This window comes from Hydra viridissima, unplaced genomic scaffold (genome assembly GCF_058129835.1).
Source record: "Hydra viridissima isolate aposymbiotic clone 2 unplaced genomic scaffold, HvirCarnegie_v1 scaffold_7, whole genome shotgun sequence".
NCBI classification, from domain to species: domain Eukaryota; kingdom Metazoa; phylum Cnidaria; class Hydrozoa; order Anthoathecata; family Hydridae; genus Hydra; species Hydra viridissima.
In genome coordinates this window covers 12,555,669-12,627,757 of record NW_028324306.1, presented here as the reverse complement: position 1 = coordinate 12,627,757, position 72,089 = coordinate 12,555,669, and the positions used below count along the sequence as shown (strand labels likewise).

The 72,089-nt window shown below is 27.2% G+C and overlaps 4 protein-coding genes and 1 pseudogene across 7 annotated transcripts in view; 3 read left to right on the top strand and 2 right to left on the bottom strand.

Moving 5' to 3' along the window:
- Positions 1–1,694: 1,694 nt before the first annotated feature.
- LOC145184374 (cytosolic arginine sensor for mTORC1 subunit 2-like) lies at positions 1,695–9,468 on the bottom strand. Its single transcript, XM_090093829.1, has 10 exons — positions 9,077–9,468; positions 8,103–8,365; positions 7,731–7,801; positions 7,320–7,510; positions 4,086–4,212; positions 3,553–3,676; positions 3,353–3,445; positions 3,171–3,250; positions 2,882–2,976; positions 1,695–2,660 (listed from the first exon to the last, which is right to left on the bottom strand). The coding sequence occupies exons 2-10, from the start codon at positions 8,318–8,320 to the stop codon at positions 2,412–2,414; spliced, it is 1,248 nt and encodes a 415-aa protein (XP_089949955.1). The 5' UTR covers positions 8,321–8,365; positions 9,077–9,468; the 3' UTR covers positions 1,695–2,411.
- Positions 9,434–11,142, top strand: LOC145184702 (G patch domain-containing protein 4-like). The gene has a single exon (XM_080060447.2). The coding sequence runs from the start codon at positions 10,237–10,239 to the stop codon at positions 11,071–11,073; it is 837 nt and encodes a 278-aa protein (XP_079916573.2). The 5' UTR covers positions 9,434–10,236; the 3' UTR covers positions 11,074–11,142.
- A 5,244-nt stretch (positions 11,143–16,386) lies between these two features.
- On the top strand, positions 16,387–39,068 carry LOC145184031 (lissencephaly-1 homolog). The gene is made up of 15 exons (XM_090093830.1): positions 16,387–16,521; positions 21,390–21,468; positions 21,750–21,824; positions 22,068–22,119; positions 22,526–22,640; positions 29,650–29,686; positions 29,805–29,901; positions 32,013–32,084; positions 32,211–32,313; positions 32,414–32,478; positions 34,804–34,835; positions 36,806–36,937; positions 37,126–37,224; positions 37,360–37,516; positions 38,413–39,068. Exons 1-15 carry the CDS (start codon positions 16,490–16,492, stop codon positions 38,484–38,486), a joined length of 1,221 nt encoding a protein of 406 aa, XP_089949956.1. The 5' UTR covers positions 16,387–16,489; the 3' UTR covers positions 38,487–39,068.
- A 5,715-nt stretch (positions 39,069–44,783) lies between these two features.
- On the top strand, positions 44,784–67,301 carry LOC145184953 (citron Rho-interacting kinase-like). Of its 3 annotated transcripts, none has more exons than XM_090093805.1 (43): positions 44,784–44,804; positions 45,168–45,500; positions 47,630–47,721; positions 47,854–48,276; positions 48,541–48,747; positions 48,862–49,015; positions 49,287–49,476; positions 49,558–49,804; positions 50,546–50,673; positions 50,960–51,068; positions 51,150–51,203; positions 51,421–51,528; positions 51,656–51,736; positions 51,865–51,894; positions 52,017–52,109; positions 52,339–52,434; positions 52,801–52,917; positions 57,639–57,739; positions 57,827–57,980; positions 58,077–58,130; positions 58,601–58,681; positions 58,776–58,832; positions 59,058–59,120; positions 59,226–59,342; positions 59,571–59,680; positions 60,077–60,160; positions 60,338–60,470; positions 60,695–60,799; positions 60,947–61,198; positions 61,358–61,520; positions 62,116–62,332; positions 62,580–62,668; positions 62,814–63,006; positions 63,158–63,240; positions 64,134–64,399; positions 64,522–64,602; positions 65,015–65,305; positions 65,401–65,493; positions 65,724–65,832; positions 65,952–66,083; positions 66,236–66,316; positions 66,442–66,526; positions 66,679–67,301. In XM_090093805.1, exons 2-43 carry the CDS (start codon positions 45,314–45,316, stop codon positions 67,070–67,072), a joined length of 5,904 nt encoding a protein of 1,967 aa, XP_089949931.1. In that variant the 5' UTR covers positions 44,784–44,804; positions 45,168–45,313; the 3' UTR covers positions 67,073–67,301. The 3 variants fall into 3 exon arrangements, with proteins under 3 accessions (XP_089949931.1, XP_089949929.1, XP_089949930.1); XM_090093803.1 differs by lacking the exon at positions 44,784–44,804 and adding an exon at positions 44,820–45,020; XM_090093804.1 differs by lacking the exon at positions 44,784–44,804 and adding an exon at positions 44,829–44,907.
- A 3,703-nt stretch (positions 67,302–71,004) lies between these two features.
- The window catches only part of LOC149886167 (uncharacterized), a 3,660-nt pseudogene continuing 2,575 nt past the window's right edge, over positions 71,005–72,089 (bottom strand). Inside the window, exons 3-5 of the transcript XR_016453814.1 lie at positions 71,876–71,940; positions 71,554–71,669; positions 71,005–71,225 (exon numbers count right to left, since the gene is read on the bottom strand). The product of XR_016453814.1 is annotated as an uncharacterized LOC149886167 (transcript). The remainder of the gene's footprint in view (positions 71,226–71,553; positions 71,670–71,875; positions 71,941–72,089) is intronic.

Below are 72,089 nucleotides of genomic sequence, written 5' to 3'. Positions count from 1 at the left end.
GATTTGTTAATCCTTCATTGGACAAAGTAACAATCGCAACACATTCATCACGACTTAAATTTCGTCTAGAAAGCTGCATTGCGAACAGATGTGATGCTCAAATGACAGTGATCTTTTCCACTGTTAAAACAATTTAAAACCAATACATACTTTTGTTTTAGAAGTGAGGTTTAATTACAGCAAAACATGGTACTTATGAAAAGCTGTTATAATTTTGAAATTAAATAAGGGAAACGGAGTAAAACCTATAAAAGGCGTTACAATAAACATTATTATCATCTTTGTAATTGATAAATCCGGGAAATACATAATATTTTTTAAAATAAGTCAGAATTTATAAGTGGTGCGTTAATTTTGCGGTTAAGTGATATATATATATATATATATATATATATATATATATATATATATATATATATATATATATATATATATATATATATTCTAAAGTTTATATAACTTTATTTGATTGCTAGCTATCTTAAAAACGAAAATTGTAAAGAAATGCGTATAACAAAAAGAAAACTGCCATCATTAAATTTGTTATTTCAAATGGAAGTTGGTAGATAAACAAACTCATCCCTTCCAATTAACAAGTTTAACTTCCATCATGTTCTACAGTTATATATATATATATATATATATATATATATATATATATATATATATATATATATATATATATATATGTATTCCTTATAATACTCCATCTACCTGTTCAAGAGCATTAACTTATTTTATTAACCTTTCACAAATGAATTTCTTGAATTAAGGGTATCAAAAGCCTGATCTTATTTGTGTAAATTTTTCTGTAGCCTCACAACATTCAACATGTTCGCTACCGACTACGAGTACACTCGTGTTACGGATTGGCTTTGAGACTGCCGACGAGTATAGTTATATTAGTTATAATTATATATAGTTATAAGCAAAATATTTACCTGAATAATTTACCTAGGGTGCCAGGTAAATTTTAAATTTCCTAAATATTCAAACAAATTTTGCAGCTAAAATTTTTTGCAAAATAATTTTTTCATGTTTTCAAATGGGCAAATAGTTTAGATTCGTCTAGGCTGTATTGTAATATATCATAGTGTATCATAATATGTATTAAATATATGTTATGATTTATTACAATATTTTAATATATTCAATATTATAATATATTATTACACGTAACTATAAGATGTTATTACACGTAATCATGTGATAGGCCAAAATGTTTTAATCACACAAAAGTTTACCGGGTTTTATAAAAATTTGTTGGGCCCAAAACTAAAAATAAAAATCGTTAGATTCGTCTTTAGAGCAGACGAATCTATGGATTGAAGATATAAAAACAAATTGGATTTGAATGAAGTAGACGATGACCTCGATAGTTGTTCAGAGAAATCTTTACTTCTACACTGATATATATATATATATATATATATATATATATATATATATATATATATATATATATATATATATATATATATATATATATATATATCAGTGTGTGTTTATTTGTGTGAGTGAAAACATAAAAGATAACCATGCATGATAGACACTTTTTTTGCATGACAGGAAAAATATTTCTCTACAACTGTCACTAACAAGTTCATTACTCTATTAATTCAGTTTGATCAAGTGGATTTAAAAAAAGTGAGCTTGCGAAATAAACATGAGTTTAACATAAAAAACACATAAAGTATATACACACTAAGTTCGATATTGAGATAATAATATAAAAATACATAATAGTGGCTTAATTCCGCAATTTTTAAATATGACTTGTAATAATTTATGTTCAAAAAAAACATTTTTTTAAACCAAAGATAGCAAATTATTAACAAGGTGTTAAATCAAATCTCTCTCTATACACACACACACAAAAAAAAAAAAAACATCAAGTCGAGTGATCCTTAAACAATGTGTTTGCTTTATAAATAAATAAGCCTCTAATATATTCATTACAAGTAAAAGAATATAAGAAAAATATAAAAAACTGAACAATTTTTACAGAATCAAATCTTAAATAATGACGTGCTGTATGCTGACTTTTCAATAGCAAAAAAACAAAACAAAAAAAACACGGAAAAACAAAAGCGAAAACAAATTACACGAAAGAAACTTAATTTATGATCAAATAGATAGTTGTTACTCAATGATCGTTTTCAAACGGCTTAAGTATATTGTCCTGTTGACTTTTGCATTTGCGGAAGACTCAATCTTTAGAAGAGAAGTTCACTAAAAGATAGCTTAAGAACTGGAATTGTGAGATTAAATACTTAAAACTTCTTACCACGAACGAAATTAAACATTTCGAAGATCACGCTTTAGCAAATTTTGAAGACTCTGCACCGTTCTCATTGCAACTGTCTACGCATTTTAAGTATAACCGAGGCATTACCGGAAATACCAGTAGCCTACGGTGACGATGAGAATTGCAACTCAGGTAAAACATGACTTGTAGCTTGGGACAGCGAATGAATTTCACCTGGTCTAAACTCTGGTGATAAAAGTTCGTTTTGATTTGAGGGTTTTTCAACGATGGAAATCTCATTGTTAAGGTTATCTGAGGGCTTTTCAACGATGGAACTCTTCTCATTGCTGAGTTTCTCCACAGTTCTTTTGGCGAATAACTCTAATACTCTATCAATATCGCTTTCTAAAACCTGTCAAGTAACAATTTTATTGAAAGATGACGGTACAACTGCTACGGAGGAAAAAACCAATTTAAAAAAAAAGTTAATTCTTTTGTATCTTGAGTATGATGAGATTTTGGGCTGACATGACTATATTGGTTATATTGGTTCGCTAATTTTATTTCTCGGCAATGGTGCACATAAACAGACGATAAATGTGACTTAAAAACAACTTTAACTAAATTCCTTACCATGCAATACTCCATATTATATGTGCTAACATAGTATGTTGAAAGCAGGGCTGAAGCCAAAGGCTCAACAACTTGAGCAACAATCCCACATTCATCTGTAAATTAACAAAATGATAAAAACTTGAAGAAGAATAGTCTTTTGTTATTTTACCATCATATTTTACTTTAAAAATAAACACATTTTTGGATAAATATAGAATAAGTAAAATATGAAAACCATAATTCAATAGAGCAATTCATTTAATGATTGTGTAGATCTCAGAATGATAAAATAATCATCATTACATACCAAACCCCAAATCATCCCCAATAATAACCATTCTCCATGTCTCTTCATTTTTTCGAGTATATAGAACGTTATTAGGAAATCTGAGAAAAAAAAGAACTTGAGAAAAATGTTCAATAGATTAATAATAGCAAGATCATTAAATATTAAATATTATCATTTAAATTTTAAAACTCGCAACTTACTTGTCAAATGCATTCTTATTGAGAATGAGGGAAATATCTCCACAAACAACAGAAAAATGAAAAAATAAATCTTCAGTTTTGTCCTTTTGATTCCTATAGGAATTTTAAGAGAATTATTGTAGGTACAACAAGAAAAATAAATAACGTTTTTAGTAGATGCATGATAAAATATCATTATATAAGAAAACTAAAAAATATACCCTGAAAAAAATATCAATTCAAGCAATATCTGAATAACAGCAGACAGTTTTGATGCATCAAGACCAGTAACACAATACTGGGATTTTGGGCTGTAAAATGGATGACAAATTGGAAGAACTCCACCTTTTAAAATTTACAATAAAAATTTATTCCTTAATATAAATCTAGATAACTTGAGCACAACATAAAATTTTGCTGAAATAATAATTGAGTTACAACTTTCTTGGTGATGAAAAAAATGTAAGATCTTATTTCTCAAAAGTTCATAAGAATTCTTCAAAAGTGAAACATCTGACTTAAATACATAATTAAAATCCAGAAAAGATCTTCAAATTTTGAGTGTTTTCATGTAAAGTAGAAAGTATTTGCAATGAAGAATCTGAATAAAGACTCATAATATAAAATTTCTTTTATATAAATTGAATAAAAGAAAAGGTAAATTATACAATACAAATGATTCAAAAAAATCCAAATACACATACAGAAATATTTTTTCTAAAAAAAAAAATGAAAAAGGATTAAATAAGCTCACTTATATCAGGAGTTTTGGGCGATGAAGAGAAAGTTTGATTATCACTGACACGCTTATGATCTTCATTGAATATTTTAAAATAACATCCTAATACATGCAAAGCATCATTTAATTGGTTTTCTTGAACCTGAAAACAATTCCAGAGAAAATTAGTGACATCTTTTGCTCAAAGAAAAGTTTTTTTTTTGCTTATGAGTGTTTTTATATAAAAGCCATAAAAAAAAATTTGACAAATTAATTATCAAAAAACTCTGGCAGGATAATGTTGAATGCCTTGCAAATATTGTTAATGGCTGTTGCTTTGTAACTCTTTTTTAAAAAGTTTTTTAAGTGGAAATTTTTACATAGTTGATGTAACCTACAGGATGGCACAAAAAAAAAAAAAAGGAATTTGAGTGATGTATAATTTTTTAATTTAACTTAATTTTTTAATTCTTTGAGAACTGTCAAAAAACTTTAAAATGGAAAGTTACACAGCAGAATAACAAACAAAAATTATCGATCTTAGAAACTGTGATTGATCAAAATAATCTATCTTGAAAACTGTGATACATCAAAAAAATCAATCTATTTTGAAAACTGTGGATAAATTGTATTCACTTATTGTGTATATAGCAGAATTTAATATAAGCACTAAATCTTCAGAAGTTGAATTGATTAAGTATTTTCAACAAAAAGACGCTTTCTGTGACCTTTCTCAAGAAAAGACTTGAATACTGGAATTCAAGTAATAACTCCAGAAATCTTGCATAAAACCAAGGAGAATGTTTTCGAGAGAGCTTGACTCTGTGAAACTGCAAATGGACACCACTTACATGATGTTACTTATCATGTTTAAATCTTGACCTTTTTTTAATCATTCCTTAAATAAGAAATTATAGATTACTCAAATCTTTTCATTTCTTGTCACTTGATCTTCTCTTTATAAGGTTACAAGAGAGATCAGGGCTGGGTGATATTAAGGGCTTTTAAACTATCCTACTTTCTGAAAAATATTATACAAAATGAAAAAAGGTTCCTATGCATGCCTGACTTTGAAAATCATTTCCAATTATTTCTAAAACTACCACAATCAAACTGCATCAATTGTACAAACAATCAAACTGCATTTAAATTGTACAAACAAATTAGAAACAAGTGAAGTGCTTCACATATTATCATTTACCCAAAATATTTTTTAAAGCTTGTGGCTTTTACATAGGCCACTATTTACTAGTATGTAGTTTTCAACATACTTGTTTGTTAATTTAATACTACTGGCTATTTAATTTTACAATGATTATTATAGCTGTAGCTACTACTTGACCTGTAGTAGCCACAGAATGATTCTTTACCACTTTAGAAAGTGATATTCCTGATATTATGAATTTAATGTGTTTATTCAATAACATTTAACTAAGGATAGCAGATGTATTTGTGTAGAACATCTTCTAATTATCTTTATCATGAAATATCATTAAAACAAACATTGAGAATTTAGTTTTTGTCAGTCAAAATTGTGAAGAGTTGTAAAATTCTTTGTCTGTTTTATTTAAAAAAGCAAATTAAACTTAAAAGCTCCTTATTTTAATTTTCAAAACTTAATTTGTCTTTTATCAAGATAACTGATACACTTTTTCAAGACTTTTAGAAGTATTCTAAATTAAATTCATTTATAACAACATGACTCAACTTTATGTAATAAAAAGATGCAATAACACCTAAATGCAGAAATATCATTTTCTTAACAGCTCTATGTACTTTCTTCAAAATTTAAGGAAATGCAAATTTTTGTATCAACTACCCCCTGTCTTTCTTAAACAAGATTATTTGTATATGTGTTGTTTACTAAAATAGTGGTTTAACTCCATTTACACTACTTTTAAAACATTAAGGGATTTGTAAGATGGACAACAAAATACATACATACATACATACATACATACATACATACATACATACATACATACATACATACATACATACAAGCACTTTTAAAGTAGCTTTACACTTTGTTCAGTATTTTAAAATACAAATAAACTTTGTACTAAATATTATGTAAAAATATTTTAGTTTCTTTGATTTAGATAGATTAGTGACAACTTTTATTATGTAAGTCATACACTTTTTGTATTGTAAGGTTGCAGTTCGATTATTGTTAATTTGGATTACCAATTTGTGCATAATGCTTTTAATAAGCCTTATGCACAAATTGGTAATTATATTTACACTGTGAAATATTGTCTTTTGAGTGACTCACTATAGCCTTCTATTATTTATTTAAAATGTAGCAAGAAAATACCTTTTACACACAGCCTGACCTTTATCAACAGTTTTTAAGAATTATCTTCATCTTTTCTAATAGATCTATTTACTGGAGATTTCCTGCTCACCCTTTTATGTTGTATAAGTGCATACAAATAAAATTTTGCAAACTGAAAGTTTCTACTTTTCAAAATAGAAAAGTAAATGTCTCTTAAAAAAAAATTATACTTTTCAAAATTTGGAAATAGACCGTTATTATAGTAAACAACACTAATATATAAAAGCTAAAAAAGCTGTTAAATCTAAAAAAAATATTTATATTAACACTTTTATTCATAATACATGTTTTCTCGGCTTTATATCATAACACTTTCTGTTATGAGAAAATAACTCATATTTTAATGAAAATAAATTGAAGAAGTGTGAATTTAGTAGTCTTTTGCAATCATGATGTCACATGAATTTATTTCTTATTTAAACTAATTAATACACAATCCAATTAAAAAAACAAAAACTTTTCAACATTTTTATGTACTCATTACATTCTGAAGTTGTTATTTAATAAGATTTTTATTCAACTATACAGTCATACCAAAGTAATAAATAGTAAGTACTTTAACTGTTTTGAAGTTAATTTTAAATTTATTTATTGTGTTCATCACAAATCTATATTTATTATCTAAAGATAGCTTTACAATAAGTTTATACACACAAGTACACACACTAGATAGACAAACATGTTACAATTAGTGGCTAGATGTCACTATCTTAGTATACAAGTTAAGTTTTTATATTTCCAGCATAAAAGAAACAATTAGCAGATATGTGGAGGCCTATTAAAAACTTTTTATTACACTGGTGATATCTCCATTGTACAATATTATCTTATTGCACAATAGAGATATCACTAGTGCAATGAAAAGTTTTATTTGTTTTTAACAGATCTTTAATTTACATAAATTAGATTTAGTAAAAGCTATTCTGACTTACAAGAATGAAGTCTGATTGATATGTTGAAACGCAAAGAACAGAAATCTTATGATCTGCTAAAGGACCAATAACTGATTTAGAAATTTTTGATATACCAACTAACTCATTAGATACACCCATTGCTCCAACTGAAACAGTAAGAACACGCCATCTATGATTTGAATTTTTCAGTGAAGGGTGTGCAGGAAACTCTATAATAAACAATGTGTTAAATTTTAAATAAATATTTTTATTTTGTAAGTTTAAGAAAACAAGGTCTTACAAAATCAAAACATAAGAACTTCAAACATTTTTTGGCTTTCTGAAAAATAAAATATCTGTAACAAATTTTGGCTATAAGTCTTGCCAGACAACCTTTACATTTTAACATAACAGTAATTTACATTTGGTTGAAGAAAAAAAAAAAAACACCTTTATAATCTTCATCAGTAAGTATAACTGTGTAAAGACCATTACTCTCAGTAATACTGAAAAAATTTGGTCTAAAAGAAAAACAAAATTGCAGTCAGTTGTAGCAACAGAAATGTTTTTTAAAAAAGGTTTTCTTTACTAAACCACAACTAATCAATCAAATAACATTAGAAATAAAAAACTTGAAAAACTAATGAACTTATTTTACAACCATAATAACAATATGTCATCTTTAATAATTAACAACACTTAAATATTATGCTGAAATTTTTTAAAGCAAATGCTAGATAAAAATTTTAAGCAAATTTTATAGTACATTTTGACCTCTTTTCATCAATTATTTAAAACAGAGAAAGAACTAAAGCTACAGACCTTGCTTCAGGTAATAGAGCAATCTTTATAATTGCATGACAAAAATACTGAATGTCTGATTTTGCGATTGCACACACTTGTAGACGATGCTCTAAAAGATATAACTCCATGGTACTATCAGGTGGTGAAGTACTTAAGACATAAGGAGATGGTGATGAATCTCTACGATAAGATATTCCGCTGCTAATAAAATGGGACAAACTTTGAATAAATGCCATGATGTATGTATAGATCACATAATTTTGAATATTTGAGAGTGTTAACTGAAAGAAAAAATGTAAATGCTTCAATAAGAAAAGCTGTAAATTTTCTCGCTGATTCAAAATATTCATAACTATAAAATGTTATCTATAAACTTATAAACTACAATTTTCTTTAAAAAACTCACTATGACAGTACATTAAAAGTTAAGTTTAAAGTAATTCTAGCATTAAGCTACATTAAAATCTAGGTGCCTAATTGAAATAGCCTAATAAATATTTTTTTCTGAACTACACTCTACATTTTTTATTTAAAGCATTATCATTAACAATAAATCATTATTAATTACACAATACTATAAGTTGCTATTAAAGCACTTTTACCTGTAACTGATACTTATTCTGGTAGGAAAATATTTCTTCAACATTTGTAAAAAAAAAAAAAAATGTTTCAAAAAGCAAATAAACCAAGCTTATTTGATAAATATTTAAATACCTACTTATATTTCATCATAGTCTGATCAGAATGCTAGACACATTATAATAAATCAAATATTTTGATAAAAGAGTAAAAAATATATACTTGTAAATAAAAAATACGAGAACAGTATAATGACAAATAAACTGACTTTGCTGTTAAGCAATATATTTAAAAAATAGTAATTTCTATCATTTTGAACGTAATTACGAGAAAGCACTGTTTTTTTGTTGCTTTTTTTATTGTTGCAAGAGCAAATATGAGAAAAGCTCTAACACGGTTAATTAGCCATTTACCTTTTGTGTCTTTTAGATTTAGCTATGTTCAGTTTATTCCATTGGTAGCAACTCAATATCGACAGAAGGTACAAATCCACATATAGTACTGCAAGTATATGACAAGACAAAATAAATCTACCAGACAAATACGTAAATGCCAGTTGTACTATAATCTACCTTTAACAAAATTTTCAGTTAAAAGTGAAATTATTATAGTTTATTCGTATTATTGATTTATTTTAGAAATAATATAATAACTTAGGAAAATAGCTATGTTTTGTTAAAAGAATATCTAAACTCAACATCTGAAATAACATATTCTAGAAATCGTCGATCTTAGGATATGCTCGTAAAATATTTCAATCGATTAAATTTTTTGTGCGATTTACTCAGAGGAAATCCCAAAAACTAAACGGTATGGGGTGATCGTTGCAAAGTAGATCTTTTAAGCTTTTAACTGTTTTTGTAAATTAATAATTCAACCAATTTAATACTTTAAAAAAAAGAAGTTCTTATTTTTAAAGTTAAGAGTGCTAAAATTCTAAAAAAAAATTGTAAAAATGTTGATAAAGTATTTTTTTACTTCCACGGTTAGTTGTATCTATCTGCAAGCCTCTGAAATGACACACAAGGTTTTTCCAAGATAAGTTATTAAAGCAAGTGTTTAATGAAAATGATGTTGTGTCAAAACTTTCTAATACACCTTTTACGTTCTTTATACATTGTATACTTTGAGCCGAGCATTTTTTTTTCTTTCTTAGTTCGAGACTTTATGTATTGTTTTACTTGCATACTTTTTTTTGCGTTTATATTTGCCTAAAATGTTTATATTTACAGAAAATACTTTTTCATTTTTTATACTTTCAGTTAAATTATAATAAGAAATTACTATGAAAACAAACAGCTCTTTTGTTAAACTTTCGTTTTTGTATTTTGTCAAGTTATTTTTATTTTTGATCATGTGTGATTTTTTCAAGCATTTGTTTTTTTAACTTTACCCAGCCTTGGAATATGCTTTATTATGCCTAAATTTAAATGAAAATTAGCAAAAGCCTATAAATAAAGTTGAGTGTATTTGATAAAGTTGTATGTAAAGGTATATTTCAAGTAATTATTGCAACTTTTATAGAGTGATAATTTGAAGTATTCTAATAGGTTTTAGAAAACTAAAAAGTTAAATGCATAACTCAGAATTTGCTAGATCACAGCTTTACAAACATGGTTGGGAAAATGGAAAAGGTCTTGGTCGTTCTGAAAATGGTATAAAAAGTGCACTAAAAGTTAAGCTTAAAAATAATACTAATGGTCTAGGTCATAATCAAGGAGATGAGTTCACATTTCATTGGTGGGACCATATATTCAACAAAACAGCCAATTCTATTAAGGTTTCTTCAACAGAAGATGGGGATAAAATTGAGAAAGATTTAGATGCAAAAAAAGTTATGCCATCATTGGTCTCAAGCAAAAAACCTCTAAAAAGCTGTTATGCAGGAAAACCATTACTATATGGTTCGTTTTTAAAAGCTGGGACTTTAAAAGAAGAAGAAGAGTGTAACAAAGTCATGCTATCAGATGGCAATAGTGATAGTGATTTATCTGAATCAGAGAATATAACTGCAACAGACACACTTGAGAAGACATTTCAGTTGACTGGTCTAACTGGTCATAAAGCAGCAAGGCATGGTTTTAAGTTAAGCGGAAAATTGAAACGAATTCAAGAACAAGAGTTTTCACTAAAAGAATTCAGCAGTGTACCACATATGATAAAAGAATCTGTAGTAGATATAAAAGTAGACAACTCTTCTGTTAAAGAAGATAAAATTTGTTTGAAAAAAAGAAAGTTCAAAGATGAAAATATACTTGAGGAACAAAGATTAAAAGTTTCAAAGAAGAAAAAGATCAAAATAAAAGACTCAGAGTATAGTCATAAGAACTATACATTAATAGAGAATTTTTCTGAAAGTACAGAAAATATCTTATCTAGGAAGAATAAAACAAAAAAGAAAAAAATGTAACACATTCAATTTATATTAACTTAATTTAGTTAGAAATTATCAATAAAATAATATCAATTGAAAATTTGAGTAGAATTTTTTTTTTTCTATATTAATGTAGGTATGTTCCACATTTACAATTTTAAAAGCCTGTTCAAAAATCATATGAAAAGCAACTAATATTAATGGCAGTATTAGAAGTTTATTTTTATTGATTAAGGACAGTAGTTAGAGTAGGGGTTTTTGAAATATTACATTTCTAAGTTATGTTTATATTTTGGGAAAAAACCAAGATAAAAAAGTAATTTGGTTTCTTCTTAGTAATTTAGCTTCAAGGGTTTTAATTGAGTTTTAAGGTAAAAAACACCTCAGTTTTTTTTTCTAATATTTTTTAATATTTTAGCTTTTAAACAAAAAAAACTAACTATATCTGTCGAAAGTGTTAAGTTTTTTTTAAATACTAAATGGTTTTCCAAGTTGATTATCATTTAAAATGCCGACATCTAGAATTGTTTGTCACCCTGGTCGTACTATCTCAAAAATCCAATATATAAGATTTGAATATTTACCTCATGATTAACAACCATTAATCTTAAAATTGAACTAAGGATATTTTAACAAAAGCTAAGTATTTTATATAAACTGAAATTTTCATAATGGCGACAAAAAAATAATGCATTTCTTAAGAAGTTAAACTTTTCACAAATCAAAAAATCTTTAAATTCTTAAAAAAATTTTCTAACTGAAAGGCTACGTTCAATAAACGTTGATGACTAATGACTGAGAGTGGAAGGCCTGTACTTGTTTTGTAAATAGTTGTTGAACTAGGTTTGTCCTACTTATAGCGACACTAAATATTGGTATAATCAGAGCAATAATTCCAATTATTTCTAGATGATGATGCGACAAAAGTTTTGTAAGTTTTTCATGTTTAAAATCATTTATATTTCGCCTAACAGCAATCCCATAATCCCATAGGAATCCTATTGGGTGTTAATTGTAGGATTAGTCAACGTTTCTTTTCCTTTGAAGTGTAAAATTCAGTTTTTTCGTTACACTAAAAATATCTCAATATCTTAATCTTTTTTCTTAAAAAAACATTTTGAAGAAACTTAAACCAGAATGAAAGCATTTTTTTACAACTCTATTTATCACACTAGCCTACAGTTTTGTATGTATTTTGCTATGGTGTTACAATTTTCTGCATCTTTTTCGAGAATATAGAAAAGTTTAATGAAGTTTTAAAACAAACGCTGTTCTTTTCGACATTGATAGTAAGGAACTGCTCATGAACTGGAACCATTAAGCAGACTCCTTGTATACTTCCATTAAATCTTCAAAGTTTTATTAAGTTTAGTACTTTGCCTTACTCTGCATACTACAGGAATTTCTTCAAACGTTAGATTAGAAAAAGATAAATGACAGCTTGCAATTCTTAGTAAAAACCCGTTACTATGCGTGTTGCTAAGCATAAGAAAATTTGCTTAGTGAAAAGAAACGTCAGATATCTAAAGAATAGAATCTTATTTTTAAAAATGGTTTTCAATTTCGTGTTCTACGATAAATTTCGTGCAAGTATACACAAAATTCAATTTTTTATAGGTTATTTTACCTTTGTCTTACTATAGTAACCAATTAACATTTGAGAAAGATAAAAAAAACAGACCATCCTGAAGTAGTTTATAAAAAAAATCATTGTTAAAAATTTTTAAAATGTATCTATTAGATTAAGGTAAAATTAAGTGCGATAAAAAATCGTTTTTGTGTAAAATGATAAAAAATAAAAAAAGAACAGCAATCTTCTCAATAAACTTACCCATTTCACACAAAAAAAACCGACCGAGTCGATCGACATAATAAAAAAAAGACAACAACTAAAAACAAACGGCATAAACAATCTGAACGGGTTTTTCGGGTCTTAAAGTTTGTTTTTATTTAAAAATCACTTTTACACATAGTAAACCGGACTAAACTACTTGTAAAATGAGCGCGCATGCGTTCAAATTTGCGGTGCGGATTCTTAACGCACGCGAATACTTTTATTCAAAATATTGATTGCTTGACCTAAAATATGTAAATTTGATCACGGAGCCATTAATATATCATATTTTTCTAAATCAATATTAGTCAAAACCAAACTGTAAAGAAATCTTAATTAACTCGTTTTTACCAAGAAACAACTTTATTTACCCAAGATATTTTTGCGTTATCGCACTTCAAAATCTCTATTTGCTAAATTATATAGTATTCTGATGAGCCACTGTTCATAAAGGATTGCGGTAATTAGAAGAACCTAGAGATAGCTTAATTACCGTGACTTATTGAAAATAATTATTTTCTAGTTAATGTTTAAGATGTTCTACATCTTAAAGATTTAAGAGAGCTCTTTTTACATTTTAAAGGCTCACTAGAGATTATTGTTTAAGACAACTTGTACTTTATTTTCTACATTTGTTTTAACTTTTATATTTTAGTTAATCTTGTTACTTCATTTGGTTTATCTGGTTTATCTGGATTATAGGTCTTCTGCGGTAATTTTTATGCTTTCTAAAATATTTACATCTTTGGATCTAATTTGATGAAAAGAGTGGTCTCGTTTATTCACTTTTGCTTCATTGTTAAATCATTAATTTTTTTCCCCTATTAAATCTATAAATTGTTGTTCGTTTGCTTGGGTTTAGCTTTGCAAACAGATTACAGATTTGAGTGGATTATTTGTCTGTCAATACGTTTATTATTTTTTTGCCCAATATTGTCAGGCTAACTAAATACTGTCAGCCTAACTACATTACTAATTTTGAGATTTCTTTCTGCAATAATCAGAATTTGTCAAAACGCCTTCATCATAACGATTTTATTGTTTTTCTTCAACACGGAATATATTGTAAATGGAGAGGTCTACAAAAGTTACAACTCAAGGTTTTACATTCTTCAAAATTTTACTATTTTCCTTTTTAGCAATGAGGGCCTTTATACTTAGTTTTTGGGTTGAAGAAAAAAAAATTTTAAATCTTTAATTTAACAGAAAAGGTAAGTAGTTAATATTTACAATTATTATTGTAAAGTATAATACAAAATTAAAATTTGCAGGAAAATTTTAATTAATGAAGATAAGACTTACCGAACAAGAAATTTAAAATCTTTGTGAACCGCGACGTAAAGCTTCTTGCAACAGGTGAAGTGTTAACCAAAGTTTTTAAGTAAAAAATTTCCAAATGGCTTTACAAACATTTTTGTTGAAGCTTCATACTCTAAAAGTAGACATTTAAATGAACTGCTTATAACTCAAATCTACTTAAAACTCGATGGAATTTTTTGTAACTGATTTTTTTTTTTTTTAATGATCTACAGGATTTTCAATAAGCAGTGACGAAATTCTGTGAAAATATTTGAAATTGGTCTGAAAAAACGCTAAAATATGAAAATTGTTCAATTAAAGGAGGCAGCAATAACAAAAAAGTAAGAATATTTGTCAGGAATATCCTTTCATAGGAATCTTGCTTTTCTTGTTTAATACTTGAAGTTGCTTTCATCTCTAAAAATTACTCAATCGCATTTTTCAATGGATAAAGATTTTGGTTTTCTAACAACAGTACGTTAATGTGTGTGTGTGTGTGTGTGTATATATATATATATATATATATATATATATATATATATATATATATATATATATATATATATATATATATATATATATATATATATATATATATATATATTTAGTGATTTCTTTTTGTTATCTTTTTGTTTTCTCTCTGCCTTTAGATCGGATTTTTAAGTAATGTAAACCCGCTTAGGATAATATCATTTTAAATACTTTTTATTTAGCTATGCACAAATAGAGACTTAAACAATGCCTTGTTTTAAAAAAGTTATAATCCAAAAATCATCAAAAAATGATATAAAAAGATTATTTAAGTATAAATCAGATAAAAAGAACTTTGTTGCTTACAAAATAAAAACACGATTATAATCTATGCCACATACTTGAGACTAACTTAGAAATACGTTGATGTCAGAATAAATTTTTGCTGTGATTATTTCTTCAATTAAAGTTTCAACAATTATTTTTCCATCATTTTCAACTTTTAAAGGAAAAAAAAAAGAATCGTTTTTTCATTCAATAATTTTAGATATTCTCTTCAAACCAAACAGTTTTTATAATGGGCATCTTGGTGATAGTAATTTTTAAAATCTTGGCGGCGATTAGTTTTTTAGTGTAATCAACCCACTTGGAATGTTGCATAAATCAAGGCTTTTTAAGAGGCGCGCACCCCAGTCTAAGATGGAAAATGGCTTAATGCATAGAACGCTCGGGCAGTCTGGAGAGTATATAGTGTATATTATTACTTCCAAATTAGTGTTTTTTAATTGTCCTTTTTCTTTCTAAAATAATTTAAGAAGCCTATTTATAAATTGTTTGAGCGATAGTGATAATTCCAGTCTACTAAATGTCATCAGATGATCAGTATACATATTTAGCTATATTTACTGTAGCGAGCAATCTATGCGATCTATTTGTATCTATACTACTGATACTTATAATTCTTAGTGTACATAATTGCTTTACACAAGATTTAAGTCTGTTCTTTTTACTTTTAAAAAAGTTTATTTTTTCATTGCATTTAATGCAAAATTAGCAAGACTTTTTGTTAAAAATTTGTGTTAAAAATTGTAATCATGTACTTAATCATTAAACTGTAATCAACAACTAAAACCAAAATACTTAATGATGATACTCTTTATTCTCACTTTGGTTTTTTAATCTTTTGGTTCTTAAAGTTTTGTAAAGATCTTTTAGTTAATCAGTTTTTTAGTATACCAATGGCTAATATACATAATTTCATTTAAAAAATGGATACAAATTTATTACTGCTTTTGTTAAATATTACCAAATAATTTTTAAGTAATGGTTAATATTCTATGAGTAGTTTACTATCAGTTTACAGAAACCATGACAGTTTAAAAAATTAAAGTATTAATTTCTTTAAATTATATTTATATTATAAAATTTATATATCTCAATGTAAATCAATTTTCTAGTTTATCTAACAGTTAATGCTTTTGCCAAAATTTTGTGACACGAGCAATAATTTAAATCATAAGTCTAAAATGATTGACTTCTTCAATGATATAAACTTTGCTCTGAAACATTTAAGCATACTGTTGTATCTAATAAATAAACCACTAATATTTTATAATTATAATAATATATTGTTTTAGTTTAATATTTTATTTTTACATGGTAAATTTACCTCAGTTGTTAAGTATTATCAGCATTAGTTTATGTAATTCTAATTTTAAATAATTTATAATTGTTAAACTTTTTCTTAGGATTAAATGTGGCCTGTTGGGCCAGGCTGTTTAACACAAAATATATTAACATTACAAGATGCTATTATATTGTTTGGTAATTGAATATTAGTATTTAAAAATGGTGTTATCAGCAAAGCAAAAAGAAGAATTGTAAGTGTTTATATATTTTATTAGTATATTTTATAAAAATTTATATTTTTCAAAGCACAATTTTTTTAAATTAGAAAATTACCCTGAATAGTCTGTTTAATATACTTAACTTAATCTAACCCTTTAATTTAAATGAAAAAATATTTAAATTAAAGTTAAAAAGGTTTAAATAATCTAGAATTTAATATTGTTGCTTGTTTTGCACCAACAGATTTAAAAGTGATCAAGGTGTTTATGATTCTGCATTGTCATTTTCCAGAATTACTGTCAATTATAGGATTTTCCTTTGTCATGGTCTGTGCAAACTCAACAAAGTCCTTCCTTTTGCTTGACAGGACTAATATCTTTCTATAAATCTTTTTTGTTTTTTTATATGTTTACCTTTTTTTCGAGGTGGTTTCTTGCTGATAGTTCTTAGATGCTAAAAGATGCTCCAGAGCATTATTTATACTTTGCTTTGGAATTGTTGATGGGATTAAGAAGCTTTTTTATTTTGTGTTTTTAAAAATGTTAAAGATATTATTTTGATTTAAAAACAAAAACTATATAAAATTTTTCTCCACAATCTTTGTGTCTTTTATCATTTAAAATATGAATTATTTCTACAAATAGTTCGCAATATACAGCAAAAATAATAAGAGACAAAGAACTAAATGAAAGTGATGTTAAACCTCATTTACTAAAGGTGGAATGTGTTTAAATATATGGATAGGCTTTTGTAGATAATTTTATAGATATCTAAATTATTTGGTTACAAAGTAAATGAATCTTAGTCATTTCAAGAAAGTTTAAAGATGCATGTTTTATTTTTGAAAATGTTACTTCTAATCATAATAGGTTGATTTATATTTGTTCGTGGTCATGATTTGCCTTGTGGCTAAAAATTAAAAGATTTTTTTATTCCTATACTCCTGTTTAGGTTATTCAAAAAATGTTCAAGCTCATATGCTGTGGAAACCCAATTCATACAAACAAAATGCACTAATCTAACTGTTAAACATAAAATTGCTCAGGAGAACACTATTCAATTTAAATTTTTAATTCTAATATTCAGCTTTATATTTTAATGGCTCTAATACAATAATGCACTATCTTTTAGATATATCAGTTAAGTTTTTTCTGAAAGAATGTAGAATGTTGAAATTAAAAAAATTTTGGCCTTAAACCCTTTTTTATAAAAAATGTTAGTTAGGTTTGTCTACATTAAGGTAGTGAAATACTTTTTAAAATTAAACATGTCTCTAATAACTTAAGAATGACTTCTCAAATGGGTGCTATTGCTGAATTTTTAACAAGAAAAGACAATTAACCTTTGATAAGATACTTAAAGAATTTAGCTTAATGCAAAAAATTAAAGTATTTCATGATATTAGAAAATTTTAGAAAGTTTTTAGTTTAGATAGAAAAAAAAAAGAAGAGAAGAGTTTACTGAGCTTAGATATGTTTTTAGATATAAAATGATTTAAAATTCACATTTCTTTACAGGATTAAAGTCAAGGATCTCATGATTAAAACTAACCCACTGCACTGGGAGAGGGATTGACATCTCAAACATAAAGCACTTGTTAACAGTGTAATTGCTATGGCTATTATGTCTGAGAACTTTTCTGTTCCAATTCCACATCATATAGAGTAACTTAAAAAGTATTGCATTTGGGGACTGAAGTCAGGAATAAATATGAATTGCTAGTTATTCTGTCAGTTGATGTCTAGCATGGGAAATCAAAAGGAAGCTGTTAAAAAACTAATGGTAAGATTTTGGTTAAAGAACAAAGTTTATGCTCTCTGCTTTCACCTGCAAATACAGAAAATTAAAAGGTGCAGACACTGAAATAGTTAATCAACCAGAATGTTGATTGTTACTATAGCATAATGGCACCATTTACAGCAGCATGGTTGATATATCTGAATATGACACCCTGAAAGCAACACTCACATAATATTTAGAATTACTTAGATTAAAAGTTCCCTCTGGAAGTTGAGGATCAAGTGTTTGTATTGAGTTGGAAAGAAAGTGCTTGTGAACTTGCATCATTACAAATGGATCTTATTAGAGCATGGGAAGTTCTATGATATTCTAGAATGTTCTAGCATTTTATTTTATGCATCAACGTTAAATTACTTTCTAGAAAATTCTATGCAGCTATATAAGTGAGTACAAGTGATTCACTTGACATAAAGTGTCAGATCAGAAATCCCATACATGATACTACATCTTATATATGTACTAACTCAGCCATTAACCTGTTCTAATGAACATAACATATGCTGAGCCCTAGGCCAAGACATTATTTCCAAATATTCTTGTCGAATTTGGTTTCAAGGTTTTTATTCTATTGACTTCCAACTCAATGATTGTCCAAGGTCTGGTCATCCAACTGAAGTTGAGTCTTAAGCAGTGTACAAACTGTTGGAGGAAAATCCAAGACTCAACAGCTGCTGTATAGCCTCCACACACCAATATTCTCACACATCAGTGCTGTACTGTCTTCATTCATTGGGAAAGGTTCTAATGTTGGGGATTAAGTTTCCCCTCAGTCTTATATAACATTACAAGGACATGCACTTGGAGATCTGCACACTCTTGCTCTCCAAAAAGCAATACTTTGGTTAGATCACTTTGGTTAGATCACTTAATCACTGGTGATCAGAAGTGGGTACTTTATGTAAACCACATAAAAGCGTCAGTGGGTTGATGCTGAAGAGTGGGCAGTACCAGAGGCCAAAGCAGGTTCTTATCAAAAGAAGATCATGTTGTCAGTGTGGTGGGATGAACACGGCATTGTGCATTCTGAGCTTCTTCCTCCCAACACCACCATAACAGCTGACTATTATTGTCAACCATTGGAAAAACTCAGGTAGAAAGTTAGTTATATGCAGCCAGAGTACTAAAAGATTTATTTCTTGTACAACAATGTGCAGCTACACATAACAAAATTGACATGTCTTAAGCTTATAGAGAGTGGATGAGAGATCTTGCCCCAATCACCTTTTCTTTACCCTGCAATTTTAGATGTCAGAGAAGAGCTATGGTGTTTGCCAACTCAAAGTTGACATTTGACAATAATGGCATTTACATTGTAGATGGGTTATGGTTATATAGAGGATTGTAATAAAAAGTTATTTCATGAAAGTGCAAAAGAACTTTCTTACCAACCTACAAATATCTAGAGAAGTCTACAAATGTTATTCTCCTAAAAGTAAGTTGTGGCTTGTTCAACATAGCATATCAAAAGAAGTAAAGATAGTAAGTTTATGTATAAAAGTAACAGAGGGAAGGAAAAAATATGATGATCCCAAAGCTGCAACTTAAATAGTTTAAAAGTTTTTTAAAAAAAAACATTATTGTAATTTATTGTCAGAATTTCCTTCAAATAACATGATAAATTGTTAAATAAAAGAGATTTTTTTAAAGTGAATTTTTGATATTTTTTCATTTATTTGCATTGGAAAAATTTATGTACCAATAAAGTTAGCAATAAAACTCATTGGAAAAATCACTGACAAATTATTAGGAATATTCCATATTCTATATAGTTTTGGAGTTTCTACAAACACTTTGAGTTTATTAGGGAATTAGTTCTACATTATACTTATTGAGCTGTGGGGATTCTTAAGAAATTTATGAAGAAAGTCTTCAGATAAAATTTAGCTTCCCACAGCATATGAGCCAGGGTTTTTCTTTATTTTTCTGTTTCAGTATAGGAGTTAAGGTTTTTTGAATAGTCCTAACTCCTTTACTGACGTTCTTGTTACAAAGAATTTAAAAAAATTTATTGTAAATAATGCATTAGTTTTTCTATTATATATGTACAAAATCAGACTGATTTTGTACATATATAATAGAAAAACTAATGCATTATTTACAATATGGAAATGATGTGGAAACTAAATGCAGACTAGTAACATCACTAATTTTTCTACATAATTTAACTGTTATTGTTGGTTTTGGTTTAAGAATGTTTTTGTCACTTTGTTCTGGTGATAAATCTGTCTTAAATCCTTTCAAATAAGCGTGATCAGTTTTCTGAAAAACCTGTTTTCAATTTAAATGGTTAGAGAACTTGGAAATTAACTTACTCTTTGTTGTTAACAGTAAACAAATATTTAATCAGTGATTTCGGTATTTTTCAAGTAATTTATTACTAGAATTATTTGTTACCAGAAGTATATTTAACTAAAAATAAGTTGTGTTGAGGAGTTTGTGTAACAAACAATATCAGTTTGTTGTCAAATATTGTCAGTGGTGAATGGGATCAGTGACAGATTGTAACATCAAAACATACAGTAAATGGACTGATATTAGCTGATCATGCTCTTAAGTTAGTCAGCTAAAGCATGTAATAAACTAAAATATATATCATCTTTCTTCAGGTGTTGATTAAGTTAAAAAATTGTAAAATAACAATGGGATTTGTCAAATATTTCAAATGATTTTTTATACAAAAAGTTTATTAACTAGATTATTTTTGAAACAATTTCCGGTCTGCAATTATCACTGTTCAACAAAAGTTCTAGAATAAACCACTTTTACAATTTTTTTACAATAAACCATTTAGTAACTGGTTTATTGTAAAACCGATTATTTAGTAACTGGTTTATCGTACACATAATGGTATTTTCTTGAACCCAAGCATTTAGGTTGTTTTTTTTTTTGTGTGTGTGGATACTCCCAGAAACAAAATAAGCTACTATAGTTTTCTGTGAGGAAAAGTTGTTTTACTCTGATGAAATTAGGGCAGCCTCTATATGAGTTGAAATTAAATTCTAACCATTTAGAGATGTAAAAAAAAAAAAAAATAATTCAGTAATGCAAGTTTAACAAAGTTTATTATAGTTGTTTAATAGTATCATTTTTTTTCTACTAGAAATAATTCAGTTGCAGATTATCTACAGCAAGCTGGATACTTGCAAACACTTGACAGATTTAAAGAAGAAGCAAATATTGTGAATTTTTTTTTATCTTTTTTTAAATTTTTCTATAAATCTTATTGTACTATTTATACTTAGTTACAAATTCTTTTTAATTTCCTAAATTTTTAATTGTATGAATTTAATTCTAATGAAACTTTGAGTATGTCTCATTAATTTCCAGCTATTGATAAGCTTACATGAAAAATGGTTAGCTGAAGTAATGAAAGGTCAAAATCTTTCATAGCTTCAGCTAACCATTTTTCATACTTTGTTTATACTAATAATTGCTATAGGTAAACTAATGGTTTCTTTAGAATGATGAAATTGAAAAGAAATATGCAAATCTCCTAGAAAAAAAATGGACTTCGGTTGTTCGATTACAAAGAAAGGTGTTTATTTAGTAACTTTTTTTGTAATTATTATTATTATTATTATTTTTTAAGATTTGATTAGATAAAAATGAGATTATCTAAACTTTAAAAAGAATAGAAAAAAAAAAAATTCTGATTGAATGTTTTGTATGTCTAGTTGTAATAGTAAAGTTTAGAATATTTTTAATTATTAGTTTAGTTAATTATTTTATTTATTTTTAGTTACTTTATTTTTTTTAAAAAAAAGAAACACCTTTATAGGTTATGGAATTAGAAGCTAGACTCTCAGAAATGGAGAAAGAGGCTGAAATAGGTATGTATCTATCTATGTATCTATGTATATATCCTTTAGAATATAATCACTGGTAAAATATTGCTACCCTTTAAAGAGAGCTGCATTTCCATTTTAGCCAGAAAAATAGTTAGAGATCTAATTACTAGAAGAATTAACGTTTTAAATTTAATTGTGACTCTTTTTTGAAATATTCTTAGTTAAGAAAAGTAACATAAAAACTGATTATATGAGGCATCCATTATTAGAATGTCTTAAGTCCATTTTTTTTCAAGAATGAGCTAAAAGTGTATTCTACATACCAGATTGCATCAGTAAATTGTTTTAAGAAAACAATTTTAAAATATTTTTTATACATAAACTAATTGTAAAGTTGATTGCAAGATAAGATTATATTTCTAAATTTGATTTTTATTTAATCAATTAGGTCCATCAAAAAAAAATCGAAGTGTAGAGGATTGGATACCTCGTGCTCCACAAAAATACACATTAAGTGGTCATCGTAGTCCTATAACAAAAGTTTTGTTTCACCCTGTATATAGGTAAACAGTAGTTAGTTATTTTCAATTGTTAAATTTTTTTTTTTTTTATAAATCTTAGAGAATTATTTGGTACTTTAATTGAGTAATTAGTAATAATATAAGCAATTTTTTTAATTGAAATTATGAAATTGAATTTTAAAAAAATATATATTTTTATTTTACATTTTAATTATGAAGTTGAATTAAAAAAAATAAATAGATTTTGACTTTTACAAGTAAAAAATTATTTTGTAAGTCCTTATAAATTTGTTAAAGGAGAAACCTTTTTTGCTATCTGTTAAGTTATTTTTTAAGTTGTTTTTTTTTAATTCTTTAGCCAATTCTCAAAATTAGCATTTTATTATCCAAGTTTGAGAATTTTACTAATTAGAATATGCTTTAAGTAACTCATGTAAGCTACAACATTTATTAAGTGCTCATATCTTTAAATGTATAGTTAATTACATATATGCATTTTATGTGTTATTCAAAATACAAAAATTTGGTTTTGTATTGATTTAAAATAATTAGATGTCTATGTGGATCTGTAATTGACCAACTGATCCAGAAATCTTATAAAAACATTTCCGAAGTTTATGTGAAAGTATGTTTAAAAAAGCCACTTATGCCTGTGGTCCAAAAGCACGATGATCTGTCTGTCTTCTAGTCTGATCTTGGATCTTACTATTTTGTAAGAAGTGTAATGAAATGGTATCAGCAAAATGACATCAATTTTGTCCTTAATCTTTATGAAAAAATGCCATCCAAAAGCTCATGTGAGTTGTCTGCACTAAATTGAGAAATTATTGTGATTAGCTTGAAGAGGTTTTCTAAAAGCATTACTGTATTTGGTATTGAACTTGCTTTAAAACAATAAAAAAAAATAATCAAAATTAATTAGATAGTCCTCAAAGTATTTCAAAAATCTTATGGATCATTATCATTCCAGACAGTCTTTATATTGAAATGTCTATTCATCAACTAATCAAAAGATGTACTGCCATGCTTGCTTGTTATTTGCTGATTGTAAATCTAAAAATTATAACAATGAACTTATCATTCTTTATCAGATATACACCTTGTACAGAAAGTTTAAATGCACTTGTTTTTTTAATGTGAATAATTCTTTTAAGAAATAACCCAATAAATTAATGAGATGTAATCTGCATTTTTGTGTTTATGTTAAAGATTTAACATAACAATTTAGAGAAGAAAAAAAATTGCAAGGATATCATAAAGGAGGTAGAGGATGATGAGAAAATTAATGGAGTAATTAAATCTTTTCAATTTTTTGAAATGAAGTTTAGAAGCACTTTGATGAGAACACTCTTAACTCTTATTAATGATAGATTTTTCTTGCAGTCTTTAGCATTTTCATCAACAGTCTGCTAGCATTAGGATACTATATTTGTATCCTTATTCTTATTTCATTTTGCATAAAAATATTTGTAGACTATGTCTACAATTTGATTCAACCATCAGCAATTTTCAACTGATAAAACTTTGTCAAAAGAACATATTTTCATGAGTAAAAGAGCTGTCTCATCAAAAAAAAGAAGGGAAAATTATTGCCATGGATAAAAAGAAGATGAGCAATCTATAAATTGGAAGACACATTATTTATGAATTAAGCATTCATACAACAATAAAGAATTACTTATCAATTGGTATTGTCAATCATAAACCTCGTATTGGATGTCCAAAAACTGTCAGCACACAATGAAAACATACTTTGCACTCTAAGCAGACGCAATCCAAATGCAGGAGTATCAGCTTTGAGTGCAGAAATCAGTAGTTCACTTGTAGACAAAACAGTTAGATGTACGACAATAAGTTTTATTATGCAAGAAAGAATGAAATTTGTTTCACATTGAAAGAAATTCTTTGTTGATGTTAACCAATTTCCAAAAATGAAAAAATGTGGTGCACAATTTTTCAGTGGAACAATGGAAAACGATTATCTTTAGCGATGAGTTGAATTCTGAAGTTATTAACAAAAAAAACAAGAGATTTGTTCGTCGCAAAAATGCAGAAAGTTTTCTAAGGCAACACATACAAAGCTACATTCAAAAAGGTAACAGCTCTGTTGGCATATGGGAATGCATATTAGGCTCAGGTATTAGCTGTCATAAAATATGTGAAGGAAGGTTGTATCAGTATGGTTATTGTGACATTTTAGAAAATTTGCTTATCCCTAGTCACAATTTATTTCAGCTTGATCAAAGCTGGTTATTTTAATAAGACAATGCCTTATGTCATATGACCTATTATTTTGTTAAAGGTATTATTCGACTCATGCCTTGGCCAGCACAGTTACCTGACTTAAACCCAATTGAGAATTATGGAGCTGAGTAGATTATCAACAAACAAAAAAGCAAAAAATTAGTCATCAAATGCTCAAAAAAGAACTGACAAAATTGTAGCTTGAAATACCAATCAAGATGATTGAAAACTTTATTGAATAATTGCCAAGACAATTACAAACATGTATCAAAAACAATTGGGGTCATATCCCATATTAACATATTTCCATTTAAAAAAACTTAGTGAGTTTAAACGTTTTTACACTTTTTTTCTCATTAACTTCTTGATTGTTTGTATTTAATGTTTCATTTCAGAAAAGATTTTGTGTTTTTTTCTTAATTAATGATAGACTTAAAAGAAAAAAAGAAAAAAAAAAAAAGATGTGGACCCTGCATCAGATTTTCTCTTCGTTCCAATCTAGACTTACCATAACTTACAAAATAACAAGTGTGTTTAAACTTTCTGTATAAGGTGTAAATTTAATAACAGAGGTAGAGAAGAATTATTAAACTTGAAACTGCTAAACAAAATCAAAATGTAATCACTCAGTATTTGGTTGCTAAATATAGCATTTCAAAAAATAAAACTTTAATAACTGGATTTAATCAGCCAGGAATGATAGATGTGATTTTGTTCTTAGCTAAACAATGTTTACCGTAGGGAGCAATCCAGTTCTGGCAGTTGTTGTAGAATAAAATACTGGAAACTTCTGTGGCTTTATCTTTATCAGTCAAATACAATTTTACTAATGACAATCATCTTGAATCATTTTTTAAAAAGAAAAACAAACTTTCAGTCATGATTTTGTATTACTAATTGTCACCAATTATTTGTATCTGAATTATTGGTGACAATTGATAATAAAGTTGCACAATTCTTTTCTTTAGTTATTGATTCTACTAATGATATATATTCAAAATTGATATGATGTCAGTTTTCTTGAAATCAGAAACTGCAATATTTTCCTGTTATCAAATTATTTACAATAAAAATACGGTGATATTATATTTACAAAAGAACTGGTTGATGTGACAAGAAATAAGTTTGTTGAAGAGTTGAAGAAGCAATCTAAATGCAGCTGTTGAAACATTTATTTGCAAAAAATGTTCTGAACAAAGTGTAGTTATTTTAACAGAAGAGAATTGTAAAAAAGAAAATGTATACCAGGGAAATTTAGTTGGGATAAAAGAGTTGACAGCATCTGCACAAATTGAAAAAACTGAAGTGTATTTTGCTGTCTTAGATACACCTATTACACATTAAACCTTTTAATGACTTTTATAGCAGTTACTTATTTTTGTTGTCTTGATCCATCATAAATATCAGAGGAAAATAATGATTCTTTCAGAAGTTCATACAAAATTTAAAGAACCAATTATATAATACTTCAAAAGACATATCCATAGCTCTCTAAAAGTTTATAACTTAAAGAGGTGCCTTTCTTGATTGAAAAACATCAGGTCTAGCAAAATTAATCATTTCTGAGTAATATTTGTAAAAGTTAAAGAAATAAATGCTTTTCCTACCTTAACATTCAATTAGATCTCCGTTTTTTTTTGTAAAAGCCTCTAGGCGTTGTAAAGACCTGGCAAATACTGATGAGGTATTCCCTTGACAAAAAGTTTCAAACTTATAATAGGTTGCTTGACAGACTTGAGTGGTCCTAGAGTTGAGTGAGTCTTTTGCAAAATCAAGTAGATTCAAATCTGTGCTGGAGGAAGGCTAAAAGTCCAAAAATTGGCAATATTGTCTTTTAAAATCTAATGGGTATTTTTGGCCCCATTGCTTGGAACCCCATGTTGTTGGAACTCATGATTCAGCCTTTTAAAAAAGCATGTGGTACCATGGCTCAAGAAGACTCTTGAGCCACAGTACTACAATCTTTTTTGTGCCATGGTACAATATGCTTTTTTAAAAAGACTGATATAAATCCATTCACTGTTTATTTCTCTTTAACACAGATTGTTGGATATTTTTATATCATTTGAAGCAACAACACTTAGGATCTTTATTGACTAAGGATGCTTTGTATGGCACAAAAGTGGGACACTGTCACCTTTCTGAACAATAAATCAAATATTTCTTCTGTTGATATCACAGTCAATTGTAAATAGCTAATCACTTGAGAAAATTTTGACCAATAATGGGCTGTAGCTCTTTAAACTATTTAGAAGCTTTTTTGATCATATTAGGAATTTTTCTAATCTAAGAGCTTTAAACCTTCTCTTGAAAGTTGACTGTTAGGCCTGGCAATATTGATCTCCTTCTCGCAGTCTTTTCCTCAACTTCAAAAAAATTTGCCAGTCTTTTAAATGGTCATTATAGACTCTTCTCAACATGTTTCTTAAGTTGTTCTATAACTTCTTGTCAACTTTTTTGTTCACAGGAATTGGCATCTGAGTCCTTTCAGCACTCACTTTTTTTAATTTGCAAACTGTACTTTCAGACAGGTAATCTGATCACTTCTCTTGTAAGTAAACTTGTGCGGATCAAATTTAACACTTCTGTTCTTTTTGCTTCCATTTTTAAACTTTTTTAATCAAAACTATTTTTTAATTTTTTATCAAAATTACATAATTAGACAAAAAACAAAATCCAAAAAAAAAAAAAAAAAACAACTTAGATTATTTCAAGTTTCTAAAAATGAGCATGCAAATTGCAATCTGTATTTCAGTGGTTTAACCACACATTTGATCCCTCTCCCAAAAGTAATTATTTGCAATTTTAATTTTAACATATTAGTTCTAAGTTATAGATAATAGTAATATAGTAGATTATTGTTGATATAGATTTTTACATGTAATATAATATAGATAGTTGTATATAATATATATAGTTATATAACAATATGGGAATAATTTAACAACTAATAAAGATAGTTAACAGTAAGGGTTAAATTATTCATGATGTTACCAAAGGTCAGTTTCACTTTAACATTGTACCACTGGATTTACCATTACACAGTTTATCAATTGATACAAAGAATTAGTAGCATCATTAGTAGCAGATTAGTTTGCATCCAAGAAATCATGTTGAAGAATTAGAAATAAACCCTCACTCACATTTACCAGCTGGTTGCCCCAAAAATATTAATAAATGTGATAATAAAAATATTAATAAATTCACAAAAATTAATAAGTTCACAAAAATATTAATAAATGTGATAATAAAAATATTAATAAATTCACAAAAATTAATAAGTTCACAAAAATATTAATAAATGTGATAATAAAAATATTAATAAATTCACAAAAATTAATAAGTTCACAAAAATATTAATAAATGTGATAATAAAAATATTAATAAATTCACAAAAATTAATAAGTTCACAAAAATATTAATAAATGTGATAATAAAAATATTAATAAATTCACAAAAATTAATAAGTTCACAAAAATATTAATAAATGTGATAATAAAAATATTAATAAATTCACAAAAATTAATAAGTTCACAAAAATATTAATAAATGTGATAATAAAAATATTAATAAATTCACAAAAATTAATAAGTTCACAAAAATATTAATAAATGTGATAATAAAAATATTAATAAATTCACAAAAATTAATAAGTTCACAAAAATATTAATAAATGTGATAATAAAAATATTAATAAATTCACAAAAATTAATAAGTTCACAAAAATATTAATAAATGTGATAATAAAAATATTAATAAATTCACAAAAATTAATAAGTTCACAAAAATATTAATAAATGTGATAATAAAAATATTAATAAATTCACAAAAATTAATAAGTTCACAAAAATATTAATAAATGTGATAATAAAAATATTAATAAATTCACAAAAATTAATAAGTTCACAAAAATATTAATAAATGTGATAATAAAAATATTAATAAATTCACAAAAATTAATAAGTTCACAAAAATATTAATAAATGTGATAATAAAAATATTAATAAATTCACAAAAATTAATAAGTTCACAAAAATATTAATAAATGTGATAATAAAAATATTAATAAATTCACAAAAATTAATAAGTTCACAAAAATATTAATAAATGTGATAATAAAAATATTAATAAATTCACAAAAATTAATAAGTTCACAAAAATATTAATAAATGTGATAATAAAAATATTAATAAATTCACAAAAATTAATAAGTTCACAAAAATATTAATAAATGTGATAATAAAAATATTAATAAATTCACAAAAATTAATAAGTTCACAAAAATATTAATAAATGTGATAATAAAAATATTAATAAATTCACAAAAATTAATAAGTTCACAAAAATATTAATAAATGTGATAATAAAAATATTAATAAATTCACAAAAATTAATAAGTTCACAAAAATATTAATAAATGTGATAATAAAAATATTAATAAATTCACAAAAATTAATAAGTTCACAAAAATATTAATAAATGTGATAATAAAAACTTTTATTCACTCCCAAAACCTAGCCTCTCAAACTTTGCTAGTACCCTATAGAAATTATGTCATTCAACAGGTCTTTTTATTTGTAAGGTTATTAAAAATTAGAAGAAATTATAAAGTAAGGTTAAAAGTTAGTAAATAAACAAAGTAACAAGTTGTGGTTTTTTTTTTTTATCATTTACTACCATGCACAATCAAATAAGGAAAAAATTTATATTACAAACAGCAGAGTCAATATTTGACACTTGTTTATAAAATAGGAATTGATTATAAAAATCAAACATAAATTCTCCAAAAAATCTTTTTTTCTTTTAGTTTAATGTTGACTTCATCTGATGATGCCACTATAAAAGTAATTTTTTAGAAAATTTATTATTTTAAAAATAATAGTTTGTGAAAACAAAATTTGTTTGATTTAGCTATTTTTCATGTTCATAGATTTTACATATAGGTATATTTCATATTTGTAGGTCTGGGATTATGAAACTGGAGATTATGAAAGAACTTTAAAAGGACACACAGATGCAGTTCAGGATCTTTCATTTGACCATCCTGGAAAATACTTAGGTTTGTTAGATGACTAGCCTGCCATATGATAATCAAATCTTCTGTTCAATTTTATATATTTTACTTTTACTTATTGGTTGTATTTTTTAAGTTTTAGTTTTTTTAAATATTTTAAATTGTATATTGAAAATACAGTGAAGGATGACGACTTTGTTGGTGCTTAAAGTTTCATACTGGCGTACCAGCAATCATCAGCCAAAATATATAATTTGTATTTTTGCTGATGATTGCTTGTACCAACAAAGTTGTCATCCTTTGCTGTATTTTCAATGTAGTTGCTCTTGCCAGTAGGCTATTGAGTACTCTTGAGTGAAGAAGTCTTCAATCATACAGACACACAGATATACAGTACTGTGAATAAGTTTTAGCCCACCATAATTTTATAATTATGGTGGGCTAAAACTTATATTATATTTTTGATTTTATCGTAAAACTATGAAGGACTTATGAAGTAAAAAAAAAATCAGGTTTATAGACACATATATTACAAACAAAAATATTTATAAATAATTTAATAAAGTATGATACAACAAGAAAAAAACAATACTTTGTATGTCTGCCTTTTGCATTGATCACAGAAGCGAATCTCCTGGGAATTGATTTATATAAATTTGTTATGAAATTTTGTGGAATATTGGCCCACTCTCTTTTTAGCATTTGGAAACATTCTTCGACATTTTTGGGGTTATATTCAGTCTTTTTTTTATCCAAATAATCCCAAACATGTTCAATAATGCTCAAATCTGGACTTTGAGGAGGCCAGTTCATAACTTCGAAAACTCCCTCCTCATACATGTCCTGTAAATGTTTTTTTGCCTTTCGGGAACAATCTTTGGGATCATTGTCTTGCTGTAGAATGAACTTATTACCAATTAGTCTCATTCCAGATGGTATAGCATGAGGTCTTAAAATTTTTAAATATTGTTCTCCTGTCAGTTTGCCATCAATTCTGATTAAATTACCTACTGCAAATGATGAAATACAACCTCAAACTAAAACAGAACCTCCCCCATTCTTGATTGTTGGATGTAGACAATCAGGGCGATAAGCCTCTCCAACCCTTCTTCTTACATACTGTCGTCTTCTGCTACCAAACAATTCAAATTTTGATTCATCTGTGTATAGTACATGGTTTAACATTTCTTGCGTCCAATTATTATGCTGTTTTACATATTTAAGTCTTTTTTCTTCATTTCCATGATGTAATAAAGGCTTTCAAACTGCAACTCACCCTCTTAACCCAGCTTTTAGCAAATGTCGTTGAATGCAAGATGAGAAAACTTTGGTCCCAGTTGCAGCTTGAATGTCTTAAACCAGTTCACTGGAGATTTTTTTCCGATTTCGCAGAGACATTTTTTTTTACAATTTTTTTGTAATTTCTCTAATGGCTGTCCTTGAATATTTTGTTTTTTGGACAATTTGTCCTTGAGAATAACCTTCTTCATGAAGAATGATAATTTTTTTACGTTCCAGTAGTGGAATTTTACCCATTTTAGCACTTTAATAGCAACAAACAATAATATAAAAAAAAAGAACTTTAACTAGAATAGGTTTTGCTCTTAGAAAAACAAACAATGGTGTTAATCACACAATATCTATGAAATATCTTTGTAAACTATCATCTAATATGAAGCCTTCACAGCAATTAATAAACCAAAATGCAAGAGCAAACTAAAAACAAACGAGCTGATACGAATTGGATTCAGATCAGCATATAATAAAAGTAAACACGTTAGATATCTAAATACAACAAACTATTTAAAAATTTGATAAATATTACTTTTGTTTGTTAAAATAGTTTTTAGTATTGTTTGAAATAAGACATTGGTTTGTATAAAAAATATTTAGAAGCTATTATTCAAAATATGTTAAAAAAACATAAGTTTTAATAGGTGGGGTAAAAGTTATTTACATTACTGTGTGTGTGTGTGTGTGTGTGTGTGTGTGTGTGTGTGTGCGTGTGTGTGTGTGTGTGTGTGTGTGTGTGTGTGTGTGTGTGTGTGTGTGTGTGTGTGTGTGTGTACATATTGATAAATTTGTGTGTGTGTACATATTGATAAATTTGGTAATGGTCCTAAAAATTGTTTGAATGTTAATTGTTTTCTTTTCAGCATCATGTTCTGCTGACATGAGTATCAAAATCTGGGATTTCCAAATGTATGAATGTATAAAAACACTGCATGGTATAGCTTTTATTTCTCTATAACTTGCAAATGTCCCTCAGATTTTTCTTTCTCTTTAATGGTGAAATTTACTTATAAATTATTTATGCATTTATAAGTATATTTAATCTTAGATCTTATTTATAGGACATGATCATAATATTTCATCAGTGTCATTTATGTCATCAGGCGATTACATAGTGTCTGGGTCTCGTGATAAAACAATCAAAATGTGGGAGGTGGCGACAGGGTTTGTTTCATAATTTATGTTTAACTTATGCTGGCTAGTGTTCAAAAAAAGAGCTTCGTTAAAAAAATCTTTGATCGATGAAAAAATCTAATCTTTTTAGTTATTGTGTGAAAACATTTTCTGGTCATCGTGAATGGGTACGTTGTGTAAAAGTTAGTCAGGATGGTAGGTTTTTTGTATATTTCAACTACAACAGTAGCCATAGTCAACCATAGCCTACTTTATACATGGCCGGATATGTTGCATAAATAGGTCAAAAATTAGAAGGCCAGTTTTTTTATTATTTTAAGTTTGTGTGTTTTAAAACTTAAAAAAGTTTTGATAGTAAAACTTAACTTTTCCTAAGTTTTTTTCCTAAGTTTCCTAAGTTTAAAGTTTATTATGTTTTTCTTATTTAAAACATTTTAGGTTAATTCATCTGTGTTTTGAAATTTTGGCAAAAAGTTGTTGCTTACCATCCCTTATAACAGCTACATTTTATTTTTGAATTGAATACTACCCACCATAATTTAGTTTTTAAAAATTTTGATGCTGAGTATTCATTAGGAAATTAATTTTGAATTTCAGCTGAAGTTGTTTCATGGTATATGTTAAATTCCAAGTTGACATCTTGTTTATTGTTACCTGGATTTAGAGTCTTTTCCCCTAATTTATATGCCTTTCTTAAGTTTGCTGAAAGAGTTTTGTTTTTTCATGTACTCTAAAACAAACCCCAAGAGATATCCCCTGCAGACCCTTTCAAATTAAAACCATAATAAGTGAGCTGAAATAGTGCTAAGCAAATTTATTCTATTCTTTAGTGCTAAGCAAATTTATTCTTAAGTTTTTAAGCTAATGTATACTATTATACATCAGATAAATTTTTTGAGATGAAACAAAAATGGATGGGAATGTATTTGCAGCAAAGATTGCTGCAAATACATTTCATCAAAAAGAATAACACAATGATTGCTTATTTTGTCCTCATTTAACAATAACTTTAACGATTTTATTAAATCAATTCCACCTGATATTAATAGTGGCATGAAATATCTAGTTTAGATGAAAAAAACCAATTTCACTTAAGAGGAAGCAGCGCAGCATATTGTCGAAAAACAGCATCACAATCCAAGACTAATCTAAAAGAAATGTTAATCTAAGAAAAAATAGCTTCTTTAATAGTGGAACAATTTCCTTTTGGAACAATTTCCTTTGATGCCAAAGGAAATTGTTCCAAAAGATGCGAATAAGACTGAGATGATGAATACATTGGCATTAGTGCAAAATGTAACACTTTTGAAAAATATGGAGGATGACCTTTAGATTTGAAAAAGATTAGTTTTGAAAGTTCATTGATAAATAATAGGAATCCCCTTAAACAAGGTTTGCATATAAGACACTAAATTTATTAAAAATAGATAAATTTGTGAGCTTAAAATTGTTGATAATTCTAAACCAATGTGGAAGTGAAAAGTGGACAACTTTTGTAATGTAGTTTTACATGCAAACTGTTATAAACACTTATTGTTTCAATAAAAGGAGTGGAGTCTACAGAATACAAACAATAACATAAAACAAAGCTTTTATATCTTTGAAAACTTAATTCATTTGCAGAGTTAGATTCATGAAGCATATCAATGTTTTTTAATTTATCCATATCTTGAAATGAATTAATCTCATCTGGGGTGGTAAAATTTCCCTTAGTTGGTGTTTTACAAAAATTAGAAACTTTAGGCATTATAGAAAATGGAATGCAAACTTCTTTAGAATAAATGGATGGAACAGGTTTTAGCATGAGTTAAAACCTGTTCCATCCATTTTTATTTAACTCATTAACACAAATTAAACTTCTTTAGAATAAATGGATGGAACAGATTTTAACATGAGTTAAAACCTGTTCCATCCATTTATTTAACTCATTAACACAAATTAAACTTCTTTAGAATAAATTGATGGAACAGGTTTTAACATGAGTTAAAACCTGTTCCATCCATTTTTATTTAACTTTATTTAACACAAATTAAACTTTACAAATTTAATCCAAGTTCAACGGCGTTTAATCCCTAACAAAGAATTAAAACACTGAAAATTACCCTTTTACTTTTTGGCCTATTTATTTAACATATCTGGCTGTGTATAAAGAAGGCAATGGTCTTTACTTCAACAATTTACTATAATTAAACCTAGTTTTAAAAGTTTTAGATTTGATTAATTATTCAATTTAGTTTTAATTTTTTTTTATGTTAAAATGCTTGATTTAAGCTATAGGTGTGTTTCAGTTATAAAATTTCTATGTTTGTGTATATATATATATGTGATTTCAGTTGTAATATTTATATGCTGCAGCTAACATAAAAAAGGAAATTTTTTATATATTAATTTCTTTGATAAAACATAATTTCTGAACATTTAATGCATCAAAACCTAATTTGAGCACTTTTTTTAATGTGGCATTAAAATTGAATTTTTTTTTTCTTTAAAATATATCTTTTTTTTATTTTTTTTATTTAGGATTACTTATAGCTAGTTGCTCTAATGACCAGGTAATTAAATTTTGCTTTGAAAAACATAAGTTTTAAAATGAGATTTTTGTTTTGTAATATTAAATTTTATTTTAAACTAACCATCAATTGAAAGTATAAATTTTTAATGCTTAAGTTTACATAGTCTTATTGGCTATTGCATTCTATGCTGAAAATACATTGTTATCCTTTTGTGTAGTTATTGTGCATATGCAAAATAAAAACTACCAATAAAGATTTATCTGTTGCAAATGATGGTATTTTTATCATTAAGTGATAATACAAGTAAATTAATTAGCAGTTAATTGAAAGTATAAGTTTTGTGTTTCTTTAAATAATCATGCTGTTTTCTATCGAAAACCTAAATTAAAAATTAGCTATAAGGGCAGTATTTTTGAAATTTTTGTATATTTTTCAAACCAAGTTTAATCCTTTAAGCCAAAATATTAGCCACTATCAGCGTTAACTAGTTAAAGTACAAAAATTGACTGTTACATGTAGAGAAAATTGACTTACAAAGAGATCAAGAAAAAACATTCTAGCAATGTGAATTTTGATAATCTGATTAGCAATCTAAATTGTAAAAACAATTTGGTTTTGCTAAATTGCTTTTTAAGAAATCAGATTCATTTGGGACACTATTGTATGTTATGATTGAGCCAAGTTTAAACTCAAGAGTTCTAAAAAATGTAAAAGATTATGGTGCAGACTTTCAGACCGATTATAACAATAAGCATAAATGATTAGCATACAAAATGCTGTAAAGCACAGTGGGCTTTTGCCTATGGAATGGAGTTGTTTCTCATCTTAGGAAAGGGAAATTAGTCGATAGATTCTAAAATGACTGGTATTAATTATATCAATATTTCTGATGAAAATCTATTATAGTATTGCTAAAGTCAGTTTGGGATAATACATCTTTTAACAAAATAGCAACCCCAAGCATAATTAAATTTAGAAGTTTGCTTGGCCTCAACAATCACCAAGTTTAAGCCCCATCAAGCACCTGAGGTCTGGATACTGAATAGCAAAATACCAAAAACAGCAAAAATTTGAATACTTTCTGGAATGAATTGCAGCACTCATAGGATCTGATTCCTACTGAAAATGCTAAAATATATTTGTGAAGTAATTCAAAATAAAGAAAGAACTACAAATTATTATCTGCTTTATGTAATACCTTTCAATTGACTGCTAGTGTATATAATAATATTTGATAAAGTATTTTCTTTTTTCTTTTTTTCTTTTTTTCTTTTTTACCTGCTTCCTAATATTATACCTACTTTAAATTAATCTAAATATACTGCTGAAAATGTAACATGTGGTAGATTTTAGTTGCTTTTTCTTATCTCTAAATCTCTAATCTTCTTATAACTAAATTGTCAAGCTAGTTTAAAGAAGAAAAAAAGTTTAAATTTTTTCTCTTTTTATTAGTTAGTTTAAGCAGAATATAGTAATTTTTTTTGTTTATGTAAATACATATAATAATTTTTAAAGTCAACCAAGAACCACTATAGATAGTTTTAATGGTATTTTCTTTAATTTAAAATGAAAAAAACTACTAATAAGCTACTGGTAATGTTGCAGACAAAAAATTATTTTGAATAAATTAGTTATTGTAAAAAAAAAAAAAAAAAAAAAAAAAAAAAATGATTCTTTCAGAAAAAAGATGTTAACTATTTATAAAGAACAAGGGCCATAATCCTTGTTCTTTATAAATAGTTAAAATCATAAGAATTCATTTTTTATTTTAACTTTATTTTTTATTTGATTTTAAAGAGTGTTTTTTTGTTGTTGTTTTTTTCAATTTAGTTATTATTTGAATTTAAAATGGAAAAAAAATTATTTAAAAGAAACACCAAAAGTTCTTTTTGTTTCGATACTTTAAATTACTTTTTACAAAAGAAAGCAATTTCTTGTTCGTGCTTTTAAATAGCATTTTGATAGAAGTTACAAATTTTAAAGTGATAGTTTTGGTTCTTTTATTCTAGACTGTACGTGTTTGGGTGGTAGCAACTGGTGAGTGCAAGCTTGAATTAGCAGACCATGATCATGTAGTAGAAACAGTTGCTTGGGCACCACAAAAAAGTGCTCAAAGTATTAATGAAGCAACAGGAAATGATGTATGTCTTTTTTGTGTGTGACTTTTATAGCAAATAAATTTATAAAAAAAAAAAAAGAAAATTAAATGAAAACAATGCTTATTTACTGCTGAATAATATCTCTATAATCCTAAAACTATACTTTAAGGGTAATACTTTAAGATGTATGTACTAATTTTTGCATGGATTATTTGACATTTTTTGTTTAGAAAAATAACTTTCTTTCTGGCCCATTTTTGGCCTCAGGTTCACGTGATAAAAAGTTAAAAGTCTGGGATGCAAATTCTGGTGTATGTCTCTTTACTCTGGTGAGATAAATGAATTGTTTAAATTTTATGATGCCTTTGATATTGCATTATACCTGTTATAATATGTATGCCTTGTTTATGAAAGTCTTTTGTTTTGAAGTACAAACTGTTTTTATATTAAGGATTTTATTTCAGGAAGGTCATGATAACTGGATACGTGAAGTAATGTTTCATCCCGGTGGAAAATTTTTACTCAGTTGCTCAGATGACAAAACTCTTCGAACTTGGGATATCAAGAATCAACGTTGCATTAAAACATTAGTAGCTCACGATCATTTCTGTACAACTTTCGGTAAAAGCCTTATCAATATATTTTTAAGTATATTTTTTTACACTCACAGCTGTAGGTTATTTTTTTAACACAAACCATCAAGTAGGTGTGACCAACTTTTTTTAACCACTTTTTGCTCTTTAAAGTCGCAACATGATTGGCTTGTATTACCGCATTGACGGTATCCTTAATCAGACTCTGTAGAAGGAGGCTGTTGATTAGGTCCTTTAACTTATCTACTGCCCAAAAAAAAAAAACAAATACAAATCGAATGTATCTACCATCAAGTTAATGATCCGAAAAAGTGAAAATTCCAAAATTATTTTTAGTTTTAAAAAAAAAAGGTTTTGGTGTAACCATTTTAACCCGGTCAAATTACGTTTAGGGGCATTTAAATTGGCAACTTAAGGGAACAAAAACTAAAGTTAAGAAAACGTAGAACGAGATTTTAAATTTTAAATTTAGAACCTTTGTTAAGGATGTTGGTTCCAAATCGTGACGTTATCAGGTTGTTTTTGATGCAAAAAGCTACCCATCGAAAAAGTATAGGAATTCAAATGATTTTACGATTATATAATGGCGCCCAATCATCTTTTGTCATTTTAATGATCAATGCTGATTCCGTTAAATGTTTGATGAATTTGTAAAATATGCAATATATTTAAAAAATTAACAGTTTTACAAATAACTGCTTGTCATACAATTATTCTTTTTTTTTTTTTTTTTTTTTTTTTTTTTTTAATAATGATTCTATATATATATATTTTTTCTTCTATTTTATATAAGTATTATAATTATTTCTTTAAAATTTCGAAGCAAAAAGTGATTTAAAAAAGTTCACATTTTTTTGACATCTTATATTTAGATGTTTTCGCGTTAATATAAAAGTAGCTTTAAAACTTTTTTTTTTTCTTCAGATTTCCACAACTCAGCACCAATTGCTGTTACGGGAAGTGTCGATTTAACAGCAAAAGTATGGGATTGCCGGTGACATACAGATATAGACTTAATTAGTGGTAATCTGCTAACAATAACATTGTAGATTTTCCTACATTTATGCACACGAAACGATATGCGATATTTGCTTATTTAATCAATTATTTTCAAATTCCTGGCATTCCTTTCAATTTTTTAACAAGTAATGTTTTAAATTTCGCATTCCTTTTATCTTTCAAAAAAAAAAAAAAAAATTCTGAGTTTTTTTTTTTTCTTTTCTTCTTCAAATGAAAATGGTGAACTCAAGCAAGTTTAAGTCTTTGAAATAATGCAAATTAGTTGTAAAAGTTCTTGAAGATGTTCTTCTATCTTTGAAAGTGTTAGTAAGTTTGTTCCATTATGAAACCTTGCAACCTTTAATATATACTCATTAAATTCTTGAAGTTTTTCTTCTCAACGACTTCGGTTATTTATTAATATTGATCTTCAAGGATTGTTAAAATAAGAGCCTTCAATCGGATTTTTATTTCGTGTTGCTTATATTGCATGAAATTTAATGTGCTTCTTTGTTAAATATGTCTACGAGGTAAAAATTATTTTTTATATAGTTCGAAATACAACGTATTGGCCCTGGTGATTTCTTTTATTTTTGCATCTTTTATCTTAAATTATCTTAAATGTGTTATGTTCTTAACATATCGAAGACTAAGTTGACACCTCGTAAGTTACAAAAATTTATTTTTTAAAGAATAAAAAATCAGGTTTTAGTTATTCTTTAGTTAAAATGCCGCTTACAAGTAAAAATATCAAAGCTTACAAGTTTAAATATCAAACCATTGATATTTAAATTCTTTAGAAAAAATTCACTTAAATCTATCTTCACTTGTAAATCAAATTGTTAAGACAAGATGAGAATCTTCATTTTAACGATTAAACGATAAACTACGCCATATCATATGGGAAAATGGGAGAAAAATGTCGAAAACTATTTACTGCAATGGCGCAAGTTTATCTGTTTAATGTTCATAAAAAATTTTTATTTAATATTCTAGTTAATGGTAGTGAACGGGAACTTTCGGCTTCGGTTAAAATTTTTTTTAACATACCTAGTTAATGGTAGTGAACGGGAACTTTCGGCTTCGGTTAAAATTTTTTTTAACATACCTAGTTAATGGTAGTGAACGGGAACTTTCGGCTTCGGTTAAAATTTTGATTTCGGTCGATCGCTTTGGTTGTACTAAATAAATATTTGATTTTTAATGCGCTTCTGCTCATGAAGTTATTCCAGGAAATATTCTGTTTACAATCAGTAAAAAAGTATCTTTGCATGCGAATGCGGGATTCACTTAAAAATATCTGTTTAAAGGACAAACTGCTCGTTAAATTATAGTTAAGTTTCACCGTTCAACTTCTCGGGAAAATAGTTATTAGAATCTCGTTACATTTTAACATTTAATTTTGTTATTTAGATGTTAAAAAAGTTCTAACAGATTTTCCAAGGAAAAGGAAACAAGAACTAGTTGAACAGGGAAAATTATGTTAAGATGTTCATAGTTAAAATACATAGTTAAAATACTACATGATGATAATAACTAAAAAACAAACAATTTATATGAAGGATGAATTTTAGTTATGCGCTTATTTGTAATTAATAATATCTAAAGAAGACGTAGTTAATAGTGCAACAAAGTATTTTAGTTATGCGATTATATGCAATCAATAATATCTAAAGAAGACGTAGTTGATTGTTTAACAAAGTATCAAGGCCGATAATCAAATAAACAAACGTATTATTACACATAATAAATTTAAAATCCATAATACTCAAAATAAACAGAAAAAGTTCTAAAAATATTTCCGAAAGGTTACACGACCGAAGAAATATCTAGTTGATGAAAAACTACCATATTTCATATCGTTATAATCTTTAAGTATCAGATGCGCCTCGTTCGTAGAACACCATAACATACCTGTCTTTGTGCGTGCGTGCGTGTGTGTGTGTGTGTATGTGTGTGTATGTGTGTGTGTGTGTGTGTGTGTGTGTGTGTGTGTGTGTGTGTGTGTGTGTGTTATATAATGGTGTAATACAGACAGAAAGTTAACACTTCTTAAATGTAAATTCTATACTGTGAATTAATGCAGAGTTCTAAAGGTAAATTTGAAATTGCCATTACATTAAATAAAAATTTGTGTGATTTTGTTCTTAAATATTGTGCTGAAGGTATATGTTACTTTTTCAATAATTTACTTACAATTTGATTTAAAGTCTTTAAAACTTCAATTTTTCATCCTGTTTCTCAAAATGAAGGGCACGTTTTTCTATTTGATAAAATAACTATAAAAGTTGTCACCGTTGTAGCAAATGCAATAGTTCACCTAAAAAATATGTTTTTATATACAGCCAACGCCAAAAAAAACCGACCAATTTTTTTCTCTTCGCAAAAAAAGCTGACTTTTTAAGCGTTTTCGAAGCATTTCACCGAAGTTTAAATCCTTATCTTCGATTTTTGAATATTTTTATTGTTTATTTTAGTTTCATTTATTCTATTTATATATTAAACATAAATTTTATAGAGATATCGAATGTAAAATTGGATATGAGAAAAGTACTAGTACTGATTTTCTAAAGAAGTATATGCGACAACCCGGAGCGACAACCCGGAGCGACAACCCGGAGCGACAACCCGGAGCGACAACCCGGAGCAACAACCCATCGATCTAGATTTAGAAAGATTAACTATTTATTCAACATGAAATTTCAAATACATTTTGTTTATTAGATAATATTTAATGAATAAGTATGTCAGGACCGCATTTTGAAGTTTTACGAACGTTAATAAGAGCCCGACTCATTTGACCTGTAAAAATTTAAAAATGTATTCTATTCAGTACACTTTTTATTCAGGTAATAAAATGTGTGACGTTTTTTCGCCTGAATAAAATTGTTTACATAAACTTTTCTTTTTATATTTGCCCATAAAAACCTTCAATGGGCTGCATCTGCGGAACATTTGGTGGATTTTAATGTTTGGGAACAAATGGTATTTCTAATTTTCTCAATTTTTTCAAACAAACAGCCAAATAATATGCCGAGGCTAAAATCAAAAATAAAAAATCAGACCGGAACAGAACTTTGTCTCCCGAGTGATATTTTTAATATATTTTTTAACATAAGGAATATATTGCGTTCAATAAGTGTCATTCGTAATACCTAAACCCGACTTAAAAATTTTGGTTTAGACATCCATTTTCACTGATACAGAGCCACATTAGAACTTTTTCTGGGAATTTTTATTGGGCAATATACCGCGTTTCAATTGTTGTTGATGATGATTAACAATAATATTTATCTTGAATTTGTCATTTGTTGACTTTGTCCAAAGTAAAACTCATCGTCGATGCTTATTTTAAAGTTCTCCTTTGCTTTCAAATTATTAACAACTAATTTTCGATATCTAATATGTTGGGTTTTGGACATTTTTTACGAGAAAACAACAGTTTATTTTTTTTATAATAATATACTTCAACATTTGCACCACTGTTTTTATTTGATATTCATTTTTAATACTTAATAGAACACAATTATCTCATCCCTGAAATTCGCTTCCAAATTACAATGATAGTGTCAGATGAGAAAATCTGCCTTTTGCTACTGACTTCTGTGAAGCAACTGAATCTACATGAAAATATCTGATAAGCTTTTTTTCTTCTCTTCATCTCCTGTAAAAGACTATCAACAATAAAAAAAAAAAAAAAAAGGTTTGTGTTTTATTGTTCTCTGGTTGACAAAACTGCATCTGTTCCACTGACTTTACCTTCATCAAAAAACCATGAACTTTTTTTATCGCTCTAGTTTTTCTATAAAATCACAAGTTTTTTTCCCCTGTTTTTCAAAAGAAACTTTAAGATTTTAAACATTTTAAAGCTTATATGCTTCATTACAAGGTTTTTGGAGTGCCTTGCTCCAAGAACCTGATAACGAAATGTAAATGGCTTTAAAACATTTAACAGCATTCCGTAATTTACATAGTGGCGCTGTCTCCATTCGATTGAGTGACCGAATAAATGAAAATACCTGGCATACTAATTTTGTTTTTTTGAAGGGTACTCTCCAATTGTTGATAAAATTACCGCATAAGATTAATTAGATTGAAAAACCTTTTTATAAAGGAAGTTGTTAAACCAAACGATGCTTTCAAATTCAATTTAAAAGCCGCGCGCTTTGTTTGGTCCAACAACTTTATTCGTATCGTGTAATTAAAATTGCCGTATATTATTAGTTATATAAAAAAACCTTTTAAAGAAAATCATGGTTATCCAAAATTCATTTCGTTGACATACATAGTCACATGATTTTTTAAAACATTTTCTGTTAAAAATTTTAAATAAATGATGATTGATGAAAAATGATGTGAAATGGGCTTTAAAAAATCTTTTTTTTTGTTTTGTTATTTCATAAATTATAGGTAAATTATTTCTTTTCGTAATGCCAAATTCTGAGATACGCAAATAAATTTAGTCTTTTTCTGTTTGACTTAAATAATAATGGATTTTTAAAAAGTTTTTCGTCTTTCTCACCAGGTTCACTATCATTACCTGAATAATAGGACAGTGTTACAACTTCTGTAGCATCACATATTTTCCTTTTTTTTTTTTTTTTTTTTTTAATTATTCTAGCTGGATCGTATGAAAAAGATGCAGCTAGAGTAGATATTTACAAAGAAATCACAGCTGAATATATTTAACCATGTTTTAGCTTGTGCCAGTCTGTTATAGCACATGGCATCAAATATGTCTGAATTTGTCTCTATTTAGAGGTTATATACCAGTAGTTATGAAATTATTTTTGATTGGATAGCTAATTTAATAGTAAGCCCCTCCCTCCGCCTTCAAGCTCAGCAATTTAATAAATAGTAATCTGTGCCAAGATTTTAAATCAACCATAAAACCTTTTAACGTCCGAAACTGATCTGTCAAGTAACTGTGTTTTGTTTAAGGTGAGTAACTAGTACGTAACTTTACAATATGGATAAAATTTTCTATTCCAAGCTTTTCATTTAGGTTGTTGGATTAAATGGTGTGGCCAGCGATATTGCTTCAGAGATAATTTTTTGTTTCGTTGTCGAAAGCCGAAAAGGCATCAATGCCAACAACCTTTTTTTCATGCTGTGATTCTGAAAACTTTAAATTTTATTTATTATGGCCATCCTGGGCCAATGGCATTTTTTCGAGGTTCGCAAACAAGGTTATTTGCTCAACATTAAATTTTTATAAATGGGCTGTAAGTGGTGTGCATATACCAATTTTTTCAAATTCAATGTCTTGAGTGAAATTTTACATTTTGTAGCTTATGCGCATATTGACACGATTTTATATGATTTATACATTTATGATATTGTAATAATGTAACATTAAAAGTATGATTTTTAAGTTGCATTTAAAAAGTAAAATCTTGCTAATTTTCATTTATATCAAGTTATTGTCTGAGCATAAAATTGATAAAGTAAACAAATTAGAATATAATATTATATTATAAACTTTTTTTCCTATGCGTTAATTAAAATTTCTTTTTTTTTTGACACAAGTTGTTATTATTGACAGTACCAACGTCATATGAAGTGTTAATGGTTTAATCAGACAATCAAATTTTTAAAAATTAGAGAGAAAAACGAAACAGGGGGTTGAGAGAGTGTGGAAAAAGAACGCAATAATATTCGTCGGCAAAATGTGAAAACGCCATGACAACAATGAAACACAGCGAAATTACAATAACGTAAACCCCGAGAAACTCAGCTCTTTGTAATCTGGGGTTTCCTTGTTTTCCTTACGAATGCTTTAATTGAATAACAAAAGCAAAAATATTTCGCTGATATCCTAACGCCAAACTTTTATAAAATAAAATAAAAGGGTTACCATATCAGCAAACATCGCAAAATTGTAAAATGCTGAAGGATGCGTCTGCACGTTTTGCTTGTTAGTTGCTCAATTCCAGAACTTTTAAAACACAGTGAGTTAAATTTGGAGAAAATGAATGAATAATTAATTTTTTAAAACCATATTTAGCCATAAACAAAATGATCATATTTGCTGCAAATCACAGCAGCAACTCAAAGGGAATGCACAAACTAAAGAGTTCAATTTTTTTCAAATACAAAACTGATCCATGCAGTTCTCAATAATCCCTACATTATATCATTTGCTTCGAGTTCTATATTGTTAAGAAAACATCAAGCTTCTATTTTTAAGTTATTGGATAAAACTCATTTCATTTTGTGAATAATCAAATAACGTTGCTCTTGTTGACTTAAATTTACGGAAATCAAGTTGTTTTTGAGAAAAAAAGCTTTTGTAAAAACCCGGATATGTTGGCGAAGTAAGTAAACGACTTATTCATGGATCTTTTTCTGCACAAAAGAGAGACAAGAATTTTTAAATCTCTTCAGAATAAATTTCTTTTTTAGGTGCTTTTCTTGGCTGTGAGTTTTTTTTTTTTTTTTGATTAAATAATTTTAAGGTACCCCTTAGTCAGAAAACGCCTAACATTTTACAGACCAACATAAAATGAGGCTTACCATATGAAGTTATTAAGGTTTGTAATAACATCTGCTGATTCTGTAAATTACATATTTCGACTTAGCCCAAACGCCGAAGATCACTGTATATTTCATTAACTAGCTTTCGAAGGCGCTTGGCTGTATTGTCTTTTCCGTTAAGGGGGGTGTTTTTTTTTATTTAGAATGATTGATAATTTAGTCTTCAGCATCCATGAAGTAACTCAAGAAGAGATTCCTTGATGGTTTTTATAAAAACTATTTCCTCAATCTAATTTTCATCAGAAAGTTGTAATCATAATTCGTAAATACCGAGCAAATTAGAGGAAAAATGTCTAATGTGACTATTTCGAGTCGTATCACACGTTTAAACCAACTCCTTAGCGGAAAGACCTCAGGTAAAAAAGTTCCACTGATCGACAAAGAAACATTGCTTGATGCCTTCTTGTCACTTTACTATGAGTGCAATACAGAATACATGACTAAAGATAAAAACATAGCAACTTATGTTCAAAAATGTAAGTACAAAGACATCCTTAGTGTTATTTATTAATTTATTGATGTACTTATGCTGTGTAACTTTGTGAGCTGTTACAGCTTAATGCATTAATATAGGTCCATAGAGTTATAAATTGTAAAAGAATAATATAGTGTGACAGATTTTATTAAGTTTTAAACTAAGTTTGCTGATGTTCTGATTTCAAATTTATCTAGTTTCAGTTTTTAAAGCAGTTTAAGTAGAATGTTTGAATTATACCACTACAAGAAAAAAATACTAAATTAATAACAGTGTTTCAGACAAAAGTTTCGATTCTAAACATATGCTTGAGTATATTGTGTATAATTATTGATTGTGCTGTTAAATTAAGTTTTTTTTGTCACATGCAATACAAAGTAAATGGGAAAAGCATTTTTTTTAAATTAGCTTGTCTTTATATATTTGTAAAAAAAAAAAAAAAGGATTACTTCCTACTGTTGTCTTATTTTAAAGTATCTATGCTTTTGCAAATGTAGACAAAATTTGTAAAATTTTTACTATCATAATGTTACTTTCTTCACTAATGGCATCATATTAATTGTGCTTAATGCCACCAAGTTTTTTAGTTTTACTCTAAAAGGTATTAGCTCTAAGAAATACTGAATTAGCGCTATACATTTTTACCCGTGGTTTTATTTTGTTTGGTTGATAACAACAAGTGAATGAATTTTCAATCATTTGTTCTGTTACTGAGCCATATGTACTAATAAACAATATTACACAAAAAAATTACACATTGAATGAAAGGATTTTCTAGAAAGTATATGAAATAAAAGAAGTTTTGAATATAATTTTTATGGGAACTTAATGCAGTCTCTGTAACTTAACTTTAATAGAATTTAAATTCTTAAAATCTTAATTTTGTGTCTTAATTTTGCGCTGTTTCTCTGTTGTGCTTAAATGTTGAAGAACATTAATTTACTCAAAATTTCATTTCATTTTTAAAACTTATTACTATATAAATATCTGTTTCTGTTGTTTTTATTTGATATCTGTTATAATGTATACTGTTTAAACATAGCTGAAAATCTTTAAATTTTGTTTTTGTTTTTTTCAGTGGAATAATTCCTTTTTTGTCAGCAGGAGATTTTAATATTTGTCTACGTGATTAAAGGCATTATTGGAATAATTGTTCCATGTTTTTCTTTAGTAAATGTTAAAAATAGTTAGCAAAATTTAAAAATTTTTAATTCAACATATATTTTTAACTTTAAATATATATATATATATATATATATATATATATATATATATATATATATATATATATATATATATATATATATATATATATATATATTCATTTTGTGTAGTGATAGTAGCCCTATTATTACCTACAATTTAAACTTTAAAAAAAAAAAAAAAAAAATTTTAGTTGCAGTTTTGTTGCAATATGATAAATTTAGTTGCGTAAAAGTGTTTCTACTTTTAAACTTTTGCTCTTAACAATATGAGACTTTAGAAGTGGCTGTTATGATTAAGGATTATGGCATAATTTAGTAAACATATGAGTGATATATTTTATTATGTAAATATATGCAAACTTAGGGCTTTTGAAACTAATATTTGCTAAATAAGTCCAACCTATTCTTTAAACATGAATATCAAAATCTAATATTTTTCTTTTGTTTAATTTTTTTAAATTAATTATTTCTAATCAATTTAATTTTATCAAACAATACACTGAATTTTAATTTTTTCCTTTACAAAATTCTTTTTAAAATTTTGTTTTTACTTTTCAAGCTAATTTTTAACGGTATAAATTATAACAGATTTAACAGACAGAGTTTATCATTCTGTCTATAAAACAATATCTTATTCTCACTTTGTGTTTTTTTGCATTTCTGCATTTTTTTTTTTTTTTAATTTCTTAAGTTTTATGATGTATATTATTCATATGTTTACTTATTAAAATATAAAATGTATTATAATTATACTGGCTATATTATTGTTTGCACTGTCCTAACAAGCCACATGTAAAATATGAGCATAATATAAATTTTTTTTAAAATTCAAACAAAAAAAAACAACAAAAAATTAGATATTTTTTGAACAGTCCTGGAGTGTTTAGAAAGTATTCAAAAAAAAAAATTTTTTTCTTTTTCTTAGTTAAACCTCTAGTAAGTGAGATTGAAAATCTGCGTCTTAAGAAATCTGACTTTGAAATCAGGAAAACAATTGGAAGGGGTCATTTTGGAGAGGTATTAAATATTTTCTCTTCTGTTATTTAGCATATCTCTTAATAATAGTTATTGCAATTCTGCTACTATGGATTTTATGATTAATTTTTGTTGTTAAGCACTTTATATGGTAATTTATTTTGTTTTGTTTAGGTTCATGTGGTTAGAGAAAAAGTAACTAGTAATGTTTATGCTATGAAAGTTCTGAAGAAGTCTGAAACCCTATCTCAGGACAATGTTGCATTTTTTGAGGAGGAACGTGATATTATGGCGTTTGCAAATAATCCTTGGATTACATCTCTTCAATATGCTTTCCAAGATTTTGAGAATTTATTTTTAGTAATGGACTTTCATCCAGGAGGGGATCTGTTATCTCTTCTTGCAAAATATGATGATATATTTGAGGAGGACATTGCCAGGTTTTATCTTGGTGAGATGATTATGGCCATACATGCTGTCCACGTTTTAGGTTATGTTCACAGAGATATTAAGCCTGAAAATGTTCTTATTGATAGACTGGGTCATATTAAGTTAGCGGATTTTGGTAGCTCAGCAAAGTTATCATCTGCAAAAATGGTGATTTTTTTTTTTTAATTGTTACTTTAAATGTTGCATGATAAAGAAATTTTAGTCATAGTAATTTGTACCTAGGGATTTATGTGGTTGTTTTAAAAGTTTTGGTATAAGTTCCTTAGATTATTATTTAGTATTTAATAGTTTATTTAGGATATTTATTTTGTTTTATATATTTTAGATTTTTATGCACTAGCATTTTGTTTAAATGCTCTAACAATATAAGATATATTCTTCTTGTGGTCTCTGATTTTCAAGAATGTTTAGGTTGTAAGTAAAATGCCGGTAGGCACCCCTGAATATATTGCACCAGAAGTATTAATGAGTATGGATGGATCAGGTGGTGGTGGAAAGTACGGCATAGAGTGTGATTGGTGGTCACTTGGTGTTGTTGCTTATGAAATGATGATTGGAAATACCCCTTTTAATGCAGACTCTGTTGTTGTTGTTTATAGCCAGATCATGAACTTCAAGGTTTAATAACCAATATTTTAATCTTGGTTATTTTTTAAACTTTTTGAATTTTTTCTGTTTTCTACTAAGCACTTCTTAAAATATAAAGATTGTCTCTTGTTTAATATTGTTCAGAAATCTTTGGAATTTCCTGATGATCAGCCACTTACTGATAATGCTAAACACTTAATACGCTCCTTGCTCACAGATCAAAAAAATCGCATAGGTTACACAGATCTAGCAATGCATCCATTTTTTCAAGGTCTGGACTGGACAACATTACAAGATGGTAATTTTTTTTTACAATATTTAGTAAAATATTTGATAACCTATTTTGTGTATTTTTAAGATTTAAAACTTCACTCAAGCATGTTCTTTTAGGTTAATATAAGAAAAGTTATATACTTTTATTTGAATTAGAGTAATAGTATTTTAACTATAACAATTATTCTCTGTATTAACATTTGTTATTGTATTTTTATTTTTGACTAAGTTTTTCCAATAATACATTATATTTACTATAAATCTATTTGTTTATTGTTTCTAATCATTTTTCATAGCTGTTCCTCCCTATGTCCCAAATATTAACAGAGAAGATGATACTTCTAACTTTGATGATTTTGAAACAGAGAATAGTGGTCCTAGGATAGGTGATTTTATGGAAAAAAAGCCTGGTTTTCAAGGAAAAAACCTTCCATTTATTGGATTTACATTCACAAAAGAACTTACTCTTGCTTCTCAGAATGAAAAGTAGGCAAATAAATTTATAATAAAAGTTTAAAATCAATTCTTATATCAATTTTTAATCGACATTTATAATCTTTCATTAAGTCATGATTTGCCAAAAGATACACCATCACGTGAAATTTTGAAAAGAATGTCATCAAAAAGAGAATCTGTTAAAGATACTTCATCCAGTACACAACTGATTGCTATAAAGGTTGATCTAGAGAAAGAACAAAAAAGAAATAAAGAATTAAAGCAGCTTCTCGAAGACAAAGTAAAATTAGCTGCAAAACTTGAAAATGAGCGAGATATGTTAGAGAATGAAAAAGCATTGTTTGATACTGAAAGAAAGGTAAAAAAATATTTCTTTAATATGATTTATCTTATTACAATTACAATTTTATCAAACTTATTTCAAAAAATATGAAGCACAAAAAAAGAATCTTTAATAACTTTATCTATGCAAAGAAAGTGTTTTAATGCATGTGAAATTGAGTTTAATTGTGGTCTTACTTAAGGTAACATCACAATCAAGCTCAATTTCACATGCATTAAAACTCTGCAGTGTTAATTTTTTTTTAATTAAAGAAAAAATTTTTTTTGAATTACTAAGAATGTCAATCTTGTCGACTGTGTTCTGTACTCATTGTTGATCTAATGTACACTAGTGTGCAAAAGTTTCTTGTCAATTTGATACTATTGATTTTATTCCAGAGTATATCCAAACATACATTTTAATTATATTTAAAAAATAGTTTTGTATGTCTAAACAAGTATTTATTAGTTTCAAGTATTTATTATTTTCAAACAAGTATTTATTATTCTCATATATTTTATTGGATAAAAAAAAAATAGTGTTGTATTAACTGCAAATTAAAATCTTAGCAATATTTAGTAAATAGTTCAAACTTCATCTATTGTTTATTTATGTAGCAAAGGTGTTATACTAAAAAAAATTATTTCTAATTGCATAGAATCTATTTTTGATATAAGTAGTAAAAAACTTTCAAAGAGTATAGAAAATTTAAACTTCAGCTAAAAAATAAATGAATTTATTTTATGTTTTCAGTTCTAATATTGTTACTTTAACTAGGACTTACAACGAAGATTGGACAATGAAAGAGCTAACAGAGCAAAAGCTGAAAATGAGGCACTTGTATTACTTCAAGAAATAAAAGATGGCAGTAAAAAAGCAGAAGAATTAAGAGATGAGCAATTAAAGTAATTGAACTTTTATAGCATTTTTATAATAAAGTATTTTATAAGTATATATGTAAATAAAGTATATAAGTATATATATAAAGTATTTTAATAGCATTTTTTAAATCTAAACTTTATTTAAAAATAAAGTTAAGTCTAAAAAGCTAAAAGGTCATGGTTCAAGACCTTTTAGCTTTTTAGACTTAACTTTATTTACTCATGTGTCTAGTAGTTTAACACAAAATTTAAATAGTATCTTTTTTGGGTGGTTGAGTAAAGCTTTATGTTCTTTTTTACTTTTTTTCAGAATCTCAAATGAGCAACAACAACAAAAAATTGCGCAACTTGAAAATGAACGTTCTGCAATGGGCAACAAGATAATCCACTTAGAAAATGAGCTAACTGACCATAGAAAGGTTTTTTTTTGTTATGGTATTTGAATGCTAGTGAAAACTAGCCTTTATAAGTCTATTATTTTTTTTTACTTTGTTGTTTAGCTTTTAGAAGATTCTAAACTGCGTGTTACTGATTTACAACATAAGCTAACCAAGGTACTTTTTTTTTTTTTTTTAATTATTTTATGCAAAAGATTGTACATAAACAGAAAGATGATAAGTATACACCATAAAAAATCATTTTGTTATTTTCCTGTTAACCATTTCTTTACTACATTCAGTTTGCTTAAGCTGAATTGAAAGTGGAACAAAAAATAGTTTCCCCTTTTATTCTTTTGCATTGAGATAAAATCAGTCTGTTTAAATTCCTTAGGTAAATGAGGATACAAAAACCAATGTATCAGAGCTGCAAGATAAATTAAATAAAGTGACTTGTGACAGTGAAGAGCGAATAAAACTATTTCAAGAAAAACTTGCTAAGGTATTTCTAGTTTTATGACAGTTGGTTATCTTGAAATGGCTTTTTAATGTTGATGTTTGTTTGAAATTTTATTTTTACTTTTCTTTATAAAGGGTAAACATTATAATGATTTTTTTTTTTTTACCAGGTTACACAGGATGCTGTTGAACAATTAAGTAAATTGGAAAAAGAAAAGGATGGTTTAAAGAAAGAACTCATTGAACTAAAGGTAGGGAAATGTTTTTTCTACAAACCTGAATTTGAATTTGATATGTTCAGTTTGTAGTTCATATCAACAGCAGTAATAATTATTGCAAGATCATTTGGGTTAATAATGTTTGGTTGGTTTTTATTTAGAATTTTAAGGAAGACCATCAAGCTAAAGAGGTTGAGGTTTTAGTTATTAATCAACTGTCTAATTGCTTTGTTAAATAAAGTTCTTTTTCAGATGTATATAAGTAGACAGAATAGAAAAAACGATCAAAAAACAACCTTTTTTAATTTTCCAGATTGAAAACAAATCAACTGAAGAAGTTCAAGCACTTGAAAATAAATTAAGTCATATAGAAGAACAGAATTTTTCTTATAAACAAGAAAATAAGGTAATTCATTTTAGATACCACTGCTGCCAGCAAAAGCATCATCATTCTTGTAATATATACATATTGCTTTTTACTATTTAATACTATTTTCTATACATCCTTTTTCAAAGATTTTATTAATTAAAGTTTAAGTAATTTTCTTTCTTTTAAGTTCAAATTTTTTCTTTAGACATCAAGATTGATTTATTGACTAATGAAGATTGTGATTCATTATTGCTTTTTGTTTCAGAGACTACAAAGTGAGCTTGATGATTCTAGAAGAAGATATGATAATTTGGTTGAGTTTGGAGAGAATCTTAAAGTCCAAGTAGAAAGAAAGATTGAGGTTGGTTTATAATGTAATGGAGAAATTAAATTTATTGTATTATATCAAGATGTTTATTATAATATGAGTTCTTTATATTGAGATTCTACTGTATAGTCGAAACCTTACTTCTCTTTGAAAATGTTTATGAAGATCTAAGGTTTTCAGTTTTTTCAGTTTTGTAAGTGCAAAATCTAATAAGCTCTTTAATTTAAAAGACTCTTTTTGAGTTTAGACTGCATAGAGTTTTAGATGATTTTAAGTGTGTATGCTAACCCCCTACTGATAATCCTAAATTAATTAAAATTGTCAGTTTCAAATGTTATAAATTTGTTTTAAAAAAATATAGCTATAAGTTTGTTAATTTTATTGTTAATTGGGTTTTAGAAACTACAAAGAGAACTCACTAACTCACAGAGTGAGTATAAGAAGCTTGAAACAGACTTTCTTAAAGCAAAAGACCTCCAAGAAGATAACAATAACAATCTTAGCTTTAAAGATTCGGTATTTTATCGATATTATTTTAAATATTGATTTCTCAGTTTAAAGATAATTAATTATAATTAGTTTATTAGGTGTTACATATATATATATATATATATATATATATATATATATATATATATATATATATATATATATATATATATATATATATATATATATATATATATATATATATATACAAGCAACCAACTTTCGTATTGCTTTTGTCATTTTTATCACCATTTGGTAATAAAACATCTCTGACATTCATTTTTAAGCATCTAAATCATTTTTTAATTGCTACTTTTTAATTGCATCTAAAACATTTTCATAATGATAACTCTAGGTTAATGATAGTTGTTATTTAAAAGCAGTAGTCGTTTGCTAACCCTTGGACTATTAGAAACCAAGGTTATTTTAAATCACAGAAGTTTCAATCTCTTCGACAAACAAAAGCCAACCTTTTGCCAATTGAAAAGGAATTTGGTTATTTCATCCAACTTCTGACACCAGAAAGATGTAAACATCCTTAAATGATGGTAGTCTAATAGCCTGGAAATGCCCAATGTTTCCAGAGAAGCAAGAAAAGTTTTGTGCATTCCGGCCCATGTGAAAGACTTTTCAGTTCTAGAGGAAATCTTGTTTCCTACAAAGGAACCAAGCTTCAATCTGAAAAAGTTGATAAGCTTCTTTTCATTCAATAGAACTACAACAAAGTTAAAATCGAAAATTGGATTTTGATAAATGACACAAAAAAATCTGAGGAAGAAAACTGAGACTTTAAGTTTGACTTTTTGAGTTTTTCACACAAAACCTAAAAAGAAATATATCAGTTTGTTGCCTAACATGCCATCACTGCATAAGTTCATGCTAGTGGCTAGATATCTATCTCTGTTATGACAGGAAGGGGAAATACTAATAGTAGTTTCATTTTTGTTATAGCTCATTAGCACTTTCTTTCAAAGACTAAAGATTTCTCGGTCATTGAAATATGCTAAAACAAAATGTATAATTTTTCATTACTCTTCTATACTTCATTGTGGTTTTTGCATTTGATTGATATTTGAAACAAAGACATTTCCTAAAGTGTGTGTGGAAAAAATTAAATGTTACTAAATTCTCTACTTTGGAAATCATTTTTAGTAAGCTTTTTGTTTTTCAAAATTCATATAATATTTTTTGAACAATTAAAATTTGAAAGTAAAAATTCCATGTTTTATTAATGGGCGATGACAAAAAAAATGAGACTGCGTTTAAAAGGGCATAACTCCTTTATTTTTAAAGTTAAAATGTATTAAGTAGAGAATTTTTTGAGCTTTCAAAACATATATTCAATTATCTTCTATTACTCCATTTCTACAAATATCATTGATTCGACCTTTTACCGATCCCATAAGACGTTGTATGGCAATAAAGTTGATCTTATTCAAACAATACTTTATTCTGTTGCAAAGTTGATCAATAGTTTCTGCTTGCCACTTGTTCTTGTATACTTCTCCTTTCAATTGAAACCAAAAATCCTCCATAGGCCTGCATTCAGGTACGTTGGGAGGGTTGTCTTCCTTTTCAATAAAATTGATGTTATTTTGTCTGAAATACTCCACTACAGTTTTTGCGTAATGTGATGTTGCTAGGTCAGGCCAGAATATTTAATTGTTGTCTAGATGATTTGCTTTGATGAAAGGAACAAGTCTTTTTTTGATGCACTGGGTCAGGTATAATTCTTGATTGATTGATTGCTTAGAAGGTACAAAAAAAGTGTGTTTATTCAATTTTTTGCATTTAAAGTACTGATCGCACACAAATTTTCTTGCTGCTTGTCTTTGTGAGATGCCATCTTTGTGGTCAAACATGGTCTTCAGCTTGGTAATGTTCTTTTTCGTCATTTTTTTTGCAACTTGTTCACTTCCTTTAACTCTATGAGTTCCGATACCATATTCTGCGTGTTCAATTATACCGTATATGAAATTTAAATTGAACACAGTCTCATTTTTTTGTCATCACCTGTTAAAAATTGTTTATAACAGTATCTATCTATAAAGTTCAAATGTTTTATTTAATTAAAAAAAAAAATGTTTTATTTTATCATAAAAAATTCTTTATTTCACCTGAATGTCTTCAATAATAAATTTTGAAAGAATTTGTTAAACATGTTTGCTTTTTAAATAACTAAAGCTGAATCATTTAAAAATATGGTTAAAAATGGTACTTATATTTAAACTTTGAAAATTGTGTTATTTCAAACTGCTAATCACAGTGAGCCATAAGGACTGTCAGGTTCAACTTTTCCCAACTAATTTTTTTCATATTAAGATAAATCCTGGTTAGATATGTTATTTTTTTGAATTGGGCAAATCTAAAGTTGATCAAAAGTAACATAAAAACATATTTTATACACTTTTTATGATGATATTTTCTCCTTTATGATAATATTTTCTCTTTTATGATGATATTTTCTCCTTTCAAAAAAAAAAAAAAAAACTTTTTAAGTTAATATCTTTCATTATCCTCCTTAAAAAATTAGTTACACTTTTACACTTTTTACAAATCTTAACTTGAAGTGACTTGAACTCCTTTTATAGCATACCCCCTTATAACAATAATTAAAAGAAAAAAATACAATAAACGCAACAAAAATGACACAACTACTTTTACACATCTTATCTAAGCAAAAAATGACAGTAGCGGGTTTCAATCGTTTAGCATAATCTTTATGTCCAATCCTTTGCTTATATTGAGACCAATTTGGTTTAAAGGCACTGTGAACAGTTTCTCCAGTCTGTTCAGCATATGACCCCAGAGAACAACAATTTAATTTCACAAATGGGAGAATATGGTAGACAACTATGTACTCTTTTCAGGTAACCTTCAGCTCTACATTTAAATGTTTTTTTTAATACTGCTGTAAGACAGAAAATGATATTTTGAACTCTTTAATAACTGAAGAAATATTGCTGCCTAATTCTTATTCAAAGGTGGACTTTTGAAATTTTCTGAGGCAATGAACTATAAGTATTAAATTAGTTTCAGATAGTAACACATCTCTCTCTCTAAAATATCTACTTTTTCCAGAAGTTTAGTGCCTTTGTTCCTATAAAAGCCTATCCGATGAAAACCTTAAAGTAAGATATAATGTTCTTTGAAGTAATAATTTTAATACCCTTTGAAGTAAGATATATTCTTAGAGCCAATTTGTAAAAATATGCCAATGATCTAAAAGTTATCTACCAAGTAGTGTCACAATCCCCATAAGAAGATGCAATTCTGGCAGTGGAACTAAGTGATTATTTTCATCTTCAACCATCCGTGTTTGAAATGATATTTGATTAAAAACTTTCCTATAAGATTATTATTGTCTTTTAGTTCCAACAGTTATAGTTAAAGGATTTAGATTATATTTATTTTTATTAAATTTACAATTCAAATACTTTGAAAAAGTTGTTAGCAACCAAAACAACTGCTTAACTAAAAGCATTTTATATATTGAATGTTTTATATATGCACTTAAGTTTTATATAAACATACAAACATTTTGTTAGTTATTTAATGATGAAAATAGAAGCTTACACTCCTGTAGAACTGGCCTCTCTTAATGCCTTCTCATTTCATCTTTAATACCTTCTCATTATGCCTGAAGCAACGTGCTCAGATGATATTGGATCAAGGGTTTCTGACAAATAATTTAAATTCAAAACAGCAAAATTAGAACAACAGTTGATATGACATCCTGAAGAATAAAATTCATTCTTAAATTAACATACACTTAAATAAATATACTCTTAAATTTTATACACTTAGTAAACTCAATACACTTTATACACTTACTACACTTAAATTAATATACAAAGTTTTAAATTGAAGTTTATAAATAAATATTTGACACCTTTTAATTTACTTATCAAGTGACTTTGTTTATTCTTTAACTTCTTTCAGTACTACATCTGATTCTTGGTATGTCAACTTAATTCAAAAATAGTAATTTATAAAAGATTTATATTTTTATATGTATTAGTTATTTAACTTAAGTAAATTTTAGGTTATATGCTTGAGAAAGTTTACTCATCCAATTTGAAAGTGTTTGATCCGTTCTCCAGTAAAATTTAAATTACATCCAGAACAGACATTAAACTCTAAATTGTACTCAGGCCAAATATACTCCTTGATTTTATTTGCTATGGAAGGTTGTACTTTTACTAAAGATTTTGAATATTTACATTTTTTTTTTCCAAACAAGCTGCTCAAACAGGCTGTTTTTAATCAGCCAATTTTAACGTTTAATATTTTTTCTTTCATCGTCTCAAAACTATTTTAAAGAAAAAGAAACCTAATATGTTGTTTCCCTTTTTTTTTTTGAGGCTAATCTTTTAGGTTTTTTTTACTTTTTTAAAACTTAAAATACTAACTCCATTTGTGATCCATTTATCAAGTGGAAATAAAAAATTATTGCTTTTTGACAAAACCGCATTAAATAGAAAGAATATTGGTTGTTATCGTTTGAAACAACATAAGGTTTTTCTAAAAAGTTTGTTATTGGTCATATCATTCCAATAATGAAAAATAAGTACAATATTTAAAATGGACTATGATAATATAATATAAAGTACCATAAAAGACATTTCTTTAAAAATTATGACAGTAATGATGAAAGTAATGGTGAAATGAATTAAGCTTTGTAAATTCATGTAAAATATTTCTAATAACAAAGTATATGAATGATAAAACTTAGTTATATACTTTAGACTATTGCGTCTTTACAAGCAACCTGTTTGAGTCTTGAGAATCAGATTTCAAACCTAGTGAATCATTCTGATACCTTATCTTCTAAAGAAATAGAACAAAGGTAAACAAATATATTCAAATGTTTGATTTTTTAAATGATGTCCAACATGCGTCATATTTTTTTTTTTTTTTTTTTTTGTGTGGATAGAAATGAAATGACAAAACGAATGAGTCAACTTTCAGCTGAGAAGCTATTCACTGAAAATGAGTTGAACACATTAAGAAATGAATATAAAGTTGTCCAAGAAGAGCTTCGTAAAACTAAAGATCAGCTAGAAGAGTCTAATAAAAACTTAGCACATGTAAATATTATTTGTCTTTAAATAAGAGGAGTTAATAAGAGATAAGATAACATTAAAATTTTTAAATTCAAGTGCTTTTTTACTGTTTTTTTTTAGAATGCAGAGAGCTTTGAAACAACTTTTATGAAGTTGAACCAGGATTTAACAAAGGTATTTAGAAAAAAAGGTTGATAAAAAAAAAATCATTTTACTTCATAAAGCTTGTGTGATAATTCTGTAAATAAAATCATTAGGTAGCTTTGCGCTATAAATATTTGAAAAAGCAACTTTGAAATGTAAAGTTCTTCATAACTTATACAACAGTAGTAATTTTTTCATAACGCCTTTACAAAGAAATAAATCCAAACCTAAAATACAATTGTAATTATGATATAAGATATAGATAAATGTAATGCAAACACAAGCCAAGATGTTTACTATTACATAATGCTAACACTAATATATGTACAATAAATGTACAATATATAAATAACACAACATTTGTTAGGTAAAGATACAAATAGTAAGACAAATGTAATGTTAAATTGAGATGAGATGGTGTGAGTGTTAGCATGTAATGTTAAGAGAAAAAGTTGAACACTTAATAAAGTAGAAATAGACAAGAAATTTTTTTTCTTCAGGCTATTGATGAAGGTAAAAATTTCCAGAAAGAATTGGTTTCATCTAAAAAAACATCTGAATCATTGGTAGCTAAACTTCAGGTAAAGATATCAGTTTCTTGGTGCTTGTTTTTTAAAACTCATCTGATGCAAACTATTACTAGTAATTATCTCTTTTTATTTTTCTTTCTTTTAGCGTGAGATAGAAGATCTTAAAAAAAAAGCTGAAAAGCAAAGTGCTGCATTGTCTCAGGTACACAAACGTTTTTCACTTTTTTCAGAATTTTTTGTTTACTTTTCAAAGAATAACACTGAGTTTTTATTGTGTTGAAGTATGTTAAAAGAAAATCCTGCTATATAGTTAATAAGTATTAAAATTAATTCATTAACATATTCATAAAATTAAAGAAGTATAAATATAGCATCTAATTTTTCTATTTGTTCTATACAATTTATCTCATTTTCTTCTATCTTCAAGGATGCTGAACTCAGAATGAAAAGGATGGTTGTCTCTGTTGAAAATTTAAAGGCTGACAAAGAGGTTAACTTTTTTAGCTTAATTTTTTGATGATTTTGTAAAATATATTTAACTTTAAAACATATATTTTGAAAATAATTTTTTTTAAAGAAAATGAACTTTATTTAGTCACTGGAGATTCAACTAAACAAATGTGTAGAAGATGCTGCTAGGTATTTGAAAGAGAAAGAACATCTTCAAGAAGAATTAAGCGAAAAAGAAAGACAATTAAATAGTCGTGACCTAGTAAGTACATGATTGAAATATATCAATACATTTTTGTAGAATTTTTTGCAATATGGCAAAAGTAATAAAATCTAAGCATATGACCTTATTTCATATGCTTTGTAACTGTTTTTATAGATTATTTTAATGACTTTTTTGTCATTGGTATTTTTGAATGCAACAGCTCTCATTTTTTATTTAATAACAATTTTAAGTAATATTTTTAAATTTAATAACCCTTTTTTTCAGACTATTCAAATGCTAAAGCAAACCTGTACAATGTTAGAAGGGCAAATTGAAGAGTTAGAAGTTTCAAATGATGAGTTTCAAGATCGAGAAAGTAACTGGAATACAATGAAGTAAGTTTAAATCAGATTGCACATTGTAAAAAATTTCACATCAATGACACAAGTAAAAGTGTGTATAAAATAAAATACTCATGAGTTTGACATCATAAATATCTGTTCAAAATTTCTTTTATTTGCAATTGCCAGTTGGATATCAACTATAAAACTTAGATCAATGATCTGTATAAAATAAAAATTTTGGAATCTGTGTACGCTTAGTTAGTTCAGGTAACTAAAGATTAATGAGTTATATTTCCTTTAAGCATTGCTTAAAAAATTGGTGTGAAAACCTTATTTTAAAATTTTAGAATGAATGGGTTATTTTATGATAAATTGTTAATATAATTTTTTATTAAAGAGAGCCATATTTTCCATCAATATGATCTTTTTTGTTAACACATTTTTAAGACGTCAATTATACCAAGCTCAAGAGAAGTTGGAACTGCAGCTTACAGAAGCATTGAATTCCATAGAAGTAGAAAGACAGCTTAAGTGATTTTTTTTTTTTATCAATTATGATTTGCTTAGCATTTTTAATTTTTGAAATATGACGTTTTTATTATACAAATAAGTATGGAATATATATAGTTGTAGCTATAATATCTTTAAGTTAAAATTATAATTATCTTATATTTATTGGTTTATCTATTTTCTTTAATATCTCTACAGAGCAAAAGCTGAAGAGAAGCTCAGGATTATGGAAGAAGATGACAGCATAAAACTTGATTTTCAAAAGAAAATTGAACATTTAGAAGAAGTTAATAAAAACTTAGAAAGTCAAATGCAAGAGCTTACAAACTCAGTGAGTTTAGAATATATTAACATGAGTGTTGATTATTTAAAAGTTTGAGATATCATTGGCATCAAGAACACTTATGTTTGCTTAATTCACTTAAATGAACCTTGTTTGTTAATTATGTATCTGTTGAGCATTGCAAATAAAATTATTGTTAAGATAATTTTTTTTGAGTTTTAAGTTTGGTTTAAGATAATTTTGTTTTCTATGCTATATATATATTTTTCTAGCTGTCACAAACTGAAAAAACAATTGGTTTAAATGCAGTTTCAATTAAAAATCTGGAGCGTAAAATTGCATATGAAGTAGATGAGAAAGCAAAGCTTGCAGCAGAGGTCTGTTTAATGATATTTTTGATAATAAATAATTATTGATAATAAATTATTAAAAAAGAATGTAATATAATAAATTATTAAAAAAGAATTTAATATAAAATGTTGTTTACTTTGTATATGTCAAATAATTATCTATTATACACCTAGATATCACGTTTAGAAGAAATTATTGCTCAGCAAAAATCATCAAATTTTGCCCTTACAGTTGAAATTGAATCATTGAAAGAAACTAATGAGGAAATCCTTACTGAAAAAGAAAGTCTTCACAATCAACTTGAGAGAACTGCATTTGAACATGCTGAACAGAAGATAAAACTTGAATCAACTTTGGCACAGCAAACCAAACTTATTGATTTTTTACAGGACAAAAATGCAGCTCCTGGGAACAAAAAATCAATTGTATGTTTTTTAAAATAAAAAAATTTTTTTTTTTGTTGAGTGTTCCTCTAACAAAAAAAAAAAAAATGTTTTTAAAAAGCAAACTGTCTATTTTCATTTTTCTTTCTATAATTTGAATATATTTGTCGTAAAGTAATTTTACACAGTTTTCAATTTCAGTTCAAAGTCGGAAAACAAAAAGCTGAACAAGCACAACCACAACCCGATATGAGAAAAGTGAGAGACCTTGAGCGTGCACTAGAAAAAGAAAAGAATGCTAATCTTCAACTTCATTTGCAGTTACAGAAGGCTTGTGCAGAAACTACTAATATAAAAACTGAATGTAGGCTTCTTATCAAGTATCATTTATTTTTCTTCAATATGTATTTAAATACTTGTATAGTTTCTAAGCTTATATATTCCTTTGGTGTGTGTGTGTGTGTGTGTGTGTGTGTGTGTGTGTGTGTGTGTGTGTGTGTGTGTGTGTGTGTGTGTATTTTTACCCATGAAAAATTATCAAAATCTACAAACATATATATGTGTGTGTGTATACACACACACACATATATATGTTTGTAGATTTTGATAATTTTTCATGGGTAAAAATTTTGATATTATTTTATAAGAAATATCTATTTATGATTTATTTATGAAATGATAAAAATCATTTTAAGTTATAAGTTATAATTCAAATTCTGCCTTTTTTTAACAATTTTTTTGCTCCTGATTGCTAATCAATGTGTAATAGAAAAGTAATAACTGGTATCTTTACAAATTTTGGGGCAAGGAATGCCACCTTATGAATAGCTTTATATCTTCTTATAACTTCATACCTTGTGGGTTTGCACCATGTATAAGGCAAATCAAACTTAAAAGATTTTAAAAAGTTTTTTTTTAAAGATTTTTTAAATGTACTTTTGTCTTTAACATTTGTTTAGTACAACATATGAAGCAGAATGTTCGGGCATCACCAAGCACACCTCAATTGGAGAGGAGTGATAATGCACGACTTATGCCATCTTCTACATCACTTGTGACTAAAACTACTGAATCGCCATCTACAAGTGTAGCAGATATCTACCATCAAGCAGTAAGTGAAGTGCGTGGAAATGGGGTTGCAACTGTTGAGACCAATAGTAATTCTAAACCACATAGGTGAGTTTTAAAACAGTTTTTTTTTTATTATTTTTTGGCTTTTATTTTCTAGTTTAGTTTTATAATTAAAAGCTATTGCACTTGCAAAAGCAACTATAGTTTTTTATTTTTTTCATACAGATTTAAACTATTTTATTTTATATGATGCATGTTTTTAAAGTTTTCTCAAAATTAAGAACCAGTTCTTCAGATCTTTTTAAGTTTTAAGTTTTTTTATCTTTTCATTTTTTTTTAATATTCTTTTCAGCATGTATCAAACCTTAAATATGCGACCAATAAAATGCCTTGTTTGTTTGAACAGTGTTCATTTTGCAAAACAGGTTTCCAAATGCAGTGGTAAAATTATGTTGAGCTTTACTTTTTAGATTTTCTTGTCAAAATTCTATAACAAAATATTTAGAAATTTAAGTTTGTATTGATTTAATAACTGAACTTAATGAATTACCATACCTAAAAAAAATAATTTTTTTAAAAATCTCAGAATGCAATATTGTTTGTCATTTGAAATGTGAGAACTCTTTGCAAAACACATGCGGCATGCCAAAGAACCTAATAGGTAATTTGCAGTTAAGCCGGACTTCATTACTTGATGATGGCACAACTGTTGATGTTACTGACCATACTAATAAATTTGTCCTGCCTAAAATAGAAGGCTGGCTCAAGTTTCCTAGAAGGTTAAAAAATTTTAAGTTCTTTTTTTTTTTTTTTTTTTTTTCTTCATAAACTTAAATATATACCTCATTTTTTGGTTTTTATTTTCAGATTTTTTATTTAAAGTTCTGCTTTAACAATTTTTTATTTACTTTTGTTTTTTTTTAAATTTAGGACAGCTAAACAGGGCTGGGAAAGAAAATGGATTGTTCTTGAAAATTCAAAGTTATCCATATATGATAATGACAATACAACAGGTTTATTTGAAAAATTATACATATATTTTTTAATGGGTGTATAAATTGACTTCTTATTAAATTTTCTGCTATTGCATACGTACACAATTTACTTAGTAAGTTCCAGTAACTGCATGCTAAAACAACATCTAAATAAAATAATTCACTATGTGATCCACTCTCACAATAGTCTCAGAATTAGTGGTTTTCAAAGAAACTTGTAAACTTTTGTTTATTTAATTATTTTTTCTATATTAGTAACTGATCGTAGGGATTTGTCATTAATATCTGTGCAAATTGATGTAGTTTTAAAACTTAATAGCGGATATAAAAGTATTTTTATATGTTGATTGTGAAATAATTATTTTGTGTGTGGATCTATAGCAACATTCAATAAAATTTGAGTGTTGCTATAGATCCACACACAAAATAATTATTTCATTTTGATTAATATTTATTTTATCAAAGATTATATAGATTATATTATTTATCAAATATATCTTATTTTGTCAAAGATTATATAGACATTAATATACATGAATTACATTTTAGATTAATTTGTAAACTGCCAAGCAGTTAAAATTGTAAACTATAGTGTATGCTATCTCAAAAAGTTACTTTAAATCCCGGAAAATTCAAGAAAATCTCAAAAGTGTTTTAAACTTGGTTTAAATTTCTAGTTGTTTCTGCTTTAGTTTTCCTATTAAATGACATTTCTCTATAATTTAAAGTTAATGTCAGTTCTTAAAATTCTTAAAAAGCCATAATTCAGCTGAACATAAGTTTCTTTAATTTTCTGGTGCTAGCTTATCTTTTGTAAAGTACCAATGTTTACTATTATTACAGATAAAATTTTTCAAAAATTTTTTTTACTGTTTATTTTGTAATGTTGTATACTGTGATTTAATTTGCAGATGTTGATCCTATTGATGAAGTTGATTTGAGTATTTCTGATGGAGAATTAAATATTCATCCAGCTATTCCTACATCAGAGTTAATTTGGTCTGCTAGTACAGATCTAGTGTATGTGTTTGCTGTTGAGTTGTTACCTTATACTTTGGGTATGATGAGACGAAATCTTTATTTTCTTGCTCCAACTTTTATTGAAAAGCAAAGGTGGGTTGCGCACTTTGAACACATTGCTGACCAAGTTAAGCGAAAGTCTCATAAATATGGGCATGTAAGTGTTTAAAAAATAAATCTTTTCATTAGTTGTATTTCATAAATTTTGGAAGAAAACAGTACTAAACGTATTTTTATGAATTAATTTGTTGCTGATCAATAAATAGATTTATGCTTTAGGGTCTCAATGATGATGTGGTGATGACTTTACATGGCATTAAAAGAATTGATATTAATTGTGCAATAATGTTGTCAGATTCAGTACGATTTTTTTTTTCTTATTGAAAGTTTTATTGCAATATTCGAAAATGATTAAGTAATAAGTTTATTAGTGGTGGCGATGATTAGAAGTATTTTAAATACAAGGTATCATTGATACTTAAACACTTCAAATGTTAGCAAGATGTTTAAATGTTAACAAGGATGACAACAATGTTACTTTGTTACTAACTTTACAATCTTACTAACTGACTTTCTATTATTTTTTTTTTTATGTTAAATTATTTAAATAGTTTAAGTTAAGAAGAAATTTTTTAAAGGATTCATGAAATTTAAAGAAAAACATTTAATTCTAATTCAATTAAGAACTTCTAATCAGGCAATGAAATCATTGTAATTGATGTAATCATTGATTTGCTGAAACATATTTTATAACTAAAAATTGTTTGTGCAGGGTTATGTTTTTGGTTGTGAAGATGGCTTATATGTAGTAAACATTCAATCTGATCATCGTTCAAACATGCCAGTGCCTATTGTTGGCCTGGGTCCAGTATACCAACTTCAAATGGTAAATGATATTGAAACAGTCTTCCTTATCACTGGAAAGGAGCGGCTTTTCTGCACTATTGATGTTAAAGATCTTCAGAATCGGTTAAAACAATTAACCTCAGGTTCTCTAATTTCTGCTATTTCTTCGCATCAAGTAGAAAAAGTGAAAAACTGTCATCTTTTCACTGTGGCAAAAGTAAGTGAAAATCTTTTAACTGAACTTTTTTTGTGTTTCTGGTCTACTAATATGTAAGATTTGTTTGAATTGACTGAAAGTTGTTTTTCTTCTAGGTTGAGAATGAATACTATGCATGTGTTGCATCAGAACGCAAACTCATCATTTTAAAATATCAAAACAACACACAGTCCTTTGTTTTAAAAAAGGTTTGATGCTTTTTTTAAATAACATTTTCTATGAAGTATATCGAGCTCTCTGCAACTACTGGATTCCTAAATTTTTTTACAAATATTTTAACAAATATAGCTACAAAATACCAATCAAGAGCTTTAATTTGGAAACTTAGAATTCTAAAGTTTACAGTTTCCATATTTGAGACTCAATTAACACTGTGAGATCTGCAATTTGACTGCAAAAATCATGTTCTGTTTTTCAGGAAATGGACACAGTAGATCCTTGTACTTGCATGGTGTTAAGTTCAAACTCAATCATTTTTGGAACAGCAAAATTTTATGCAGTTGATTTTAAAAGCTTTCAAAAGAGAGGTTTGATTGTTCAAATATTTCATAATTTTTATACTTTATAAACCCAATCTATAAATACCCAACATTATTATCATTATTTCCTCCCTGCAGCGTTAAATTCGACAAGCTTCTTTTTTTAGAATTTCTTGATGCAAGCGATACCTCACTCGCTTTTGCAGTGTATGGTTCCAGCCAGACGCACAGTTTGCCTGTAGCCTTGTTTAAAGTCAGTTATAGTAAACCTAGAGAGGAGTTTTTACTCTGTTTCAGTGGTAATTTTTTTTTTTTTTTTATAAAGCATCAAACATTTTATAATCAAATCTACAAAACTGCTGTTAAATTTATTTCTAATGGTTTCTGTTCATTTTGCGTTATAAATTAAGATGAATTTATCATTACGCTGAAATTTCAGTTTAACGTTTAGAATTTGGAATATTTGTTGATTGGCAAGGCAGAAGATCTAGAAAAGGAGACCTCAAATGGTCTCGCTTGCCTCTTGCTTTTGGTGAGTCATTTGTTTATGTTCAGTTGCTCGATTTTATTATTTTTTTGTTTCTAGTTTTAACATTCATCTTTTGTGACTTTGCTATGCTTTTACTTTTTTTTGAATTATAGTTTCTCTGCTCTTAGAATACCGTCATCCTTTCTTATATGTAACTCATTTTGGTTCTATTGAAATCTGCGAAATTTTAACTGACATGAAGTGTGATATTAGGTATGAAAGTGATCATCGTTAATTTTTCGTATTATTTTTGTAAAATGTTTGCATGTTTGTATGTTTGTTTTGTTTGTATGCTCATGTTTGTATGTTTCGTATTATGTATGTAAAAAAATGCGTTTCAATTTTTTTTTTTTTTTTTCTTTTAGTACGACGCCGAGACGTTTTATAGATGTCCCGGAACCTAGATTTATTGGGTTCGGTAATGCAGAAGGCATTGTTCTTTTCTCAAGCAATCAAACCCATAAACTAGAGATGATCTCATACAAGGCTGTTTCCACACTCAACGGTGCTGTAAGTCGCCAAGCTTCTATCCTAAGTGATACAAGCTACGTAAGTAGTTCCAGTCCTATTCTTGACCCAATGGTCAGGCATCGTACAACTTCAAACGCTTCAATATGTTCTGACGAAGAAACCTCCATTGCTATTAGTAAAGAAGTCCAAGCGGCCAAAAAAATTGAACAGCTTCGCGCTCAAGAAAAAAGCCGAATATCATTTCGATTTTTTAAAGGAAACCGCAAATCTCCGCATAATGACGATTGAAATTAGTTACCTAATGAATAATTAGTTACATAACGAAATATTCAAGAAAAAAGCAACCAACAATTTTCGGAAATACATTGTTCGAACACAAAATCTTTTTTTAGCGAGTTCTTGGCAAGTGTTTTTAAAATATTTATTTTTTAAGTCTCCATTGGCTGCTGTTTAATGAAAAGCTATTTATTATGTCAGTTAAAAAGTTCTATCAGTGAGGAAGATTTTTAGCCTAAAATTTCTTTTTTTTTTTTTTTTAAAGTAGTTCAAACTTTAGCTTTTTCCATTAAAGACTAAGATTGCACCTTTAGGCTCAGTTTTTGTAAAGGTCAAACGTAATGGTATTTTTTTTTAGTAAAAATCCTAATTTTTTAATCCTAACAATTTTTGCTGACTTTGCAAAATTTGCTGACCATAAACCTCGAAATCGTTAAACATCATTTTTTTAAATTTTGGAATCATTTTCCTCTTGACTCTATAAATAAATCTTTATACTTATTAGTAATTATATATACATATATATATATATATATTAAAAATAGTTCTTTTTTTAAAAAAAAAAATTATTATATTAATAATTCTACGACAGTTGATAGTAATTTTCCAAATAAATGAACGTCACTTTATTTTTTTTTGGCTTTAAATTGAATATTGCTTTATCCTTCTTGTAATGTTATTAGGCACAGAAAATGTTTTTTGTAAGTTGTTTTGTTTTTATGTATCTCAAGACAAGCCATAAGTAATTTTTGTTACACGTTTTTTTTTTTTTTTTTATAAGAAACCAAAGAAATGGGCTAGTACTAGAAAGTTTCTTAAAAGTTTCTTAAGTTTCAGATTATCAAAGGAGAGAAAAAATAAATAAAATTTGAAAACATGTAAACAAATAAGATGTTTTACAGTTAGTCAACTAAATTTTACTTGAATCCCATCATGCAATGTACTATAATCCTCAGATTTGTCCCTAAACAGAACAAAAATCAGGGAATATCCCTCGAACCCTTAATAAAATATGTTTCTTATCGAAAAGTAACTCAATAGTTAAAAGTATTAATAGTTGCCTAATATTTTTGGGTGCTTTTGTAAACCATGTTTTAAGAAGTATCAGCGTTTTTAAAAATTATAGGACTGCAGTTAAACACTCAAAACACACACATTTAAACCTAATAACAATTCACGTAACAAATCTTGGATGTACTCTAGAAATTTTGTAATACTTCACTGAATAAATACATTTAGCTACAAAATTAACGCATCACTTATAAATTCCAACCTATTTTAAAAAATATTATGTATTTCCCGGATTTATCAATTACAAAATGATAATGTTTATTGTTACGCCTTTTGTAGGTTTTACTCCGTTTCTTTTATTTAATTTCGAAATTATTGCAGCTTTTCATAAGTACCATGTTTTGCTGTAATTAAACCTCACTTCTAAAACAAAAGTATGTATTGGTTTTAAACTGTTTTAACAGTGGAAAAGATCACTCTCACTTGAGCAACTTATCTGTTCTCAATGCAGCGTTCTAGATGAAATTTAAGTCGTGATGAATGTCATGCAATTGTTACTTTGTCCAAAGAAAGACTAACAAATCGCCAACTTGGTAAAAGATTCGGAGTGTCTTATACAACAGTCGGTAGGGTTCTGCAAAGGTTTGCAGAGACCAATGATCACGCTAGACGACTTGGTCAAGGAAGACCACGAGCTACTAATGCCGTGGAGGACTGACTTTTAATGCCTCGAACACTGAGAGAACGGTTTACTACTGCACGAAGTCTCCGAATACAACTTGCTGAGGTTTATGGAACAGCTGTTAGTCAAGATACCATAAGAAGATGACTTGGTGCTTTAAAGTTACGACCTCGGACAGCAGCTACTGTTCCCAGATTGTTTGTAGACCACCGAAGAAACAGACTGACTTTTAAATACATGATTGGGGACAGGTCTTATTTACAGAAGTCAAGTCAAGGTGTTGTCTTGTGAGTTCTGATCGCCACCCAAGAGTGTACAGAATACCAAATGAAAGATGTTTCGCTTGTAACATTCAAGAAACTACTTTATATGGAAGCGACTCATTGATGGTGTGTGTATATGGGGGGGGGGGGGGGGATATCTTAAAGAGCTTGCACAGAGCTTTTTATTGCTGATGGTGGACGTCTGACTTCTCAACGATACATAGCAGACATTTTAGAACCGTTTGTGGTACCTTTTGGACCGTACTTTGGAGATGGATTCCTTCTTATGAAGGATAATGCTAGACCACATACGGCATATACTAGTATTGTTACTGAATACTTAAATAATGTTAACCCTTAAATGCATAGTGTTGCAGAAATGCAACATTTATTTTAAACATATACAAAGTTTTTAACATTAGTTTAAAATATCAAAATTAAATAAAATAAGATAAAATAAGATATCAAAATTGAAATATCATTTTCAAATCTTTTTTTAAACGAATAGACATCAAAATGCATGTGTGATTTTTTTTGATGTTTTTTAAAAAATGGTGCATTTAAGGATTAATATTGAAATTTTGGAGTGACCAGCTTGCAGTCTAGATATGAACCCAATAGAACCTCTTTGGGACGTAATGGGACGCCGTGTTAGAAGCCAATATCCACCACCTAACAGCCTAGACGAGAAGATTCAATTAGAGAACTAATCGTTTCTTGTGGGAAGATATCCCTCAAGAAACGATTAGTTCTCTAACTGAAAGTATGCCACGGCGCTTTCAAGCTGTAATAACATCAAGAGGTGGTAACACTAGTTATTGATAAGTCAAAAATATTTCAATTAAACTTTCAGACTAAGTGGCCGTCTAGGGCCGTAGAATACCATAGGTCCCCGAGGTCTTCAAATGTCTTTTTTATTATCTTTCAAGTAAAATTAGTTTTTTTTAGTCCATACAAGATTGTTTAAAAGTTATCTACAACATTTCTTTATCTTTTAATTAAATTCATACGGTTGAAATAAATGGAAATAAATTCTCGTCATCAGGTAAAGTGATTATGTCATACGCTAAAGTTATTCAAGTTTTTAAAAAAAAGTTTCTAAGTAATTTCATTTTATGCGTGAAATAACACTAAGGAAGTGATTAAACGTATGAAATAGTTGCCTTTTTGAATATTTTTTTGGAATTTATCAATAGAAGATAAAATGAACACAATAGAAGATAAAATGAACACAATAGAAAATAAAATGAACACAATAGAAGATAAAATGAACACAATAGAAGATAAAATGAACACAATAGAAGATAAAATGAACACAATAAAAAAGCCGAAAGATATTTAGGAAGATAAGATTGACGTTAGCACTTTTGAAAATTTGACCATTTTTTAAATATTTACCATTAAAGACCAAACCAAGCACCTATCCAACCGCCAAAAACTGTTTTATGTATTTCCAAACTTTGAGAAACATTACCCAGCAAACATGTCAGCGTTGAATCAACGTTGAAAACCGGTCGCAAAAGATGTTGCGGAAACGTTGACAAAGTAATCGATTTTGCAAAGATATGTAACGTTGTTAAAGACACGTTGATTAAACATTGTTGCGTAACGTTGAAAAAACGTTACTAAAAGACGTTACAAAAATGTCGCAACTAAACGTTGAAAAAATGTTACTAAAAAAGCGTTGCATAAACGTCGCAACATAACGTTGAAAAGACGTTACTAAAAAAGCGTTGCTTAAGCGTTGTTAAAGCAGTCGATTTTGCAAGGATTTGTAACGTTGATAGTAAAACGTCGATTTAACGCTACTAAAAGACGTCGAATCAAGGTTGAAATATAACGTTGAAACAATGCTTATATATGTATGTATATATATATATATATATATATATATATATATATATATATATATATATATATATATATATATATATATATATATATATATTGAATTGGCAAATAAAACAAAATTGTTTGTTGAACTCTACACTTGCAATATTTCCAAAATCGATTTTTAATACAACAGTAATATAGAATGATAAATATAAAAAAAGCCTAAAATATACAATTCATAGATATATATAAAAATATAAAGATTTTTTTAAAGATTTATGTGTGTGAGTGTCTGTATATATATTTATACAATATATAAAAATACAATTTACAGGATATCGTATCGATAGGCCAGGATATCATTGAGATACAGAATCTAAACCAAAAAATAAAACTTTTATAATACAATTTATAATACAATGAAAGATTAAATAAATAAATGTGTATTTTAGAAAAAGCGCTTTACAGAAGACACAAACAAAATCATATAACATATCCTAAAATGTCATTAAAAAACTCTAATCTTCCGATTTCTGCTTTCTACAAAAATTTATTGGCGAATATTTCAGAACTGATTTTACAGCTTCATAAATCCCTGCTTCATCTGGGTATCTTTTTGAGACACTCTTTAAAATATAAAATTCAAACTTAAATGGTATTAGTAAAAATCTGCATACTTAAAAAGTTTAAACAAAACATATTACCAACTAAAACACGATACAATTTTGTCTTTGAAGAAACAAACTTTTGTTTGGTTTTGTTCGTGGTATTGGTTTGCCCCTTCATGTTTAACAAACAGCGCAACTCAATCGTTAACAGCCTAAAAGGTTAGTAATTATTTGAATCAATATTTACAATATTGTACAATACAACATTCATGCTACAGGAAAGAAAGCATATAATGATATGCTTAAAAAAGCGTATAATTATATTTAATATAATAAATATATTTTGCAAACACTTTTTAAATAATCCATTAAAAACCATTGCCATTTTGGCTTGAAAAGGTGTAGAAAATTGACCTACCACTCAATAACACGTTTTACACTATCTTTTAAGTTAACTCCACCAATTTTCGCTATTTGCGATACCTGCTTTCAAAAAAACCTTTAATCAATGTTTAAATAATTATATAATTAGAGGCAATCTTTTGTAAAATCCCTTACATTTTTAAACAAATTAAAAAACATTGAAAGTTGAAAAAACAAAAAGTAATTATGTATAGAATGACAAATTATAA

What these genes read in the sequence shown, in the direction of transcription:
- LOC145184374 (XM_090093829.1), bottom strand. Translation starts at nt 8,320, where the DNA reads ATGGCATTTATTCAAAGTTTGTCCCATTTTATTAGCAGCGGAATATCT. An exon ending in TACTGATGAAGATTATAAAG is followed by an intron (nt 7,511 to 7,730) that starts GTGTTTTTTTTT and finishes TGTTTATTATAG; the next exon opens with AGTTTCCTGCACACCCTTCA. An exon ending in ATCAATCAGACTTCATTCTT is followed by an intron (nt 4,213 to 7,319) that starts GTAAGTCAGAAT and finishes AATTGTTTTCAG; the next exon opens with GTTCAAGAAAACCAATTAAA.
- LOC145184702 (XM_080060447.2), top strand. Translation starts at nt 10,237, where the DNA reads ATGCATAACTCAGAATTTGCTAGATCACAGCTTTACAAACATGGTTGG.
- LOC145184031 (XM_090093830.1), top strand. Translation starts at nt 16,490, where the DNA reads ATGGTGTTATCAGCAAAGCAAAAAGAAGAATT. An exon ending in ATGTATAAAAACACTGCATG is followed by an intron (nt 32,085 to 32,210) that starts GTATAGCTTTTA and finishes TCTTATTTATAG; the next exon opens with GACATGATCATAATATTTCA. An exon ending in GTGTATGTCTCTTTACTCTG is followed by an intron (nt 37,225 to 37,359) that starts GTGAGATAAATG and finishes ATTTTATTTCAG; the next exon opens with GAAGGTCATGATAACTGGAT.
- LOC145184953 (XM_090093805.1), top strand. Translation starts at nt 45,314, where the DNA reads ATGTCTAATGTGACTATTTCGAGTCGTATCACACGTTTAAACCAACTC. An exon ending in AAGTAGAAAGAAAGATTGAG is followed by an intron (nt 52,435 to 52,800) that starts GTTGGTTTATAA and finishes ATTGGGTTTTAG; the next exon opens with AAACTACAAAGAGAACTCAC. An exon ending in AAAGTGCTGCATTGTCTCAG is followed by an intron (nt 58,833 to 59,057) that starts GTACACAAACGT and finishes TCTATCTTCAAG; the next exon opens with GATGCTGAACTCAGAATGAA.